This window comes from Oryx dammah, unplaced genomic scaffold (genome assembly GCF_014754425.2).
Source record: "Oryx dammah isolate SB20612 unplaced genomic scaffold, SCBI_Odam_1.1 HiC_scaffold_10, whole genome shotgun sequence".
Classification (NCBI taxonomy): domain Eukaryota; kingdom Metazoa; phylum Chordata; class Mammalia; order Artiodactyla; family Bovidae; genus Oryx; species Oryx dammah.
In genome coordinates, this window is record NW_024070194.1 from 21,557,554 (window position 1) to 21,623,462 (window position 65,909).

Consider the following 65,909-nt stretch of genomic DNA (forward strand, 5'->3'; position numbering starts at 1 on the left):
TAACTCAATATCCAGTTCCTCTCCCCTACCCGGAGGTCAGGAAGGGTGCTGAAAGTTCCAACGCTAATCACGTGATCGGTTCCTCTGGCAACCAACCTCCACCCCTAAGCTATCCATAGGTCACTTTGTTAGCCTAAGCTCTGGTGTGGCTGAAAGGGGCTTGTTAGAAACACCGCAAGTTACTCTTATAATTAAGGAAATTTCAGGGCTTGTAGAAGTTTTGGGGGGGATGAAGACCAACTACGTACTTCTTACTCTGTCACACGAGGTTTGAGTAGTTTCTTGATTTTTTTTTTCCTTAAAACAATCCAGAAGATGAGAAGACAACCTGGTGAGTCAGCAGGAATTTCCAAGTTGCCCAGCAACCCTGCCCTGTACCTCCCCTGATAGGTTAGCCCCTGACCCACCCAGAGCTCTGTCACTTTCAAGAACACACTCATAATTCTTCAGATCACACTTTGAACCCTTGCTTTCTGGCTAATGAGTTTTGATTTTATTCTAAAATAGTTAACCATGTAGGCTAGGCTAACCTATGATTTTTAACTCTTTTGGGAAAGAAAGACTATAGGGACGTTACATGTAGTTTGAGGGCATCTTCTGAAGAGTTAAGGATCATCTGCCCAATCACATAAACCACTGTCCTCTCTGTGTTCTTTCCATTTCTTGTTGGTATACCTATTTTTAAAATCCTATACTATAATCTTTTTTACAGCAGCTCTGCATGCTTCCCCCTAGTGAGGGTAGGAAAGGACTGCAGATACCTTCCCATGAAATCCTAGTTTTCTATTACATGAGGCTTTCGCAAGTGCTGTCCCCTCTTTGAACAAATTTCTTTCTTTATTCCTGTCCCAATAACTCTTTGTCCTCTGGATCTCACTTTATGCCATTTCTTCAGAAAGCCCTTCCCTTCTTTACTCACCCAATCCAAATCAGGCTGCTATTACTCTCTTATAATATCACGTCATGACATTTGTCATGACTGGGTATTATACGTTCAGGTGCTTTTGGTTAGCATTTACCCCACCTCCCTCTCCCATGCAAGCACAAGCTGTGTGTGGGCAGGGGCTATGTTGCTCACATCTCTGTATCCAGTTCCTGGAACAGCATGGCACAGAGGAGATACTCAACATGTATTTGTTAAGTGATTAGCCGCTTTTCTATAGAGGCCTAGGGGTTTCTGAACATAATACACCCAGTACTAGCTTCTAGTTTCTTAGGACACAAATTGCTCATGGTGTCTTCTGAACCCAGGGCCCTGTCATAGCAATAACCAAATAATTTTATTATTGAGTGGTGGCAGGGGTGGGGTGGGGGCTTTTGGGGTACGAGGGAATCGCACCACACAGTTTGTATGATCTTAGTTCCCCCACTAGGGATCAAACTCAGGCCCTCAGCAGTGAAAGTGCGGAGTCCTAACCACTGGACCACAGGGAACTCCCAATAACCACATTTGAGAATGTCTGCTTTTGTCCACATACTTGTGTACTTGTTGCTTTAAATGCAATGCTAATCCTTACAGTGGCCCTTCTAGGTGTGACTATGACCCTGTTTTACAGACAAGGGCCCCCCCCCCGCCCCCACCCACATACACACCAAGGTTTAGAGAGAAAAACTAAAAAACTAAAATCCTCATAGTTGCACAGCTAGTAAGCATAGGCGCAAGCAGGATTCAAGCCGAGCTCAGAGTCCAGGGTCTGAGCTCCTTCCTATTGAGTCTCCACTCCTCACACAGGGTACATGACCCCTCCTCCATCCTGGGGTGGGGGGACATTCCAGCAGGCCTGAGCACATAAGAAACCATAAGACCAACAATGAGTTGCTCATTCCTGGTAATTTTTTCTTGATAGTAAATAACATGAAATATTTTTGTGTTAAAAAATGTATATTCTAAAGTATATAATAAATGTAAAGAAACATTAAAAAACAAAACACAGAAATTAAAAGTAATTTCATGCCTGTCTTAGGAACTTCCATGGAAAACCACAAAAAGCATTCTTTTGTCACTCTTTCATTTCATGTCCCTTTACCTTGCTGCTATATTTTTTAAATGCCAACATTCCAACTCAGTCTTCATGTTCCACTCCCACCCTCCTCCCACTGGAAAAATTCAAATGTTTAAAATAAATTGGCAGTGTGTCAGCCACCAGCATGTCGTTCTCAGAAGCATCAGTCATTTATGAGGACACCTTTTTGGAGGTACAATAAATCTGATTTTTATTACACATCTTAGTTTAGAGTCACTTTTACATTCCTAGACAAAGAGATGATACAAATAAATATTGACTATAAAACTCAGAGCCCCAAGTATTGGCATATTCTTTGTCTAAAGGTAGCCAAGGAGAAGGTCAAGATCAATAGTAACTCCAAGGAGCCATAGAGCCCACTGCCTCCTGCCTGCCCCAGGATCACTCCTTTCATAAATAACCTCAGAAGCATTTCATTCAAGAAGCGAGGGCAGGGAGGAGGGGGGCCAGATTTCCAAACAGTACAAGACACAGCCTTGCACGATAGACAATAGCCAGGCCTGCTGTTCTTACCCAGGTCCTTCTGAGCATTCTGATTATGGCTTTCAGAGTGTACTAATAGCCCCATTTTTGTCCACTGATGGTGCTGAGATGGCCCAAGGTGTTGTTCGCACCGAGCCTTGACCTCCAGTGGGAAATGTGAGGCTGGACTGATATCCCATGTTGACAGGGAATGGACACTTCTCACAAACTTGGCAACGATTCTACATTCAGCGAAGGGGCACTTACAAGAGTCACACAGGAGAAGTAGAGCGTGGCCCACGCCGGAGCCGAGCAACTCTCTTGACGCCCGTGGTCGTGGAGATGCGGGTGGTGCCATTCAAGCAGCATGCAGGCATTCAATGGGGAGCCATCCAGCGCTAGGGTAGAGTCTTAAGAAAGTGCTTCATGCCTATGATTTGTGGCCTTGAGTTCTGAATCCAGGGGCCTGGGAGACATGGGATTTGAAATCTGAAACCAGATACATTCCTGCGGGCAGTTGCACGTTTGTCTCAAACTCCTTCTCTCAGATGAGCTTATTAGATCCTGGGGCCTTGCTGCCAGCTTTCATTAGTTGCTGCTGACGTGAAGGTGCTCAGAAGGCTTGGAACATTCTAGCGTGACAACAGACAATAAAAACCTGGTCCCTCAGAGCCCAAAGCAGCAGCTCCCTGGTGGCAGCAGGACACTCTACTCTATTCAAATATTTATCGGATCCATTTTGAGAGAAGAAAAGCACCGGAGACTCAACCTCCAGCCAGGTGTTCTTCGACTTCATTTCACAGATCACCAGATGAACACAGCTGAGTACAAGGCAGGCCTGTTTTCATGACCCTGCCTATCAACTTGGCTTCTTTTGCCTTCTTAGAAAAGTTCCATGGTCATTCAACCACCCATGGTCAGAATAGTCACCTTGAGACATCAGTATTCAGCTACAGGGTTATCTGCAATTTTTAATTCTCAGACTTTCTAGATGGAAATGTTCAGCCTACAGAATTCAGATCAGCTTCAAGGAAATGTAGTGCCAAGAGACAGGTGTAACCAGCAGGTCACCATCTTAGGCTACCCACCCCATCATTTGGTTCCTGTTCAAACAGGGACATTCTTAGTAAATAATAAAGAACAGAGTTGGATCCCGGGAAAGATGAGGGATGCCTCCATTATGCTCCGCGAATTGCTGAAAAGGGCCCTGGGTTCAGAAAGAATGGTTACTAAACAGGAGATAAGCTGGTAGACGACAGATCTCCATTTGCAGGACGCTAAGACATTGCACTCGGTACCTCCTCTTTCCCACGGGTTCTGATCCAGAAATGTGCCCTGGGAACTGAGCAGCTGAGTTAAAATATAACTCAAGACCCATTGAGTCGCCACCTTCCCGAGGCACGGTGCCAGCAAAGTGCGCCGGTGTGGCCGACTAGGGACACATATTGTCCCCTCAGGCTTGGCTCGTGGACTCAGACCCCCACGTGGGAGCTTCCAGCCTGGATTAGTCATTCAGCGGGCCTTTAATATAGACAAAGGCAACAACTACACGTTAGTGTACTTCTAAAGTCGGGCAAGTTCTTGGTCTCTCTCTCACAGACACACACGACACATTCAAAGAACACAGGCACCACTGTGCTTGCACACCCACACACACTGATGAGCTTCTCACAGGGGGAAATGAGTAACATCCACCTAATGACCAACATAAAGCCAAATTCTGAGTTTCAATAATACAGAGAACTAACACAAACCAAACCAGTATATGTAAACGGGAACTCCTAACTCCTCTGAACTATTCCATCACACGGCCATGCCTCGCTACTGCCCCGGGCTCTGCCTCAGGGGAGCCCCAGTTCTAGGACTAGGTGAGTTTTCTGCTGGAGGCAGGCAGGATTCCTCTGCCGTGCCAGCTGTGACATCTTCTTTTGCCACTGCACCAAGCCTCACGACTCCATCTTGGCACCCACCTCGTCACCCCAGAGCTCTCTATGCAAGGATGGAACAAAACAGGGGACGCAGGAGTGCTTCTCTGTGTCTCGTGCCCCTAGCTCTGGTCCCATCAGAGAAGGCAGAGACAGCCTCCCTTTTCCCAAAATACAGGCCCACTGCAGAGCATGCTCCAGAGGCAGAGGATGGTCCCAGGCAGGTTCGCTCAGGGAATGTGCATGGGAATAGATGGTGACCCATAAAGAGCAAAGTGACATGGCGTGTGGACATGGCATCAGCTTGCAGATTCACGTCTTGGATAAGATGGTCATGGTTTTGAGGTTCTAAAGAAGCTGTTTCCCTAAACTCTCCAAGGAGGCAGAGGAAGTGTTATTACTATTGCTTCTGACATGGAATCCTTCTGGAGCAGAAGTTGGCAGCTTCCTTGGAAAATATCTGCTCCTTCAGCAGATCCCAAAAGCAGATCCACTTCTTACTGAGGTGCATGGACCGTGCCCCTCAGAGGCTTCGCTCCAAATGAGATTTCTCATTTTCTACCTATAAGAACGAGCACCTGCTCAAGTTCTAGGACTTTCGCTTTTCAGACCCTTTGCCACTTTATCCTGAGGCTCCAAAGAGTTGGTCTGCTGAGGTGACTCCTGATTTTGCCCTACTGTTCAACAAGAAGGGAGCCCAGTATAAAGAACAGGCTAGAAAAGTAGAGGGGAGAGGATGGGACAGCAAGGAAAAGGAGAGGAGGTGGCAAGGGAGAAGGGAAGCAAGGTCACCGGTCACTCTCTTGCTTTCCACTCCAGCTATCACACTTTACCTTATCCAGGCAGTTCTGAGATGCTAATTAAAGGAAAAGTCCCAGAGGAACTGAGTGCCGTCTTACGACCAGCCTGTTCGACCAGATTAAGTTGGTTCATCGGCAAAGAGGCCATTGCTTCTCCCCAGGGGAATGGTTCTGAGTTTGGGGTCAAGTCCTCTCTGCAGGTTTTTGCTTGTCTCTTCTCCCAGAAGGCAAGGCTGTTTGTAACCTGGGAGAGGGGGAAGTGGCTTTACTTTGGAACTAGCCCCCGAGGCTGTGGATAAAGCTGAGATGCGGGGGTTCCTGAGGAAGAGGAGGAGCCCGACTTCCTTCCACTTTTAGGCCTGCAAGAGTCAAGCACATACGTCCATTACACATCCCATCGCTCTCTCTGATGCAGATAAGCCTCCCTTCCCATCAATGGCCATTATGTCTCAGAGTGGCCTTGCCTCATGGACTTTCAATTGTAAAACCACCAGAGACTGGCACAGCATGACCCTCTCGGATAGCCAACATGACCCGACAATGGACGGATGACACCTTAGGGAGGGGACTCTTGATTCTCAGCAATTGTTCTTCCATTAAAATTACATCTTGACTGTCTTCTCCAAATTGGTAAGAAGGAAAAAAAAAAAAAAAAACTAAGTATGCAAGTAAAATTCCTTCCATTTTTGGCTTTGTACTCAGTTATTTTCCTTAAACTTCTAATCCGGAATTTAATAAGACAGGAGTTCTAATTGAGCACCAAATTAAGTGGCTGGTTATTTAAATTGAGGCTCAGAGCCTGGGCTGTGGATGCAGACAGACCGAGGTTAACTCGGGCTTTGCCACTTTGTTCTATGATAAACAAGCACATTTGCTACCCTCTCCCCTCATCTGTCCTTGTTCAAACATGTTCTGCTCAAACACAGGTCCCCAGAGCCACACACCTGGCCTTGGCTTTCTTATGTGCAGTGCTTTCAAAGGACGATGCATCCACCTGTATCTCATCTTCATCCTGCAGAGCTGCATCCAACGCGGCCTGGACCTTGGGGGCGATGGCGGGGCCCTCGTAGTCTCTGGTGGTCCGACTGGGCATGTCCAGCTCCAGCAGCATGATGTTTTCTGCCTACAGAAGCAGAGCCAAGACAGCTAGGATGGCGTCCAATCAGACAAAAGGAGTTCTAACAATCTAAACCCAAGAACAGAACCTCAGATTGCTTGCTACTCAAAGCCTACCAAGGGTCTGTCTAGAAAAAGTGATGTAGTTTTATAACTTTTTTCCTGGTGCCATTTCAGATGACTTTTATTTTACTTTCTATGCTTTTCTCTGTTTTCCTTTAAAAAAAAAAAAAGAATGTGTATTGCACCCTAAGGGGAATAATCAAGAGAAAATAATAAATTAAGTACAACCCATTTATTGTAGACAGTATAAAAATATAAAAATATATGCAGAAGAAAATTGTAGTCATCAAAAATCTCCACACCTACAGCAGCTCTGATGAATTTTCTGGCTGTAGAGGGAAGGAGGCAGGTATGGTGCATATATGTGGAGTGTGTGCAGGGGGCAGTGTACGTGCTTATTATCAGATTTTGAAAATCAGAGCAGGCTCTGCCTCATAACTGGCCTTGTAGAGAGATTCCATCACTCGATAGTCTGTGGTGGGCCTTTTCCTAGCCCCTAAACACCAAGCTGAGGGTGACGAGGGAAGAACACCCATGGCTCCACATCTTCCCCTCTAGCTCCTCCCAGTCGGTGGAGTTCAAGCCCCAAGGCCCTGGCGGGGGCATGAGAGAAACCAGCTGGGAGGAGGTTACGGGAGAGAATGGAATGGCTCCGTTGATCAATTTTATATCTTGAGATACTGCAATACATGTCTCTCAATGGAGCAGGTCTGTTGCTAAAATCATCTGAGCGCCACTGCTTGAAATTCTCTCTGGATCAAGGTAAGCCCCCTGGAAACCCATGTATTTGATTTGTTGGCTTTAAAATCATGTTTTTAGGCTGAAGACATGAAATAAACTGGTAAGATATGCATCCTCTAAAACTGCTAGAAAAATGCTTCTGAGGACTCTGACACATCCCTCATCTTCCACGACATAAAGCCACATCTGATAATCTCTTTTTTGCTTTTGTTTTCCTTATTCAGAATAACTCAGTGCCAGGAAGAACGGTGCTTGAAGAGTTAACTAGTCCTAATCTGCCTTGCTCTGGCTGCCAAGGGAGACTCAAAAACATCTTAAAATTTTTAAGTGACAAGCTTTCATCATAAAAGTAATTCAGAGAACTCCCTGGTAGTTCAGTGGTTAGGACTTGGTGCTTTCACTGCTGTGGTCCAGGTGCGAACCCTGGTTGGGGAAACTAAGATCCCATAAGCCATGCAGTGCAGTCTAAATAAATAAACATAATAGAGGTTCCCCATGGATCGTTATAAAAAATACAGATAAGCAAAATGAAGAAAATTTTAAATGAATGTGCTTTCATTAACCAGCAATTACCAGTTCACATTTTGATCTACTTTGCACCCGACTTTTAAATTCATATATATGCTTTCAGGACCAATTGTTCTATAGCTGAACAATACCTGCATCTCCTGGCTCATCCACTTACCAGCTACCTGAACTTTTAAGCCACAGGACTGACCACACAGTGAGTGAGAAGGCTCAGTCACATAGAACAGCAAAGCGCTGAGTACAGGGCCTGCTGCATGGCCAGTGCTTTATAAACAGAAGCCTGTATGGTGTTTCTACTGTAAAATATGCTTGGGTCATTAACTAGTTATCAATTACGTCACTTCAAATAACTACATGGCTCACACATATTCTGTTAAATGGAAGGACCACAAGTTCTTTCACGAACCTCCATCTCCTGTCATTAGACATCTTTCTTTCCCGTCTCCCCACAAGGCCATTCTGAAACTCACTATTAATGTGTATTGGCCACATGGACTACAGTATGTACTCTCTCCTTCCCTAGCCCTAATTTTCTAAATCTCATTCTCTTTTACCTTGTTATTTATGATTCATTAATCATACATATTATTTGTTATAATTGTTATTAATGTAGCTGTCCTCAGGTCCCTCTTAAAAGTGTCAGGATACAAATTGTGACTGTGCAGACGGATCAAAGGGTTTACATAAATTTAAACTCCTCCAGGACAGAGAGGAGAGAAACATGAGTACAATCTTCTCACCCTGTATCGAACGTCTGGACGAACCATCATGGACATTCTTGCGTGCTGGCTCAACGGTCTCCTGTATCCCACAGCTGAGACTGGCCTTTTCATCATCTGCTGGTTCCTGGAAATGGACTGTGTGCTCAAGACCCAGGCCACAGTGTGTCCCACAGTCCCAGGATTGGGACTGTGAAACTAGCACTCAGAAAATTCTGAGCCTCCTTTAGGTAGAACCTGAAATGGGAAACTCCCTGGACTGAGGGCTGACATGTAAATGGGGCGGGAGCTGCTTATATTTTCTGCTTGAATTGCTTTCTGATTCACATGTGAGCATCATGCATCTTTCAAGCTGGAGGGGCTCTGAGTCATCATCCAGTTCTTAGATAGCAGGCATGAAGCTGAGCTGTCCACACTCCCCATTCCCACATCCTTGGCAGACTTCTCTCATCTTTCCAGCAGGACCCAGACAGAGACTGAGAATCCTCCACACAGTCAGACTGACGGATAAGATAACACCTATGTACTGCCCCTCCCTTGGCCTGGCACACTTCACTGGACATCTGGGGAAGCTGAAGAGCAGGAACTTGGGAAAGGCCATTAGTTCACTATGATAATGTTTCCCAATTCCTAATACCACACTCGTCACCAAATGTTTACCTCATGAACTTAGAGCAGCCACAAAGTCACAGCTGCAATTGGTTCCAAGTTCAAAGGAATCAGACTGCATTTTACCATTCTCCTCTGGCCAAGTCCAGCTTATCAACATTCTACCCCACCCCATTCCCACATTACAAGTCAACAGTGACTTACTCCAGTCTGGTTATAGGATGTAATTTCCAATGATCTTCCTCTTCATCGAAGAAGGATCTATTCATAATTTTACTTTTTTCTTCCAGAGGAATGAAGTTTTCTATAATAAGATGCCTGTAAGAGCACACATACACAGGCGAATAGATGGACAAAGAACAAGAATGGGGTGCTGGCTATCTGGTCCCACATGAAGCAAGTAATAGGTAAGGGCCAAGTCACTCAACCAACAACTACTGAGCAGGTACAACGGGACTACCATCATACTAGGAGCTGGGGTACAGACATGAACGACACTGGCCCCTGCTTGAGACTCTTAGGTATGCTGACAGGTCTATCGTAGGAATGGAGAAGGCAATGGCACCCCACTCCAATACTCTTGCCTGGGAAATCCCAGGGACAGAGGAGCCTGGTAGGCTACAGTCCATAGGGTTGCTAAGAGTCGGACACAACTGAGTGACTTCACTTTCACGCACTGGAGAAGGAAAGGGCAACCCACTCCAGTGTTCTTGCCTGGAGAATCCCAGGGACGGGGAAGCCTGGCAGGCTGCCGTCTATGGGGTCGCACAGAGTCGAACACGACTAAAGCAACTTAGCAGCAGCTATTGTAGGAATATGGAAAGGTCACTTATCCCCAAGGAGTAGCAGCTTGAGGAGGTAGAAGGACTAAAGAGGAAGGGAGGGACTTCCCTGGTGGTCCACTGGCTAAGACTCCACACTTCCAATGCGAGGGGCCTGATGTCGGGGAACTAAGATCCCACAGTTTTTGAGTCAAGTAAATAAATAATTTTTAAAAATAAAGAGGAAGGCAATGCCTGGGCTATGCTGCAGTGAACTTGTGCTAAGTACTTGGGGGAGGGCCACTGGTACTGCTAAACCTGCTCCTTAATTTCCAAAATGCTGAAAACAGATTACAATTTCAAATGCCTTCCTCCAGTCCTATGGACTGTTGCCCAAGGTGGAAAACTCCACATTCTAATCACCGGAACAAAGAGGAGAACAAGATGCACTTCAGGCCCCTAGACCCCTGAGAATGAAGACCATTTCTGAGAAGAGTCTCTGCCTCAGAAGCACCCAGGGAACACAGCAGACAATGGAACTGGAACCCGCTGAGCTGTGTCTCTCCATGGTGATGACTGTTTCCTGCCCCTCTCTGAGTGCACTCCTTCCAGACCTCAGAACAGAACAATGCCAACAGGGTGTGAACGTCAGAGACACACAAAACAAACACCACAGAGGTCGAGGGGACTATGAGAAACAGGCTGGCTTGCTGTTTATTCAGTAGATATGAAGAAGAGACAGAACAATGAAAATTACTTCCTTAAAAAAATAATTTGAAGAGATGACATTTTCTCTTTATTTGACTATTTAAGAAATGATTTTTCATATATTTGGGGTCCTTTTTTTGTGATTTAAAATATCTTACTTATACATTAGAAAATGTGAGACTTCCCTGGTGGTGAAGTGGTTAACGCTCTGACCTCCCAAGGCAGAGGGTGCAGATTCGATCACTGGTCAGGGAACTAAGAACCTACATTCTATGCAGGGTGTAATGTGAGAAATACAACTACAATTTCAATACTCAGAAGCATATTTTGACATATTTTGTTCTGACATTTTTTCTAGGTGTACATGCCTAGCAAGAGGGCTAACACATATATTTAATTTTAAGGACTCCTTCCCAAATTTACAACTTAATCATTAAAAGAATCTCTTTGAAAGTTCTTTTTAAAAATATATATATATTTATTTTTGGCTGCACTGAGTCTTTGTTGCTGCAGTTGTGTTTAGTTGCTAAGTTGTGTCTGACTCTTTGCGACCCCATAGACTGTAGCCCACCAGCTCCTCTGTCCACAGGATTTTCCAGGCAAGAATACTGGAGTGGACTGCCATTTCCTTCTCAATGAAAAGTTCCTCTTTAAAGAAAACTTTGAGCAAATGAAGTGGAAGAACTGATATTAAAAAAATTTTTTTTAATTTGCAAAACCCCTAATGAAATAATGGAGTTACACAAAGATCATGTTGACTGAAACCATTAGCTCAATGGTTCTCAAGCCAGGCTGCACATCAATATCACTTACAATATCTTAGTCAGACCTCGTGAGAGATCAGTGATTCTCAAAGTGTGCTCAAAAACCAGCAGAAACAACAGCTGGTACTTGTGAATGCAAATGCTCAGGCCCCACCCCAGATGTGCTGAATCAGATTCTCTGGATGTGGGGCCCAGCGATCCACGTTTAACAAGCCCTTCAGATGAACTGGTACCTGCTGAAAGTTTAAGGACCACTACCTAGATGAGTGAAATCAGAACCTCTTGGGTAGGACCCAAGTGTCACTATTTTTAAAAACTCCTGCGATGATTTGTGTGTGTAATCAAGGTTGGGAACCAGTCCTTCAGAGTTCACCTTCAGTTAAAGGAAAGTAAAGAAGATAGAGATGCAAGCTAAATGACACCATGAAGAAGAAGCATCCTGACAAATCCAGAATGTGGTATATTTCTCTAGGCTAACTGCCCCAGCCTTTTCAACAATACAACTATGAAAAAAAGTTTCTAAAAAGGAAAGGGGTTGCTCCAGATTAAAATAAGCATAACAGACATAATAACTAAATGCAATATATAGTCCTTATGTAGATCTTAATACAAATAAACCAAGAAAGTCCAAATATGGGTAGGGTATGAGAGAATTACTAAGAAACAATGTTAATTTTGTTAGGTGAAAATATATCATTACATCCACAAAAATCAATTTTAACTCTGACACAGTAGCTTCAGAATAAACATTCTGAAAATAAAGAAAACAATTCCTCATATGATAGCATCAAAAAAATAAAATACTTAGGTATAAATTTAACAAAAGAAGTGCAAAGACTATGCAATGAAAAATACAAACATTTATGACAGAAATTAAAGAAGATTTAAATAAATGGAAAAACATCCCATGTTCATGGGTCAGCATACTTAATACTGTTAAGATAACAATACTCTCCAAATTGATCTATACAGTCAACACAATTTCGATCAAAATCTCAACTGTTTTTCTTTTGCAGAAATTGAGAAGCTGATCTTAAAGTTTATCTGGAAATGCACGAGACCCTGAATAGCCAAAAGAATCTTGAAAAAGAACAAAACATTGGGGCACTCACATTTTCTCATTTCAAAACTTACTACAAAGCTACAGTAAATAAGACAGTTGATACTGGAATAATGACAGACATATAGTTCAACAGAATAGTACTGGAGGTACAGAAATAAACTTTACAATTATGGTCAACTGACTTTCAACAAGGATGCAAAGACAAAAAGAGAAGACACTTTTCAAAAAAAGGTGCTGGGACAACTGAATATCCACATGCAAAAGAATGCATTTGGAACTATACTTCAGACCATGTAAGAAATTAACTCTAAACGGATCATAGACTAAATGTAAGACCTAAATCTGTAAGACTCTTGGATAACCTAAGAAAACTAAAAATGTTAAGTCCGCAATTAAACTTGGACACAAATGTTCATAGCAGCATTATTAATTATAGCTGAAAAGCAGAAACAACCCAATGAATGGATAAATAAAATGTGGAATATTCATATAATATGGGTCAGCTCTACAAAATGAAGTGCTAACATGCTGCAACATGGATAACTCCTGAAAACATGTTAATTGAAAGAAGCCAGCCACAAAAGACCACAGACTATATAATTCCGTGTATACGAAAGTCCAGAATAGATTAATTTACAGAGTCAGAAAGTAGATCAGTTACTTATAAGGCTGGAGGGGGAGATAATAAGGAGTGACTGACAACTGGTACATGTTTTCTTTGGGTGAGGGCACACACAAATGTTCTAAAATTAGACTGTAGTGTTGACTTTACAGCTAAGTAAACATATGTATACATATTTAAATGACTTGTGGGGGAGTTCCCTGGTTACCTAATGGTTAGGATTCCTGGCTTTCAATGCTGTGGCCCAGGTTCAATCCTTGGTGAGGGAACATATTCCCTAAGCTGTGCAGCCACAGGAAAAAAACTGACTTGTATCTTGTATACTTTAAATAAGTGAACTGTATGGTATGTGAATTATATCTCAATAAAGATTTTCTTAAAAAAAAAAAAACACTGTGGTACATACGTAAGTATGTAGGAATGAGGTAACATGATGTAAGATTTGCTTTAAAATATTTTTATGAGGGTAAAGATCTGTGCTTTCACTGAAGGGGGCAAGGATTCAATCCCTGGTGGGAGAAATAAGATTCTGCATGCTACATGGTGCAGCCCACCCCCCTAAAAAACACAAACAAAAAAACCAAAGCAACCAAACTATGAAAGATGGAGGACAAAAGACTGTGTATCATGGCATCTTGGGCTTTCCCAGTAGCTCAGCAGTAAAGAATCCGCCTGCAATGCAGGACACTTGGGTTCGATCCCTGGGTCAGGAAGATCCCCTGCAGAAAAAAATGGCAACCCACTCCAGTATTCCTGCCTTCCTGCCTGGGAAATCCCATGGACAGAGGAGCCTGGCAGGCTATAGTCCATGGGATCACAAGAGTCAGACATGACTTAGCGATTAAACCACCACCACCACTGGGCAATGGATATTTGGGTGTTCCTTATACCATTCAGAAAATTCTAATTAATAAAAGATTCCCTTTCATCAATAGATAATGGCTTCAGGAAGGCAGAGTGGGAGGAACTTGGAGATCATCCGGTGAAGATACTCAGTTAACAGATGGGATGCAGAGACAGAAAATAACTTTCTTAGGAATAAACAGAAGACAGACAAGGTGGCGAGAGATGGAGAGAAGCAAGCAGGGGCCCTGTCTTCTGAGGGGTTTCCTACTTAACAAACAACAACACAGCAAGCAGCCCAGGACTTACTTGAGCTTCAGCTCCCTGGTGAGCTCATTCTGGGTCTGCTCCAGCTCCTGCCGCTCTTTGATGTGCTCTTCTTGAAGGTCATGGATCTCTGCCTTGACTGCCTGAAGCTTAGAGAAGAGCTGGAAACAACAGGAGAGGCGGCTGAGCCGGGCAGCCCTCTAGACAACAGGGTTCACTCTCTGCCCCACACCTCAAGGAGCCTCTGCCTGCCTCATTCCTTTCCTACCTTTTTGAGTTTCTTGGTCTTGATGTCCACCTCTTGCTGCAATGAGCTGTACGTCTCCTTCAGTTCCAAGGTCTCCTCGTCTCGGCTTTCCATCTGCTGCTGGATTTCTCTTTCTCGACGTTTCTGAGCAATGTCACAAAACTGATCAGTGTGCCTACAGACAACGTCTATTCAAGAATATGGGGCTGGGTGCTCTAGATCAGTCTCCCACCAGGAAGGGGCTGACACATGTCCTTTCCATCACCTTTGAAGAGTCTAATAGAAAAGATACTTGCTCTGTAGCATTAACGCACCCCACCCCACTCCATTCTCTCCCAAAAGGAATGACAAGTTACCTGTTCTGCAATTTCTTGCCGTTTCTGCTCCAGGATTTTCTGCTGTTCATTTGTATGATCTACTATATTTTTTCCTCCAACAAGCAGCTTACTCTCCATGGCCTTTGTGAGAAAAGAGCAGAATCCATGTCGTGAGTGGTCTCACTCAGAACATAGCTCCTCACAGGGAAGCCTGTGAAAGACAAAGAGCTCCGGACCGAGCCAAAGCGGGTAGATTCTTAGGGAAAATATACTGTGCTCAGCTGGGCCTTTCTCATCACTCGGGTGGAGCTTTGGCGGCTTCACTAGGGCTTTATAATGGAAATACTGAAGACACAGCTTCCCTAGACATACATGAATTTCAGCTTTATATTTTAAAGAGAATTTTTGGTTTGTATGAAGTATTGACCTCAGTTAGAACCTATTAAGCACCTTCTACACGCTAGGTACTGAGGATGCCACTATGAATATGAGTCAAAAGCTGAGAGTCCACAGAGGGCCACAAATAAGCAGGTTCTTATCAGATGGAGTCAGATCTTATCATGAGGAAAGGACAGAGTAATACAGGGAGAGGCACACAGGAAGGAGGGAATTCAGGCTCTTCCCAAAGGCAGTCAGGGAAAAAGCTTCCTGTCTCAAGGGACAGCTACAAGAGTGCTAAAGTAAAAATAGGAAACAGCTCAGGAAAAAAAAATTGTTTTCAGAGGGTAGGGTAGAAAGTGGTGATACATGAAGTTGGCAAAGCAATCAGGAGGTAGTTCAAAAACCTCCAAGCCTTGTTTGGGAGACTAAGCTTGACCCTGAGAACTGCAGGAACCACTGACGTGTCCTTTGAGCACTAGGATACATACGCAGATCTGTGTTTTAGAAACAAAACTCCCCTGCAACAGGAAGAATAACTGGAAAAGGGCAGGCTGGGTGGAGTGAGAGCAGACAGGAGGCTGTTTTAAGGTTTCAGGCCTGAGGCGGGGCAGGAGAGGTTGGGAGAGCAAAGTGGATGGGTCCGAGAGAGGCAGGATTCAGAGACCATGGGAGAGAGAGTGGCAGCTGGCAATGATAACTCCTAGGAAGGAGTCTGGCTAGACTGAGGAAAGGCAGGCTGAAGCAGGCTCTGCGTGGCCCTGGGCATCTCCGTGGAAATACCCAGCAGGCAGAGGCTATCAGCTGGGATGTTAGGAGACAGCTCTGGGCTAACCATGCAGACTGAAAACCTTCAGCATTTAGATGAGGGCTGAAGCCAGGGGAATGATTTGCACCTGAGAAGCACGGGCTCCGAAAACTCTGCAACCTTGCTTTAAAGAAACTTCTACCCCTGCTGCCATGTTTCAGCCCCTGAGACTTTCCTCTTCTTTCCAAATGAAAAGGCTGGACTGATTAGTAATCACCACCCCCAACACACTCCCTTCCAGCTCTAAAATTCTTTTGTCCTATGACTGTATATCATCCAGGGATTGAGAAAGACAGATGTCATGTCATTCCCCCATAAATAAAACATGTGAGAGGTCCAGTGACCTTGAGCTGATGCTGAGTCTGGCCATACTTGGCTTCTGAGAGTTGCCTGACTACCCCAGGTTGTTTAGAGTCTAGGTGCTCCTGGGCTTGAATAAAAGCCGTGATCTTTAAAAATACCACATGCAGATCAAACACAAGCATACCCAGTTACACAGTGCAGGAGTCAGGAAGGGTCAAGTGACATAACAGAACCCCATAGTAAGCCCCTCCCCAGAACACAGTTACTTTCTAATTGTGTTGTATGTGACTCCATTTTCACACCAGGTCTTGAGAGTCCTACAAAGGATCCCTACTTCTGAAGTCAAACAGGACCCAGCTCTGTGAAAGGGCTATAGATATGATGCCACAGATAAAGTACAGCTTCACATGGTGGGGGAAGGGGAGGCAGGAAAGAGATCACTTTGGCATTTTTTTTTTTTAATTAATAAACACAGACACATTTTAGAGTAGAAATCAAAGTCTGCATAAACACAAGACAGAACCCAATGCTTCAAAGAAATTCTGGCGGGTTGTCAAGCAGTGGTCATCCTCGGTTTTCCACAGCCAGCTGTGCTCTCCTCTGCCAGGAAAGCCCTTTGGCGGCCCAGAGTCCAGGCACCCGAGGGAATTGGTGCCAGAAAGAACACGGGCGCCTCCACACTCTAGAGTTCTACTCAGCCACTGGCACACAGGGCCTGGTGCAAGGGAGCACCCTGGGGGTGATCTTGCCTACTCAGGCACCCTGCACAGAAAAACCACAAGCAGACACCACTGTTTATCTACCAGACAGACACAAATTCAAGCCTGCTAATCACAAGTGTTGGTAAGGATGGGGAACAACCAGGACTCACACCCCGCTGGTCGAAGCATCAACACACATGACCACATGAGAAAGCTACAAGTTGCTGTCTGGTGAAGTTGAAGCTATATACACCCTAAGACCTGATGGTGTCAAGCAAGAAACTCACCCACACAAGTTCTCCTCGAGTCAAGGACAAGGAATTCAGGGCAAGAAAACTAAAACAACCCACACCATCAGGAGAATGGAATGCCATGGAAATCTCAGAGCAGTATGAATGAATCACAGTTCCAGGCATCAAAATGGATAAATTTCATTAACATAACATTTAGCAAATAAAAGTAGATCACAGCAGTGGGATTCAACTGATACGAAAGTTAAAAATTATGTGAAACTAAAAAGATCTTTATGCAGAGTACATCATGAGAAAAGCTGGGCTGGAAGAAGTGCAAGCTAGAATCAAGATTGCCGGGAGAAATATCAATAACCTCAGATATGCAGATGACACCACCCTTATGGCAGAAAGTGAAGAGGAACTAAAAAGCCTCTTGATGAAAGTGAAAGAGGAGAGTGAAAAACTTGGCTTAAAGCTCAACATTCTGAAAACGAAGATCATGGCATCTGGTCCCATCACTTTATGGCAAATAGATGGGGAAACAGTGGAAACAGTGACAGACTTTATTTTGGGGGGCTCCAAAATCACTGCAGGTGACTGCAGCCATGAAATTAAAAGACGCTTACTCCTTGGAAGGAAAGTTATGACCAACCTAGACAGCATTTTCAAAAGCAGAAACATTACTTTGCCAACAAAGGTCCGTCTAGTCAAGGCTCTGGTTTTTCTAATAGTCATGTATGGATGTGAGAGTTGGACTGTGAAGAAAGCTGAGAGCTGAAGAATTGATGCTTTTGAACTGTGGTGTTGGAGAAGACTCTTGAGAGTCCCTTGGACTGCAAGGAGATCCAATCAGTGCATCCTAAAGGAGATCAGTCCGGGGTGTTCTTTGGAAGGACTGAAGCTAAAGCTGAAATTCCAATACTTTCGCCACCTCATGCAAAGAGTTGATTCATTGGGAAAAACTCTGATGCTGGGAAGGATTGGGGGCAGGAGGAGAAGGGGACGACAGAGGATGAGATGGCTGGATGGCATCACTGACTCGATGGACGTGAGTCTGAGTGAACTCCGGGAGTTGGTGATGGACAGGGAGGCCTGGTGTGCTACAATTCATGGGGTCGCAAAGAGTCAGATACAACTGAGCGACTGAACTGAACTGAACTGAACAGGTGGCTTAGTGGGTAAAGAATCTGCCTGCAATTCAGGAGACGCAGGAGATGTGGGTTCAATCTCTGGGTCAGGAAGATCCCCTGGGGGAAGGCACAGCAACCCACTCCAGTATTCTTGCCTGGAGAATCCCATGGACAGAGGAGCCGGGCGGGCTACAGTCCATAGGGTAACACAGAGTCGGACATGACTGAAGCGACTGAGCATGCACAAAATGATCCCTTATGTAGAGACGTATATACACATATATACACATTTGGGTAAACTATAAAGAAAAGCAAAGAAAGAATAAACACCAAATCCAAGGTAACGGTTACTTCTGGGGAGGTAGGGGCACAAAGAGCTTGTAAAGATACAGATGCTACTCTGTTTCTTATACTGGGGGAGGGAGAGGGGTACATGGATATTACTGTCAAAGATTCTCCAGGCAAGAATACTGGACTGGGTTGCCATGCCCTCCTCCAGGGGATCTTCCCAACCCAGGGATTGAACCCAAGTCTCCTGCTTTGCAGATGGATTCTTTACCGTCTGAGCCACCAGGTAAACCCATGAATACTAGAGTGGGTAGCCTATTCCTTCTCCAGGGGATCTTCCCGACTCAGGAATCAAACCAGGGTCTCCTATATTGCAGGTGGATTCTTTACCAGCTGAGCTACTAGGGAAGCCCTTGGGCACTGAATATCAACATCATTCCTCATATCATTTTTTTGATAAAACAAAAAAATTAGAACAAAAACAGAACAGCCCTAAGGCAGGGCACAGTACCTTGATTTTGGCCCCAAGCACCTCAGCAGCCTCCTTCTCCCGCCGCAGATCCTCCATCTTTTTCTCCTTCTCCTTCAGCAGCCTCTTCTTTTCCTCTGCAACCAAGCTGTGGTCCTCAACAATGGCCCGCTTCTCGATCTCCAGTTTCTCTTGCTGTTCCCGCCAATAATCATCTTTGTCATCCCCTTCCTCCTCCCCCTCTTCTCCCTCCTCCTCCTCCTCTTCCCCACCCCCAACCCCCCTCCGCTTCTCTCGCCTCTTCCTTCTGCCAATGGACCGTTTCTCTAACTGGGCCTTGAGCCGAGCAATCTCTTCCTGGAATTCTCGAAGAAGGGCGTCCTTAGGGTCCTCATTGACCCTTGGCTTGTTCTTAATGTTTTTGGCACGGTTGGCATATCTTAGAGTGGTTAGGGTCTCTTCTACATTGTAAGAGGCGGGCCCCACGTTGGCCACCATCACAGTTTTAGCATTGCCACCAAGAGAATCCTGGAGGAGCCTGGTAAGCTTGGAGTCCCGATATGGAATATGAGTGCTTTTTCCATCCACCAGGGCAGAAATGACATTACCCAAGGCCGAAAGGGACAGGTTGATCTTGGTTGCTTCCTTCAATCTTTCCCCTTGCGCACCAGTCTTGGCCTGCCGTTCACTGCCAGCAAGATCTACAAGGTTCAGTTTCCCTACCCGGATGTGGTTTTCACCGTCGAGGCCTACCTCACTGCATTCAATGGTGATGACAAAAATTGCATGTGAACGGGAACTGTGCTCATTCATGTTGGTGGCCCCAACAGAACGGTTCTGGTTCCCCACGTTCATCACATGCTCTATTTCCTTCACGCTCTTGGTAACGAAGGAAGACAAGTCTTTCACGTACACCCCGGTGTCAGGCCTCTCTTTGAGCTCGAGCCTTTTGGTCTGATCCTTGGAGAGCAGGTCTCGGATCTCCTCCTGGTAGATCTCCAAGTAAGAAGCCCTGACCAAGTACTGTTGATTCTGGGATCGAGAGATATGGGTGAAGATGTGATCAAACGAGTTAGGGATGACCCCTCTTTTTTCAGGGTCGCCCCGGACTCCTTCCATCGTGTAGGTTTTCCCAGTCCCCGTCTGTCCATAGGCAAAAATTGTCCCATTGAAACCCTGAAGGACAGAGTCCACCAGCGGTCTGAAGGTCTCATCATAGAGTTCAAACTGTTTGGCGTTCCAGTCGTAGACAGCATCAAAAGTGAAGGTCTTGGGCATTTCATGGGCCACTCCCTTGGGGTTCTTGACAGACACCTGCCCTAGCTTCACGTCCACATCCACCACCTTGTCATATGAAGCAGCCTTTTCCTTGCCATTCATGGGCCTACAGCGAACCACCACCCGGACTGATTCTGAGCTTTTCAGCTTTGACATGATGACCTCTGACCAGGTCACTCTTAAGGGCTATGAATCCAAAAATATCTCAGGATGCTAGGGTCCTAGGGGGAGGGGAAAAAAAAAAAAGTAAGCACAGACAGTACAGTTGTCACTGGGGGCTGATTACATACCCAGGTCACCTCCATCTAGCCAACCTTCTGACAGCCATACTTAATAACTACTACAAATGGCTATTTCCTCATGGGATCTTAACCAGTTGCAGAGGGAAAAATAAAAACCCACCAACTAGCTTGTCCACTCTTCAATGTATATTTTATCCTATACTACAGGTTGAGGTGGCTGGAAGCTTTATAAAAGCTCAAGTAACCTTATATGCTATGGAACTACCATAACCTCTGCATAGAGCCATTTGGAGCTATCTATCTAAATTTAAAATGCAGAGCCCCTTTGATCTAGCAGTTGTATTTCTAAGAGTTTATCCTACAGATAGAAGGATATCTGTTGTGGCATCATCTGTGGTAGCAATAGACTGTGGACAACCCAAATTCCCATCAAGAGGCGGCTGATGAAATATATTTAATATATGCAGTGGAATCCTGTGCAGTTGCTAAAAACAATGTGCTAATCTAAACATAATCCTAAACCAAGATATGCTGTTAAGTGAAAAACCCTGGACGAGGAACAGTGTCTATAGCACAGTTTACATATGCATGCTACAATATTAGAAGCATACATGTAAAAGTGGTAACGGTGGCAACCATGGGAGGGGAACTATGGGTCAGAGGACACTCAGAGATCTAGAGAAAGAAAAAAAGCACTTTCACTATACACTCATTAGTACTGTTTGAATTTCCTATCTTGTACTAATAACACTTTTTCATTCTAAAATCAACTATGGCTTGTGCAAAATGTGTTCTAATAAACAAGGATGTGGGGTAATGCATCACATAGAAAGCACTTATCCAGTCAATAAATTTAAATTTGAATGCAAATAAGAAAATAGATGTTAAGAAATTTTTAAGTAAAAACAAAAAAGAACTTCATTTGGTGCTAAAAACTCATGGAGCAGAAGAAAGGATGATTAAATGGGTTCTTTGGGAAGGGGTAGGGAGCAAGCAAATTAGAGCAAAGAGATACATATGATGATGTTAAACTCCCCAAAACCTCAAACCAAGGGTTTTTAAAAAAAAAAAAACAAAACAAAACAGATAATTCTGACTTCCCTGGTGGCGCAATGGATAAGAATCTGCCTGCCAATGCAGGGGACACGGGTTTGATCTCTGGTCTGGGAAGATTCCACATGCCACAGAGCAACAAAGCCCATATGCCACAACTACTGAGCCCACGCCCTAGGGCCTGAGAGCCGCAACTGCTGAGCCCTGTGCACTGCTGAGCCCTGTGCGCTGCAGCTACCGAAGTTCCTGTGCCTAGAGCCTGTGCTCCACAACAAGAGATGCCACCATCATGAGAAGCCTGCGCTCGCAGCAAGTGGAGAAGGCCCTTGCAGCAACAAAGACCCAACAGAGCCAAAAATAAGCAAACAAATAAAATAATTTTTAAAACAAAAATTATTTTTAAAATTAAAAACAAACAGGTAATTCACATGATTCTTGATTCAAAAGGTCCTTTGCTGACAGGTCCCTCTCCCTTACCTGTTCTCCAGCCAAGTATTATTAGATTTTTAATCTTCCTGAATAAGTTTATGAATAGCAAGCTCTATGTATTAATGCACACTACCCTCTCCTTTTTTACACAAGCATAGTATGTAATACACAATCCGCAGTGTCCTGCAGCTTGTTTTTTTTTTACTTAACAACCTATCTTGGAGTTTGTTTGCCTCAGTAAATGCAGAGCTGCCCTGTTCTTTACGACAGCAGTAAAACATCCCTCTGTATGAAGGCATTGTAATTTATTTAACCACTACCCTAGCACTTAAGCTGTTCCTGATATTTTACTATAAAAACCTAGGACCACATCCTTTCACGTATGGGGGAAAAAAAATCTATCTGGATTACAGGATATATGCATTTATAATTTTGATAGATACTTAGAACACGAATTACAGTACTCATTGAGTTGTGAGATTGACCTATTCCTTGCCAACAAAAGGGAGAAAAATGTGAAGCCGTAACGAGTCACTCTAGGAATATATGCTGGCAATTAATAAACAGAATTATGTTCCTTCATTGATCTTTCATAAAAAATTGTTCTGTCGGTAAGTAAGCACATGGAAACATGAGAAGTTACTTTTCATAATTCTTCTAATTGTTACATGTAATAAAATAATGTTCTCTAAGAATGAAGAACCACAAGACCTCTTAGCCTCCCTGCATCAATGTTTTTGTAAAATCTGTAAAACAGGGATAATTCTCCTTCATTTTGGATGATTGTCAGACTAACAGTTACTTATAAAGGTGGAACTACTTTGTGAACTAAAACAGTCCGATTAAAATTAACTAATATAGGGACTTCCCTGGCAGTCCAGAGTATAAGACTCAGCACTTCCACTGCAGGGGGTACAGGTTCAATCCTTGGTGGGGAACTTTTGCTCACATGCCACAGCATGGCCAAAAAAGAAAAAAAAAAAAAAGCTACAACAATTGCATCCAAAACCCCTGTCAGAGGGGCATTCTGAAGATTACTGGTGGTGATGGTGGTGGTTTAGTCATTAAGTCGTGTCTGACTCTGTAACCCCATGGACTGTAGCCCACCAGGCTCGTCTGTCCATGAGATTTTCCAGGCAAGAAAACTGCCATTTCCTTCTTCTGGGGATCCTCCCGACTCAGGGACTGAACCCATGTCTCCAGCATTGCAGGCAGTCTCCAACATTGCAGGTGGCTTCCTTATTGCTGAGCCACCAGGGAAGCCTAATTTTATGCATTAAATATCACTAGACTAATATTTTCTCTTGTTCAATTTGTAGTCATCATCCTTAAAAAAAAAAAAATCAGTTCGAATTTAGATCCAAATACCTAATCAATGTTCAACTGTGGTGGTTTGTAGTTTAGTCGCTAAGTTGTGTCTGACTCTTGCGACCCCATGGACAGTAGCCTGCTGTGCTCTTCTATCCATGGGATTCTCCAGGCAAGAATACTGCAGTGGGATGCCATTTCCTTCTCCAGGGAATGTCCAGTTAAAAGTAAATATCAAGTCATTTAAATAAAACTATGTAAAAGGCAGCCTTTCATTCATCACCTTCTAGAAGCTACTAGAATTAAGCCAGATGCTTCGAATCAGATATCAGAATGGCCAGGTTGCTACGTCTCCCTTTCTTTTCCAGGGGAATGGCCCCCAAGCTACAGCCATGGCTGATCCCTTGACTGTCTCTCCCTTCACTTCAACAGAGGCCTAAAAGCTCTCTAGGTGCCAAGCCCGAACCCCAGGCCCCAGAGCCTCCTTTGGGGAGGCCCCTGCTGTAGCACATGGGATGGTTAGACAAGAGCTGAGACTCCAAGGAATAAGAAACAGAAAAGGGCATGGGGAACAGGTCACTGGAGAAGACCGATTCTTCTGCATTTCATACCTGGGGAGAGGTTTTACCTATGAAAACAACGTGACCCCAAGCCTCTCTAATGAAACTAAAAAGCCTGCAGCAGGCTTTCATGCAGATGTTGAAGTTCAGCTGCTTCTGTTACAGCCCTGTATATTTTTGAGTTCTCCAAAACAATAAAAACAAAGGAATGATAATGACCCACAGTAACCTTAAAAAGCTTTTAAAAAGAAGGAATTCCCAAAGTCTGAGTCCACTTAATTAAATCTCCTTGACTTGGAACACAGAACATCATTTCTTTTCTGAACTCACTGAGCTTGGCTGAACTAGTCATGTACTATTGACATATTACTTCAGGAAGATGGACTAATTTAATTTCCTGCCACCAGAGCTTAAAATCTTGCTGTGGGTCCTCCTCAAAGGAGAGGGTTTTCTTGGAAGGATGCCCTGATAGTCTTTATTACCTTCCTCCTCCTTCTTCTGGTCTGTCTAATTACAGTGATAAATCTTTAAAGGAACTCACAGCATTGCCAGGAAAGGAGAAACCACAGGTCAGCAGCTCAGCATCTTTATCCCGAACACCTCCTCTGCTTGAACTTGTCATCCCATTGTTAACAACCACCATTAGAATGGCTACTACACGTGAAAAACTGAGTCTTTGTCCAGCTTCATCTCACTTGTCCACTGAGGAAATCAGTTGCACATTTCTCAGGGCAACCACTCTCTTCCAGAATCTTTCGTGTCTGGATTCACGCCCTCTCACCTGTGCTGTCAAGAAGTCCACAACAAATTCTAGAACTAGGGGTGGATTTGGATGATCGTAACTATTGGCTTCCTATAGAGATTCTAGAACACAGGTCACAAACTGGTCACATTCTACCTGAAGCCATTTTTATTTGGCCCAACCATTGTTTAAAAAAAAAAAAAAAACAGCAATTCTACCTCTATATCTGTATATGCCTTGGTGAAAAATCTTTGCACTTACACACAAGGAAACAGAAAAGGATGCTTCCTAGAAAACTGGAAACAACCTAATCATCCATTTATAGAGGAACTGAAAAATAAAAGATCGTACATTCATGCTACAGATATTATACTATTCAGTATTTAAAAGGAATAAATTGGAGCAAGAGTCAGCAAATGACAGCCCACAGGCCAAATTCAGCCCACAGCCAGTTTTTGTAAATAAAGTTTTATTGGAACACAGCCATGCCCCTTTGCTTACATATTATCTATGGCTGCATTAGCTATAAAATAGCAGAGCTGAGTAGCTGTAGCAGAGACAGTGTGGCCCACAAAACCTGAAATCCTGATCTGTCATAGAAAAAGTCTGTCAACTCTGAATTAGTTATATATATTTACATTAATAAATAAACAGGTTGAGACTTTCCTCATGGTCCAGTAACTAAAACTCTGTGCTCCCAACAATGGGGGCCCAGGTTTGACCACTAGTCAGGAAACTAGATCCTACATGTTGTAACTATAAAGATTTCACATGCCAACTAAGACCTGGTGCAGCCAAATAAATATTAAAAAAAAAAAAAGAAAGAAAGAAAACAAACAGGTTGAGTGAAAAAGCAAGCTGCAGAATGACAATTATGACTAAAAAATTAGAAAACAATATGTTCATGGATTTGCATTTATATATATGTAAGTATCCCCAAAAATGGAATAGAAGGATATACAATAATTTATGATAGTGCCTGCTAAAACTGGACAGAGTGAAATGTAGAGAATGGAACAAAAAAATGTAAAGAATTTTTTAATTTATCTGTAATACTTTATCATTTCTCAAAAACAAATAGAAGCGGGTTATGAGGCTTGAAGCAAATAAGAGAAAACATTAACAACTGTCAATTCTGCTTCCTACATTATTCTCTGAATGTTTAAGATTTCTGAAAAAAAAAAAAAAAAAACTAAAACAAACAAAAAACCAATAGCAATTTCACATTAAAATAGACAGGATTTCTGCTTCTCTGGAAGAATGGGAATATACTGATGGCCCTTGGCCCAGGCCCCAAGTGCCAGCAATGGGAGCTGAATGACAGCTCAGCCACCCAATGATGGACCCAGCCACCCAATCCTCCCCAACCCACACTTCCTACTGTCTCACACCCAGCATGCTTTGCTCATTTACACTTCCTGCCTGGCTCCTGTAGGCATCTCCATCTATGACCAAATTTATGTATGCACGTTCAGTCGTGTCCGACTCTTTGTGACCCGGTGGACTGTAGCCCACCAGGCTCCTCTGTCCACGGAATTTTCCTGGCAAGAATACTTGAGCAGGTTGCCATTTCCTACTTCAGGGCATCTTCCTGACCCAGGAATCAAACCCGTGTCCTTTGTATTTCCTGTGCCTCCTGCAGTGGTAGGTGGATTCGTTCCCACTGTGACACCTGGGCAGCCCTTGTCATGCTAGTCCATCTTTTTAAATGACACTTACCAAGGCTCTGTAATGACATGGAATATGCTTAGCATAAATGAAAAAGCAGTTTACAAAATTAAATACAAGCAATCACAATTGTATAAAAATAAGACACACATCAAAACAGCAGTAGTGGTCCACTCTGTGAGATGGGACTGCATATAGGAGATTTTCCCTGCTCCCTCAACCTTTCTATATTTTCCAAATTTTCTCTAACAAGCATGTGGTAGCTTTAAATGGGAAAAAAATAAAGGTCTGGCAATTCACTGTTCCTTGCAGGAACAGCCCTGCAAGGAGGGATACTCCGTGGGTACACAGTGCATACTAATACACCTTTAATGGATGCATTCCAATGCAGTGTTCTCTAAGGTCAGATCAGGTAAACACCTGCCAACTGCCTGGCCTGGAGTTCAAGGACTCACAGTGTCTGAAAGGCAACCCACGCCACAGATCACAGAGCCCAGCAGAAAAGCACCGCAACACTCAGACGAGAAAATAAAAGTGACGCCCTATTAACCAGCCCAAACCCGCCCTATTAACCAGCCCAAACCAAGTCCGTGTGCAGCTTTCTCTCAGGGGAAGCAGCTGTTTCTACTCTGTATCCACCTCATCACCATCAACACGTCTCTTTCGCAACGGCTGCTAATTGTTCTGAAGGATCAGGACTCCTTGTTTGCCAATCCCCAAACCAACATCAAGAGAGCAAGCTCAACTCTGGGTCTCTGGTTCCCATGACGGCCAGTTATCAAAATGGGAATTACACAATTTTCAAAACAAGATTATTCATCTCCAATTGAAAAAATAACATCCCTGCCTGGAGAACTTTTAAAAGGACATGGAATCTGTTTTGAGAGAATAGTTCTATACCTGCTTCTATGTACATAAAATATATCTGGAGGAATACGCAAAAGCCAGATAACAACACTGGTTGCCTGTAGGGAAAAGAGCTGGGTAGCTAAAAGCCAAGAGCCGAAGGGAGGCTTTACAGTGTATATCCTTTTAGAGAATGGAACAAATGTTTAAGATTTCTGAAAAAAAAAAAAAAAAACTAAAACAAACAAAAAACCAATAGCAATTTCACATTAAAATAGACAGGATTTCTGCTTCTCTGGAAGAATGGGAATATCCTGATGGCCCCTGGCCCAGGCCCCAAGTGCCAGCAATGGGAGCTGAATGACAGCTCAGCTACCCAGTGATGGGCCCAGCCACCCAATCCTCCCCAACCCACACTTCCTACTGTCTCACACCCAGCATGCTTTGCTCATTTACACTTCCTGCCTGGCTCCTGTAGGCATCTCCATCTATGACCAAATTTATGTATGCACGTTCAGTCGTGTCCGACTCTTTGTGACCCGGTGGACTGTAGCCCACCAGGCTCCTCTGTCCACGGAATTTTCCTGGCAAGAATACTTGAGCAGGTTGCCATTTCCTCTTGAATCATGTAAATATATTACCCAGTCTTAAAATCAAATTAGGGGAGGAAAAAAGATGAAAATTTTTGTGAAATTTACTAAACTATATCCAGATGTTAAAACTCATTTTGCTTTCATCATTCCACTTCCACTGACCACCCCGAGTATAACGTAATAGAATGTTTTAAGTCATGAACAAGGGCCCTAGGAGTGAAGCTACTTGTTCCCACTTCATGGGGAAGTGTCATAAAAGAGCTTCTAGGAGGTCTACAGACATGGAGTCTTTAACGTTCTAATGTCAATGTTACGTGCCGTGTAGCCTCAGTCATAAAAGGCATTCAGAACAAAGACATCAAAGTAACAGACTAATAATATATATTCTGTTATTACGGGCACTGTTTATAAACATAAGGGAATCTTTTTTTGTAAGCCAAACAGTTGAGTGCTCTGTCTAAACACTTTCAAACTATCTCTTATAGTAATATAAGAGGCACAGCATTTCAAACCGGCACAAATTATTTAAGGGCATTTGAGCAATCAATATCAAAAAACTGAAGGGATTTCCGTGACAGTCCAATGGTTAAGATCCCACACATCCACTGCAGGGGGCATGGATTCAAACCCTGGTTGGGGAACTAAGATCCTGCATGTCATACATGCTAAAAAAAAAAAAAATATATATATATATACACACACACACATATAAAAACATTGAAATGCAATACTTGTAATACTCCCTTGAAACAGCAACTCCATTTCTTGCTACTATTTTAAGGCCATCAGTGAATAACTGAATACATGTGCAAGATGTACATACACCTTTATGTTTATCTCAACTGTATCTCTGACCACTTAAACACTCATTGATAAGGAACTGGTTAGATTATGACATATCTCTACAATGGGAAATTATGCAATCATTAAGAATGGTAATAAACCTCTAGCTACTTACACAAGGGAAGATGTTCATAACATCTTGTTGGGAGGGAAAAAGCAGGCTACACAACAGGACAGTTACTATGTTGCAATTTATGTCTACATGTGCCCGCACAAGTGCAGAGACAGATGTGAAGGAAACTGCAAAGACAAGACACACCATTCAAGCATAAACTTGAACTTTCAGCAGGTCAGGATTTGAAATTCTGCTCTGCCACTCAGCTATAACATCTAGAGAAAGTTACACTGTCATAGTTTCTTCTATAAAATGGAATTAAGTAACAACACCTACCATAAAGAACTGTTATAAGGACTAAGTAAGCTAATAAATGTTAAATGCTCAGTCTAGTTCAAGATGCATAATAAACCCTCAAGAAAGGCAAATAATATTGATCTCTGGGAGTGAGCTTGCAAATTACTGTTTTTGCTTTCTTTGGCTTTTGTGATAACTGTATTTGGTTTCTTACAATCATGCAGGGAGATGGCAATAAAAATATTTTTTCTTTGGGGGAAAAAGGTCTAGTACCTTGGTTTCAGCTTACGTGTCTTAAGATGACAGACTACTTATCTGGAAAGGTCACAGACAAGAAATATGATTACATAAATGCCTGCCCCGAATTCAAACTGCCGCCATGAGCTCCATCATTTGATGACCCCAACAGGCAAACAAAGAAAGCACTTATCTAGCGGGGAAAAGAGGCAAAGAAACCGAAACATTCATAAAAAATATATTCAAGTCTAGGGGACACTAATTCAGAATCAGTGTGGGTCTGGGGCTTCCTTGTATTCAATAGTCACAACTCATTAAGCACTTACTGTATATACCTCTTCTAATCCTCAAAATCACCTTTTGAGGAATAGGTATTAACCTTATTTTAAAAACAAGGATGGGAGGCTCAGAGAAATTTATTGGCTCAAGGTCACAGCAGTTAAATGGTACAGTCAGGATTTAAAACCAGGTTTGTCTTACTGAAAAACTTTAAACTTACTAAACATATACACATACATATACATGTTTATCAATATATGCAGAGATTACAACAATTCAAGTTGTATATACAGTGAACAAATGAATCTTCCTTCTACACTTGGGGAGATACTTGAAGCGCATGCAAACATTAATATATGATATATTCATGCTTAATATATCTTAACTAATATAAACACTGCTTCCCCACTTTTAAAATTGAGGTGTTAGTAAGTATGTATCATCATTCTTTATCTTACTTTATAGATCTCGGAGAAACCTCCCATTCCTCCAACCCTCACCCCTGTCCCTACCTTTTAAGTAGCTGCTTAGATACCACAGTACAGTTGCCTGATACTGTATTTGATCAGTTCCGCACTGAGGGAAACTCCAACAGTTTTTGGTCTTTGCAGAAGTTTTTGGTTAGTGCAAACAATGCTGCAGTGAATGTCCTGAACACTGGGCTTCCCAGGTGGCTCAATGGTAAAGAATCTGCCTGCCAATGAAGGAGATGCAGGAGATGAGGGTTTGATCCCTGGGTCTAGAAGATCCCCTGAAGGAGGAAAAGAATACTCCAGTATTCTTGCCTGGAAAATTCCATGGACAGAGGAGCCTGGTGGGCTACATTCCATAGCCTTGCAGAGTCAGACATGACTGAGCATACAACGTGAATGAATATACCTTTAACTATATGTGGGGGTTCTTAGTAGAAGTTACTGCTAGAGGTTTAAAGGCTATGCATGTCCTTTTGACAGAGGGCACACTCTTACCCACTCTCCTGGCTATACCATTTATCTTCTCACCCACAGGGCACCCACCATCCACACGACCCTGACATTGAGGGCTAATGCTCTGAACTACCACTAAGCTATGAAGCTGGAAGAGCCTGCCTGCCAGGAACTTCTTGTTCCATGTACTGATCCAGCAAAGAAATGAAACAGTCTCTTTGCTTAAAATTTATACTGTGATGTCAGAAACTTAATCAACCAAATACAACATTTGGTCCTTGAGTAGGACCCTTTTCTGGATCTTGATTTGAACAAGCTGATTATCAAAAATATATGAGACCATCAAGAAACTTCGAACCCTGATGTTAAGGAACTATCATTACTTTTTAGGTGTAAAAACGGTATTTTTTAAAGAAGGTTCTTACTCTTAAGAGATACACACAAAAGCATTTTCAGATAAAAGTGACATACTATCTGGAACCAAAATAATCAGGGGTGAGGTCAGTGGGGTAGATAAAAGGTCACAGGTGAACCAGAACTGCCATGTGCTGATAACTGCTGGAGCTGGGTAACGGGTTCATGGTTCATTCCACTATTCGATTTTTATGTATGCTTGAGAGTTTCCAAAATGGAAGAAAAACAGATTGCCTTCTGACCAATGGCACTTTTTTTTTAACTTTTAAGAAAATTTTAACTGTGGTTAAAAAAAAAAAAAAAAAACCACATTATTATAAAATGTACCCTCTCAACCAGTCTTAAGTGTACAGTTCAGTAATGATATTCACAGTGTTATGCAACAGATCTCTAGAACTTTTTCATCTTGCCAAACTGAAACTCTATACCTATCAAATAGCAACTCCCCACCTCCGTCTCCCCAGCCCCTGGAAACCACCATTCAGCCTCATGGCTCATCCGTATTGTAGCATGTGACAAGATCTCTGTTTTTATAAGGCTAAATACATCCCATTGTAGCATATACCATATTTTCTTTATCCATTGATATGGCCATGGACATGCGGGCTACTTGCACCTCTTGGCTATTGTCAATAATGTAGTGATGATGAGTGTACACAATGACTTGGCCTTTTAATCAGACAGCCAGGCAGCTGGGCAGACAGCCACAACAAATCCTGTATTTGAAGGAGGGAGGTGGCCTGGAATAACAAAAAAGAGGTTCAGACATACCAGGGATTGAAACCCAGTCCAACCATTCCCAGCTCTGGGACTCCATGCAAGTTCCCTCACCCCTCTGAGCCTATTTCCTCCTCTGCAAAATGGGACTATCATGAATGCCCGGCTACTTGGGGTTGTGTGAGGATCAGAGAAGGACAAGCATGACGATGCCTGGCCTATAGGAGGTGCCTCTGCCCTGACCCAATTTACAGGAGTGAAAAACCTTGGAGACTAGAGAGAGAAGCAACATGGCAGACTGAGATAATCAGCAGCAAAGTAAGCAGAAATCAGGGCAACCTGGCTCCAAAGTTCACGGCCTTTTTTTCCACACCAGCAGGTCCTAAATGTCAGTCATCTGACTTCACAGTTTTTGCCATATCCATACACTACCTGTACTATTATTGAGTTAAGGTTTTGCATTAAACCTACTTTTAACACACATTTCTTTTTATAAGAAACTTTCTATCACTACCATAAATGGAAAACCAGTATCACTTGCAAATGGAAGGTAACTGAAAATAAATATAAGGACACACAACAGTGTTACTAAATTCAAACTAAATAACTATAGCTTATCTAAGGCCTCAGAACTGATCTCCCTTGGTTAGAAAGGGAACTCAGCACATGTTAAGAAAGACTGGAACCAAACACTCTTCTTGACATAGTCAGAAGAGCCAAAAGAGTTTCAGAAGGAATAACTCTCACAGTGTCAACTCAACAGAATTTAGGATGTTGTATCGGAGTGTCACCTAAAATCCTCCCCCGTCCCACCTCATTTAACCACTAGAATCTAATCTCATCTAAATCCTCAAAATCAGAGTCCCATTATCAACATCTCTAGTGATTCTGGTGTGTACATTCATGTTAGAGAAGCTGCCTACACATGCTACCTTCATAGTAAACAGTTTCCAAAGTTGATCAAACAGAATATCCCATAAATCACAGGGTGTTTCAGTAATATAATGAATTGGCTACATTTTAAAAATTCCTCTCTGCAAGTCCATCAAAAATATCATGGTTCACTGCCTGATTCCATAAAGACATGCTTGCTCTCACAGCTCATCCACTGCACAAAACTGGTAACGTACATACAGTATTTCTGGTTAATGTCACCAGCCAATAGTCTATTCAGAGAGTGAAGGGTTTAAATGTTAAAGTCTCATGTTCTGAGTCCTACTCACAAGGAATTCTGTATCGAAAAGAAAAACAGGGACTTCACTATAGTCCAGTGGCTAAGACTCCATGCTCTCAATGCAGGGGGCCCAGGTTCAATCTCTGGTCAGGAAACTAGATCCCACATGCCACAACTAAGAATTCCGCATCCTACAACGAAGATCAGAGATCCTGTGAACTGCAACTAAGACCTGGTACAGTCAAATAATTAAATAAAAGAACAAAGAAAAACAGATTAAGGAGACAGCAAAGAAGGCTGACAAAAGTTATTAAAAGATACCTTATGGTATGTGAATTATATCTCATGAAGCTTTTTTTTTTTAAGATATTTTTAGAGGGTCCTAATCAAATTTTAAGAAGGAAAAGGTACAATTTTCCTTTTGAACTTCATGAAGTTCTAACTTTCCCTAAACTAATTTATTTAGAATTGTTCTCTTATGAGGCTGGCAGAGAAGCAAAGATGCTCACCACAGCACTATATGTGATTATTAAAAGCCAGAAACATCATCAGTGCCCGCTGCTAGGGAAAGTTTATAGTTCATAATTACTAAACATGAAAATATGGAAAAATGGTTATGAAATGTTAAATGAACATCTCCAAATGCAAAACTGGAAATACACTTTGAGAGCAACTATCTGAAAAGACATCTGCAAGTGGACCAGTGAGCTGAAACTGAATCAGAATACCTTTTCTAAAGGTAATCCCTCCCCACTAAACTATTAATGGCTGCCTTTTCAATTTTGTTTAGACACTATCTTGTTAAAAACATTATTTAGGAGGCTGCCTTTACAATTACATTTTTTTTTTTTTTAACAAGGAAAGGATTCAGTTTAAAGAAATCACGAGGGGACTTCCCTGGGGGTCCAGTGGTTAATTAAGACTTTGCCTTCCACTGCAGGGGGTACGGGTTCAATCCCTGGTCCAGGAAATAAGTTCCCACATACCTCCAGGTCAAAGAACCAAAACATAAAATTCAGAAACAATACTGTAACAAGTTCAATAAAAACTTAAAAAAATGATCCTTGTTAAAAAAAAAAAAAACTTGGACTTCCCTGGTGGTACAGTGGATGAGAATTCGCCTGCCAATGCAGAGGACATGGGTTCGATCCCTGGTCCAGGAAGATTCCACGTGACATAGAGCAACTATGAAAGCCCGCTGCCTAGAGCCTGTGCTCTGCAACAAGAGACGCCACCACCATGAGAAGCCTGAGCACTGCAACTAGAGAGGAGCCTCCACTCTCAGCAACTAGAGAAAGCTTGTGAGCAGCACAGAAAACCCATCACAACCAAAATATTGTTTTAATTTTAAAAACATCATCAGAAACATAAATACAAGTTTATGCAAAGGTAATCTTTAAGATGTCCACTGTAGCATTACTCATAGAATTAAGTATTGAAACCAGCCTAAATGACAATGATTAGAGAAATAGGTAAGAACTGCATATCCATGAGATAAAACACATTTAGGAATGCATTTTCCTTTGGACAGTAAGATGATTTAACTAGTTATTTCTAGGTGAATCTTAGTTAACCTTTTTAGGATTTTCCTCATTTTTCCTCAGTGGAAATTATTTTTATAGTCGGGGGGAAAATATTTTTTTAAAATGCTGACAAAACTGAAGAAATAAGGAGGGAAAAGCACCATGTATTTCTTGGGCTAGAATCTGTCCTGCTATTGCAGACCTTGCAAAACCAGTAACTATTTCCACCAAGAACTATCTTCTTGCGGTTATCTTAAGTAACTCAAGCTGACGTTTTATCTTATCTGCATGGAATCTTTTATGATTTACTAGCTAGACTTTTTTGCTTAGGTTATTGAAATGTGTTATAAAGTAATGCTTACTACAGTCCCCTATGCTGCTGGAGACAGTACTATGAGATTTAGCCTCTGTTTAATTTATATCACACATGAAAGCCTCAAAGCAAGTCCTTCCAGAAACCAGTGCTGAAGGGGATGTTAAGGACCCCACGGTGGGTAACAGCATGTCCAGTCTCAGCTCCGAAGAATCTATTACAATTTCTATTTCACTTGGACCCACTTCCATTTATACACTATGTTCAAATATGACAAAACGCAACTGCTGCAAATATCTTGCCAAAAATTATAAAAATAAAACCACACCCACCACAATTATCACTGATGCTCTCTAATGCAAACTATGATTTAAATAAACCAGCATGCTAAAGATAGATGTGCCTGTGTGTGAAGAGCTCTCCATCTGCTATCAGTGTGACAAAGTGAGGAGACACAGTGTGTCACCAAGATTAACTGAGCCTTAAACAAGAACATCCCAAGCAGCAATGCAGATGTCTGTGCTGATAAGATGAGCTGATGGTAAGGATCTCTGACTGCCAAGACAGAGCTCTCAAAGCCCCACCCTGGAAGGCCTGGGAGAAAGCACTGTATTAAGCCACCAAGGAAAAGGAAAAGATTACCCAACTCAAAGCTGTCTTTCAGGCAGCGCTGGAAGAGCCTTAGAAGATGATCCCATGTCCATTTTGACTATACAGATCCTGAGGGCCAGAGACGCTAAGTTACTTGCCTTGGGTAACACAGCAAATGGCAGAATTGTGCTGATAATTTGTCTCCACCCAGATCCCACTGCCTTTTCACACCAGAATTTCCTGTGATGGTACAGGCTTTGATCAAGAACTCTTTCTAAGATTGTGGAGATAAGGGGATATTGAAAGGAAAATCCCACCCAGCAGACAGGGAGAGCTGAGGCTCAACAAAGGGAATCTTCTGCAATTAGTCCACTGGTGGCATAGGACTTTAGCCAGCTTCTCCTCATTGATACTGATGTTATCACCAGAATCAAGAAGCAGTTCAGGCCTGAATGACTCAGAATACAAGCTCACAGTGCCAACCTGCTTCATGTTTCAGCCCTGAGTTAGAGCTAAGAAGAGGGAGAGGTAGCCTATCTCACTAATCAGATTATCTGTCTGATGCCTGTCAGTCAAGTAATTGACATCCAGAATTATATTCAAACACCAAGGGTTTTTCCCCTGATTTCTTCAGTCATTCTATGAAGTCACTTTTCCTTCATCAGCACTTGAAGTTAGTCACCCGGATACAAAAGGGAAAGAAAGGCCTTTGACAAGACATCAGGGAGGTGCTGCCCATCTGAAAAAGAGATGAACAAGGAGGGGCTGGAAGGGCAGTGGACCTGGAGTCAGCAGGCCTGAGTAAGTTATCTGACTTTCTGTGCCTCTACTTTCCTCTTCTGGAAAATGGGATTCATCACAGTACTCAGTTACCAGGCTGCTGTGAGGACTAAACGAGACAAGGCGTGTAAAGAAAGGACAGCATTTGGATCAATAAATGTGAGCTATTCCTGTTACAGGCATACCTTGGAGATACTGCAGATTCAGCTCTGGACAACTATAATAAAGCAAATCTTGGAATAAAGCAGGTCACACAAATTTTTTGGTACCCCAGAGCATATAAAAGTTATGTTTACACTATACTGTTGTCTATTAAGTGTGCAAGAGTATTATGTCTAACAAAACAATGTAATTGTTTAATTAAAATGCAATTGTTAATTTAAAAATACTTTATTGCCCAAAAAAACGTTAACCATCACCTGACAATGCAGGGTTGCCACAAACCTTCAAATTGTAAAAAATGCAGTATCTGTGAAGCACAAAAAAACAAGGGAAGCCTGTACTGTTATTACCATTATGTTTGGTTAAGTCCTAGTTTTGTGACTTATTACTGAAGAGGTGCATCACCAGCTTTAATGTACCCAGAAAACACCCTGAGGGCACGTCTTGGTAAAATGCAGACTGGTTGACTATATCTAGACATAAATTCTACATTTCTAATAAGCTCTCAGGGCACACGGGTGCCTTGATCATACAGAACATCCTTGGACCAACAAGGATCTACCTAGCCCTGCACCTACCAAGTATCTAATATTACTGACCAAAATGAATGCCCTCTCAATGCTTCATCTGTAAACTAGGTAAAATACATGTGCCACATGATCTCAACGAACTAAACATCAGTACACAAGAATGTGGAGGAAAGAGCATTCTAAACTGAAAACAAAGCTAGACAAGTGGAGGTGGTAAATTATTAGTCTCACTATTCACAGTGCTGAATCTACAACATTGTGAAGTCTAAATTTACCGAGGCAGTTATTAGCATAAATGAAAAGAAAGCTCAAATTCCCTTGCTCAGAACAGATACACCATTCAAGGATGCTCTAGGAATTTTAGCAGAACACAACAGCTTCTCAAGGGATTCCCAAATCAAAAGCTCTGAAACTTTAGAAATGTCATTCGATGGCCAAGAAAGAACCACTTTGGCAGGCAGACTGTGGCCATTTGAGGCACTGAACTTCACAAGTGATTCCATTCTGTCTCCCAGAGTTGGCCAGCCTTCCCCCAGGAACCTTCATCAGCAAAGATCTTGAGTTAGGACAGCAACGCCAACAGCAATGAAACAGATGGGCACTGCCCTGGCATAGCCCACACCTGCCACTCCACAAGCTGGCAAAGAGCCAGACTTCAAGAAAAGTAGGGCTTCTGATGTCCTGGGGGAGGCTTCAAACAGACACACCTGGCTGTCTATCCTGTCGGATCTCCTCCCCAGAGGCTCTAAGTGGGATGTTTATACCTTGTGCCTCTCCTCCAAGGGTTCACAGGAACCAGAGCTAATTCTTCCACACAGGGCACCTTACCAAAAAGCTGTCTTATCATTTCCAAGGCAGATGGCACCACCAACATCTACCTAATTGCTCAGGCCAAAAACCCAGGAATCATCTATGATTCCTTGCCCTCAACCACCATCCCGCTGGTTTCACCTCCACGACACATCCCCAATCCATCCTCTTATACCATCTCTACTGCCAACACCCTAGAAAGCCACCATCACCTCTCACTTGGCCTCTGAACAACTGTCCAGGCTGCCATTCTTATACCTCTTAAAATTCACTGGCCACAGAGGCCAAAGTGAGTTCTAAAAAACACAAAACAGATCATATCACTTCCCTCTTTAAGCCTTCAATGCTTTCCCATTGCTTCTGGAATAAAAGCCTACCTCCGGGCTCTGGGCTACAGGCCCTGCACGACCTGAAGCCTCACCCCCACCCATCCCCCACAAGCCCACTTGCTCCGGCCACTCTGAGTCTTCTTTTGGTTCCCAGAATTTACCAACCTTATTCCCACCTCAGAGGCTTTACCCCTGCTCTTCTGCCATTTTCAAATGGCTGGCCACAAATCTCAGCAAAAATGTCATCATCTTAGAGTAACCTTCTTGGACCACCCAGCTTAAGCGGCAGCACCCCCATGGAGAAGTTACTCTCTATGACACACTGTTTTACTGTTTTCAGAGTACTTATTTCCATTCATTTACCAGTTTCTTCTGCTGCTGCTGCCATCAGAATAGAAGCTGCATGAGAGCAAGGACCTCACCTAACTCTCTACCATCACAGCTCCAGGCTAGAACTGCACCGGACACACACCATGTGTTCAGCAAGTGAATGAAACTGAGCCAGTAGGGCAAGAGCACTGAACTTGGAGTCAGAAGGCCTGGAGATCAACGTGAAATGGGCCACCTACCAGCAGCCTGGCTTCTTACCTCAAGTCCCTCGCCTGTAAAATGGGAATCTCAATCTGCACCCTCCTGTCCTCACAGGGTTACTGAAAGACCAAATGAGTGAAGACACGTTTAAGCATTCTTGTAAACCATTAGGCACCATAAAGAGGGCACTGTATTATTAACCAGCACAACAGAAGGTTCTTTCTCAGAGACCCATAAATCAGTGGATAAAGGGCTTAGCAAGCCAAGACTTCTAGCCCAGGCACCCAACAGAAACCTAAGGACACAAGAGATGTGAATTCACACCTTTACACCAAGGAGGGGAAGACACAAGGCACAACTCACTTAAAGTCATCAAATTCAATTCAAATGCTAGCGATATGCAAATTAAGCCCCGAGGTCCTTGAAGAATGTGGAGTTGGGGCTGATCTCCACATGCCCCACATGCTTGGCAAATAGGGATTTGGTAAACATTTACTGAACTGGGAGTTGGACAACCAGACCTGGCATCCGACCATCAGCTTTCGTTTTTCTTTGCAATCCATTCTGACATGGGATTACAGGTTCCTGGGGTAACCCTGTAACAGTGACATTTATACCATACTATGACAGCTACTGTTTCATGAATTCAGTGACCCTGTGAAGTTGACAAGACCTAGTATCATCAGCATATGCTTTATTCATTCACTAACCATCATTAGAATATAAAGCATAATTCAGGTTATTTAGGCTGCTGCTGCTGCTGCTGCTAAGTCACTTCAGTCATGTCCGACTCTGTGCGACCCCATAGACGGCAGCCCACCAGGCTCCCCCGTCCCTGGGATTCTCCGGGCAAGAACACTGGAGTGGGCTGCCATTTCCTTCTCCAATGCATGAAAGTGAAAAGTGAAAGTGAAGTCACTCATTATGTCTGACTCTTAGTGACCCCATGGACTGCAGCCTACCAGGCTCCTCCATCCATGGGATTCTCCAGGCAAGAGTACTGGAGTGGGGTGCCACTGCCTTCTCCTTCAGTCCTTAACAAAGCCTAAATAACGATAGCTAATGTTTACCAAAACTGCCAGGCACTTCACATATATTAGGCATAATAAATCCTCACAACAGCCATGGGTGGTAGATACTATTATTACCCTACTTTTCCAGATGCTGAAACTGTAGCACAAAGAAGTAAAGCAAATTACTCAGTGGCACATAACTTAGAAGCAGCAGAGCCAAGATTTGAAGCCAGGCATCTTCATTCCATGCTTTTAAACCACTAGCATGCCATCAGAATTGCACAATAGCACTAAAAGGACCCATTAGCTTACTCCTCTCATTTTAAAGAGGAGGGGTCAGGAGGACAGAGAAACCCCTTTAAACATTGCAACTCTGTTCTGAAGTCCACACTTTGGATACTATCTATTTAACTGAAGCTTTATGTAAGACCTTGTTTCCTTGTCAGTGGAAGAAAAGCCTCTAGCCACAGCAGTCAGAAGGAACAAAAGAACCGCTGAAATATCAGAGATATCAGGGTACGGAGAAGAAAATACAGAATTTACCTGGAAGTGTGTCCAGCTCCATCACTTAATAGGTATAAAATTCTTAGGCAAGTCATTCACTTTTCTTAGCCTCAGTTTCCTCATCTTCGAAACGGAGATGACATCACCACCTACCTGGCAAAGTCTATGTGAAGATTAAATGAGATAATATACCTGAAAAGTGCTTCTTAATCATATACAGCTGACCCTCAGTATTTGCGGGAAACTGGTTGCAGGGAACTGGTTGCAGGATTGTGGAAACCAAAATCCATGGATGCTCAAGTTCTTTATACATAAAGGTGAAGTACATAACTTTGTTTAAAAAAAATCGCATCCACACAGTTCAAATCTGTGTTGTTTAAGGGCCAGTCACACTTGGAAATAGCTGTTACTGTTTCAAGAACTTCTCAAAAGACAGAAACATAACTCTGTCTTCTGGAAGAGTCAACAAGACCTAAGTAAAAAAATAAAACCATAACCTCAACTATCAACAAGGACTTGACCCTAGGGTTTCCCCCACCAGGACTATTTTGCAGAAATCCACACCACCTCCCTTGCTCTTAGCAGAATGAAGAAGTAAAACTGAGGGGGAATGTCAACAAGGGAGAAACATCACTGGTGCACTACACACCTAAACCCTACCTGTCTCAAAGTCAGCCCCTCCAGGAAGCCTTAGCCAAACCACCCCACATGCCTCCTAACAGCTTATTGAACACTTACTATGTGCCAAGCTACTTGACATACCCATCTTACTGGATTCTCACTGCAGTTCATTAATGCATTTTACAGATAAGAAAAGAAGGCTCAGAGATTAATTTGTCCAAACCAACACTATTACTAAGTGGAGATGCAGAGTCTCAAATCCAGACACTCGGACTTCAAGTTGGACTCTTGGCCCTTCTCCTCCCCACTGAGGGAACTTCCAGCATACACGGCTCAATATCTTAAACACTCCGAGCAGCAAGTGTTAGGACCCCACTGGGCAAACAGGTCAACTGAGGCCAAGAGGGAAAGGGACTTGCCCAAGGTCACACAGTGAGCCAGGGGCAGCGCCAAGGTTTGGACCCCAAGCTTTCGCTTCCCCACCTCCCTTACCGCTTCCCCTCTCCCTCCCGCTTCTCCCCAGAGCTCCTTCTCTGACTTCCACCCCCGCGGCCGGGTCTGGGGTCGGGCCGCACTCCCGCTTGGGGGAGAAGGGGACGAGGCCGTCCGGACTGCCTGAAGATGCCCAGGAGGCAGGGCAGAAGATGCTCCCGCTGCCGGAGCTGCAAAGCCTGTCGGTGGTGCCGCCGCGGGCCTCCAGGGGAAGATACCATGCGGCGGAAAGATCGGCCCTGCCCAGCGGCCCTGCGGCTCCACCCCGACTCACCTGCAGCCCGAGCTGAAAGCGGGCGGCTGCGGGGGCGGCGGCGAGCCGTGGGCTGAGCCGTTGGCTCAGCCGTTCCCCGCTGCCCCGGATGGGGAGAGAACGAGGCCGCTCACTTCCTTAGCAACCGGCTCGGCGACCTACTTCCTTAGCAACCAGTGTCAATTTCAATAACTTTATTGAGACACGAATGACGGTCATTGACAGTCTGTCAGGCACGGCAGGGAGGGGCCGGGCCCGGCCAGGTACTGACCCTTAGTAGGTACCCAAGACCCTTCGGTCCTTTCACCCATCTAAGGGGGTGTGAGACGAGCGATACACGGTCTGACTCCGCCTGCTAGTATCTCGTGCCTCAGTTTCTCCAACTGTAAAATGTAACGCACTGGCTTTGTTGTGTCCTTTGGCCTTTTCTCAAGTGCCTTCATGTCTCAAACTCCCATTTAGAGTCCAACAGACCACTCAACCGAAAATTTAGCAATCATTCCTGTCCCTTCTTTCTCCTTCACACGCCCCTCCCACCCCATTAAGTCAGTCACCATGTCTCTTATTTAGAGTGTGTATGTGCATGCGTTAGGCGCTCAGTCGTGTCCGACTCTGCGACCCCGTGGACTGTAGCCAGCCAGGCTCCTCTGTCCGTGGAATTCTCCAGGCAGTTCTCCAGGCAAACTCTGGACTGGGGTTGCCATTCCCTTCTCCAGGGGATCTTCCTGACCCAGGAATCGAATATGGGTCTCCTGCATTGCATGCAGATTCTTTATCGTCTGAACCAGTACCTCTCAAATATTTCTCCTATCCACCTTTCTCTATCCCCAGTGCCATCACATCAGGCCAGGTGTTGCCCTCATCTCTAGCCTGCCTGACATAGTTAAGCTCTACTTCTAACTCCTGTGTCCAGCTCTGACCTCCCAATCTATTTTCCACAAGGTGGCCAAAGTGATCATTTTAAAACATAAAGCAGATTGGGTCACATTATGTTCCATACCATTTAATGGACTTCCATTTCTTTCAAAATAAAGTCCAAAGCCCTTACTACTTTCTACAGAATCAGTAAAACTCCGTTCTAGCCACATTCACCTCCAAGGCCAGGTTCCATACTCCCTCCCCCAGGAACTCGACCTGCTGTTACCCACTGCCACATGCTGTTATATCTGCCATGCTTAGTCCATAGTAGGTGCTTGACAAATATGTGAGGTCCATACATGCTTAGTCATGTCCAACTCTTTGCCACCCCATGGACTGTGGTCTTCCAGGCTCCTCTGCTCATAGAATTTTCCAGACAAGAATATTGGAGAAGGTTGCCATTTCCTACTCCAGGGTATCTTTCCTGACCCAGGGATCAAACCCTTGTCTCAAATGTCTCCTGCATTGGCAAACGGATTCTTTATCACTAGTGCCACTGGGAAGCTCTGAATACCTGGGATGTTCTTCCCCACCCTACAGCCTACCTTTGTCTAATATGGCAAATATTGCTACTTGCTCCCCTCACATTGTTTTCTGGCTCCTAAACACAGAATTAGACAACATTTCCCAGCCTTCCCTGTGGTTCAGACCAAGTTCTGGCCAAATGAATATGATGTGTGCCATTCTCAGGCCTAACCCATAAAAACCTCTCATATAATTGTTCATACTTCCTCAGCTTTAAGGTGAAGGGCTTTAAAGGACTTGAAAGTGAAGGACTTCAAGGCTCTAGGAGATGGCTGAGTTGCAGAATAGGAGGAATCTGGATCAATGAGACACTTCTTAGTAGAGAGCTGTCCAAACTAGACAAAAAAATAAACTTTTACTGGATTCTGCTACTGAGGCAAGGAGAATTTTTGTTACAGCAGTTAGCTGGCCCCAACTAAGATACCTGACTCTGAATCATCCTTTGGGTCCTTACTTACTTCCCTTCACATGTTAACCTACTCTACATGCCTACCCAGGATTATTCAATATAGTTAAGTCCATGAATCATGTTTACCCTATAATAACTACAAACACTGTTTCTATTGAACCCAATAATGTGGGTTTATGTTTTATTTCTTCCACACTTTTTCATTTGTTTCCTTTGCAGCTATTGCTATTTTTTCTATATGTCTTAAACTTCTTTAGAAATTGTGTCTTGACCTTCTATTAGAAATTGTGTTTAATGGACTAAGCTAATTTTCTCATTGTTTTTCTCTTTCATCCCTCTTTTTGGCTTTTTTTGTTCTACTCTCTGGGAGATTTCCTCAACTTTAGCATCCATTTCTTCTAAGAAAGGATTCTGGACTCACCTTTCAGTTATCAATATTCCTCTCTGCAGACGTTAGATCATAACTTCCTCCTCCTGTTAAAGTCAGTACTTCTCCTCTGTCTCTGTCTGCCGTCTAAGTCTGCCAAAATTTCTGGACCACTGATGTCTGCCTCCTCTTCTATTCACATTGTGGGCTGATACATTTTTTATTTCTTACTGTCATATAAGCAGGAGTCAAGGAGAAAAAAAATCAATCAATACTAGATGTCTATATTTATAATTTAAAAAAAAAAACAGGTACATAAGGAGTATAAATAGCTAGTTCAGAGAAAGGGTATAGAAAACATGGCTTTCAAACCTAAAAAGATGCTCTGCTCACTCATATTAAAGGAAATGAAAATTGAAATAACATTGAGATTTTTTTTCACTTATCAGAAAGAAAAAAAACTTTGATAAGGGCCTGTTGATGACAGCCTGATCTTGCTTCTGTCCTTAGCAAACTATATAAAACTGTGTAGAAAAACAGGATTAATAATAACAGTACTAAAGTGTAGGGTGATCATCTCATCCTTGTTTACACAGAACTTTTCCTGTTTGCTATCAGTCAAAAGTCCCATCTCCCAGGGAATTCCCTGGCAGTCCAATGGTTAGGCTTCTGAGCTTTCACTGCCAAGGACGTTGGTTCAATCCCTGGTCAGTGAACTTAGATCCCATAAACCACACAGCATGGGGGAAAAAGTCCCATCTCCCAGGAAAGCTCTCAGCTGGGCAAACCAGGGTGGTTATTCACCCTAGTATGGTGGGGTACTATTTTGATATATTACTTAGTATGTTTCCATTTGCTTTCACACTGTGACCCCTTTTCCACCCAACTTAGACTTTGAGACAATTATTGCTCAAAAAAGAGTTGCTTCAGGAGAAAAATAGGGAAAGGATGTTCTGAACTGTTAAGCCCTGGAGAGAGGACTCACGGCATGGAAGAAAGTCAGAGCAGGGCTCCCAAGCTCCCAGTTCTGGAGACTTGCTAAGTTTGAGGAAGAAGAAAGAGGGTGATAATGCAACAGCAAGGAAAGAGGCCAGTGGGGCTGGGATGAGTGGGTCCTGATATGGAGATATCATGTGGACCAAAGCAGAGACCCCTCCGCTCCAGCTCCCCTGCAGAGCAAACTCCAGCCTAGAAACGATCTGGTCTATTTCCAGTGAACGCCACTGTGTCAGTTCATTTTAAGCAATAGTAATCAACTCTGGCTGATGATAAGCAGAAACACAATTCATTAAATAAGAAGTTCAAGGACTTCCCTCATAGTCCAGTAGCCAGCACCCTGCACTCCCCAAGCAGGGGGCACAGGTTCAATCCCTGGTCAGGAAACTAGATCCCACATGCCACAGCTATGAGTTCACATGTCACAACTAAAACCCAGAAGAAACAAATAAATAAAAATAATTTAAAAAAAAAAAGAGAGAAGTTCAAAACTCATCAGGAAACTTCTAGAAGTGAACAAGAATGACAAGACCAGGTCATGTGACACCTTATACTATGGAGTCGTCTGGTGAGGACATTGGGTACCAACTTTTGCTACAGATATCTGGCCATGGACACTATCTCAGCATCATTCTCACCTACCCTCCACATGAGGTTTGCTGGCAGTCTCAGCTTCCTTGTAACCCAAGCTCTGATCGGTTGAGTCTGACTCAAATGCCCATCTCATACTTGCAGTGGAAACTATAAAGGCAAATACCTGGCTTTTGGCTTCTATGGTGGGAGAAAACTGCCTTCATTTACAAAATGAGAATTCCTTGACTATAAGAAAGGGATTCTGTTGTTGTTCAGTTTCTCAGTTGTGTCTGACTCTTTGCAACCCTGTGGACTGCCGCACACCAGGCTTCCCTGTCCTTCACCATCTCCCAGAGTTTGCTCAAACTCATGTCCATTGAGTCAGTGATGCCATCCAACCATCTCATCCTCTGTTGCCCCCTTCTCCTTCCGTTCTTAAGCAAGAAAAAATCCAATTATAATCAGACATCTCTTTACCAAAGATCTCCATCAGTCCTCCTCCTCACTGTCACTCAGTGAAGACACCTCTCCCCAGCAGCCTCCATGCACCCAGTAGCCACCTAGCTGGAATGAAGCTCAGTGTGTCGTGAAACTGCTCAGTCCCCATCTGACTTGTCTTGTGAAGACATCTCATTTTAATGGCCAGGAGCATCATGAATCCCCTGTGCCAGAGGAGGGCACTGGGTAGCTAGGGGTTGGGGGCAGAAGGGATATGAAGACACAGATCCATGGGCACCTGTCCAGGATGGAAATGAGTGTAGTCAGCTTGCAGTCTCCTCCCAAACCAGAAGAAAGACAAAACACAGCCCAGAAACCCATGGATAATTTTATTTTGCTCTCACCCAGGGAAGATAACTTGATAGACTCCATACAGGGTTGACAAATGGCAGATGGCTGGCTCCCCTTGCAAGAGTAAAAATCACCAAAGTTCCTTTCTTTTCTTGACATTCTACAGCAGTGCTATCCAACAGATCTTTCCACAGTGGTGGAAAAATTCTATATTTGATGGTGTCCAATACAGGCACCAGCCATGTATGGCTATTGAGAGAGACGTGGCCGGTACTACTGAGGAATTGAATTTTATTTATTCAACTTGAATTAAATTAAGTTTATATGGCCAGGAGTGGGTAGTGGCTACCGTATTGGATAGCACAACTCTGGGATATGAAAAATGACAAGCATGACTGTGGGGTCCAAATGGCCTTCGGTTTGAATCCCAGTTCTACCTCCACCAGATAGCCGAGTGTCCCAGTATGTCACATTATCTCTCTGGCACTCAGTTTCCTCATCTGAAAAGTGGGGCTATTAATGCCAGTGCTCAGGTTTATTGTGAGGATAATGGACATACAGAACGGAACAGTGCTTGACACTTGGTAGGTGCTCCAAAAAATGGTGACTCTCTTTCCCTCCTTTATTGAGTGAGGGTCATGGCTTCCTCCAGGCAAACAATAGTTGCAGTGTAAGGAGTCCTACCATTTACAGAATTTAGTCTTCTTGGAAATTTCATACCAACTGGGGAAGAGGGTTGGAAAGGGATTGTGTAAAAAGAAGGAGAAGGTAAACGAAATAAGTCAGGCAGAAAAAGATAAATACCATATAACCTTACTTCTGTGTGGATTCTACAACAAATAAGCAACAAAACAAAAACCAAGCTCATCGATATAGAAAACAGATTGGTGGTTGCCTGAGGCAGGGGGTGAGGGTTGGTGAAGTAGGGGAAGGGGGTTAAAAGGTCCAAATTTCCAATTATAAAATGAATGCAATGGTGATGTATAGCACGGTGACTAGAGTTAGTAATGCTGTATTGCACATTTGAAAGAAGCTAGGAGCCTGGATCGGAGAAGGCAATGGCAGCCCACTCCAGTACTCTTGCCTGGAAAATCCCATGGACGGAGGAGCCTGGTGGGCTGCAGTCCATGGGGTCGCTAAGAGTCAGACACGACTGAGCGCCTTCACTTTCACTTTTCACTTTCATGCATTGGAGAAGGAAATGGCAACCCACTCCAGTGTTCTTGCCTGGAGAATCCCAGGGACGAGGGAGCCTGGTGGGCTGCCGTCTATGGGGTCGCACAGAGTCGGACACGACTGAAGTGACTTAGCAGTGTCAGTAGCAGGAGACTGGATCTGGAAATTTCTCATCACAAGAAAAAAATTGTTGTGACTGTGGGTGGTGACAGATGTTAACTGGGCTTACAGTGGTGATCATTTTGCAATACATATATACAAATATGGAATCGTCACACTGCACACCTGAAATTAACATAATGTTATGTCAATGGGAAAAAAAAGAGTGCAAAGGGAATGGTCTATGAGAATGAGAAGAGATGGCATCCCAGCGCCTCTTTCAGGAAGAAACAAGATGCTGGGTTTGGACGGAGGCCAAGCGCCTGAGACATACTTGATGGTCCTCGCTTGGCTGAGCGCCCAGGCTCAGTATGGATGAGATGCTGGGATCTGAAAGAGGCTCTAAGGGCTGGGAATCAAGCTAATGTCTTCTAAATTCACATCTTGATGTTTTCTGAAGAAAGCCAGACAGAAGTTTGCCGGTAATGCTTCCTCCTCAGGCACTTAACTGGCTGTACGACCTTGGGCAAGTTTGTTCACCTTCTGGACCTTCTTTCTCTACACGCCTCCTGCAAGGTTGCTGTGAGAATTCACCCAAAGAATAGGAGGGAAACTGCTTTTCCAACTATCAGTCACCATAAACGGCAGAAGATGAAGAAAAACCGATGATGTTTAAAATCTCAGAGCCAGAAGGTCGTTGTGGAAGCCTGATGACAGAATCAGAACTAGAATCAATGTCCCAGGACAAGGTCTTGTCTTGTTTCTCATCCTCTGGCACAACACAGGTATTTAAAAGCAAATATTATCACCATTCACCTTTAAATTAGCAGATTTTAACGCATAATACTTGGCCTTGGGAGGAATGGAGAGAAGAGAACTTTCACCCCACTGCAGATGGGATGAAATTGGCACAAATTGTAAGGAAAATTAACAAGATGACTAAGAACCATTTGAGTCAGCCCATACCACTTCTAGGAATCAATTACAAGAAAATAATGAAAGATGCTCCTAAAGATTTAGACACAAGCATGTTAATCCCAGCTTCATTTACACTTATTATGTCCAATATTCACTTCACTTCACTCACTTATTATGCCAACATTAGGGGAATGGATAGATAAACTAAGTTACTGATATGTCAGTAACAGGGAATGTAAAGTTGCCATTGAAAATATTTTTTGAAGAGCATCAAATGATACGTAGGAATGCTCCAGAAAATATAATGAGGGGGAGAGTAGGATATGTATATCCATCAGGAAAACTTTTAATGTCCCATGGTGGTCATCAAGAAACAGTCTCTTAGGCAATCAACAGAATGAAAAAGAAAACCTACAGAAAATAGTTGCAAGTCATATAACTGATAAGGGGTTAATGTTCAGAACATGTAAAGAATCCCTACAACTCGACAATAAAAAACAAATGAGTCAATTAAAAACTAGGCAAAGGCTTGACATTTCCTCAAAAAAAGTATACAAATGACCACCAGACACGTGAAAAGATGCTCAAAAGACGCTCAAAATCAATCATCCAGTTCAGTTCAGTTCAGTCGCTCAGTCGTGTCCGACTCTTTGCAACCCCATGAATCGCAGCACGCCAGGCCTCCCTGTTCATCACCAACTCCTGGAGTTCACTCAGACTCACGTCCATCGAGTCAGTGATGCCATCCAGCCATCTCATCCTCTGTCATTCCCTTCTCCTCCTGCCCCCAATCCCTCCCAGCATCAGGGTCTTTTCCAATGAGTCAACTCTTCACATGAGGTGGCCAAAGTATTGGAGTTTCAGCTTCAACATCAGTCCTTCCAATGAACACCCAGCACTGATCTCCTTTAGGATGCACTGGTTGGATCTCCTTGCAGTCCAAGGGACTCTCAAGAGTCTTCTCCAACACCACAGTTCAAAAGCATCAATTCTTCGATGCTCAGCCTTCTTCACAGTCCAACTTTCACATCCATACATGACCACAGGAAAAACCATAGCCTTGACTAGACGGACCTTAGTTGGCAAAGTAATGTCTCTGCTTTTGAATATGCTATCTAGGTTGGTCATAACCTCCCTTCCAAGGAGTAAGCGTCTTTAATTTCATGGCTGCAATCACCATCTGCAGTAATTTTGGAGCCCAAAAAAATAAAGTCTGACACTGTTTCCACTCTTTCCCCATCTATTTCCCATGAAGTGATGGGACAAGATGCCATGATCTTCGTTTTCTGAATGTTGAGCTTTAAGCTAACTTTTTCACTCTCCTCTTTCACTTTCATCAAGAGGCTTTTTAGTTCCTCTTCACTTTCTGCCATAAGGGTGGTGTCATCTGCATATCTGAGGTTATTGATATTTCTCCCAGCAATCTTTATTCCAGCTTGTGCTTCTTCTAGTGAAATACAAATCAAACCATAAATTAAAAGCTATAACAAGTGTTGGAGAAGACGTAGAGAAATTGGATCCTTATGCTCTGTTGGTGGAAATGTAAAATGGTGCAGCTGCTGTGGAACTCAGCATTGATTTCCTCAAAAAACTAAAAATAGAATTAACATACACTCCAGCAATTTCACTTCTAGATATTCACCCAAAAGAACTGAAAGCAGGATCCCAAAGAAGTATTTGTACACTCCATGTTCTTGGCAGCATTGCTCATGATAGTTAAAAGGTAGAAGCAACCCAGGTGTCTATGGATGGATGAATGGATAAATAAAATGGAGTATAAACATACAATGGAATACTATTTAAAATTTAGGAAGAATTTAGGAAGGAAATTCTGATACGTGCTATAACATGGATGAAGCTTGAGGACATTATGCTAAGCGAAGTAAGTCAGTCACAAAAAGATAAGTACTATATGATTTCACTTACATGAGGTACATGCTGCTGCTGCTGCTGCTGCTAAGTCGCTTCAGTCGCGTCCGACTCTGTGGGACCCCATAGACAGCAGCCCACCAGGCTCCTCTCTCCCTGGGATTCTCCAGGCAAGAATACCGGAATGGGTTGCCATTTCGTTCTCCAATGCATGCACACATGCTAAGTCACTTCAGTCGTGTCCAACTCTGTGCAACCCTATGGACAGCAGCCCACCAGGATCCTCTGTCCATGGAATTCTCCAGGCAAGAATACTGGAGTGGGCTGCCATTTCCTTCTCCCACATGAGGTACATAAAGTAGTCTAAAACCATAGAATCGTGGTTGTCAGGGGCTGGTGGGGGGATGGGGGGGTTGTTGTTTAATGGGCACAGAGCTTCATTTTCCAAAGATGAAGCATCCTAGAGACTGGCTGCACAGTGACCAGAATGTACTTAACACTACTGAACTGGATACTTAAAATGGTTAAGACAGTACGTGTGTGTGTTAGTCGCTCAATCGTGTCGGACTTTGCGACCCGATGAACTGTAGCTTGCCAGGCTTCTCCATCCATAGAATTCTCCAGGCAAGAGTACTGGAATGGATTGCCATTTCCTTCTCCAGGGGATCTTCCCAACCCAGGGATCGAACCCAGGTCTTCCACACTGCAGGCAGATTCTTTACTGTGTGAGCTAGCAGGAAATAATAATAAGAGGTTAAATATTATGTATATTTAAACCACAAGTTTTTTTAAAAAAGAAAAGTGGCTTTTAGCTCTTTTCATTCTATTCTACCTCCATACCACACAGGTTGTTTTCTTGTCCTTGAACTTGTCACTTTATTGCAAGGTGGCAGCTCCAGGCATCAGATGCTCACAGCGGCATCTTAGGTGGGAAGACGCAGGGACAGAGGCTTCATCCCAATGATGCTGTCTTTCCATCCAGGCAAAGTGAGGCAGCAAACTCACCACTCACGTTTCCTGGCCAGAAGTGGGCCATATGCACACCTCCAGAGATGTTCAGTGTCCATGCTGTCCAATACTGAAGCCACAGTCATATATGTTAATATTATTTCATTTTAATTAGTTGAATTTTAAAAGCCACATGTGGGCAATGGTAACCAAATTGGACAGTGCAGCAGTACAATTAATAGAGAGAGGATAAGATGAACATGAGTGGCCCGCATCGGTCATGATTCCTTTCCCTGGACAGACTGAATTCTCTAAAATTAAGGCAACTCCATTACCACCTAAAAACAAAATTGAGGGACTTCCCTGATTGTCCAGTGACTTAGACTCTGCGCTTGTAATGCAGGGTGTCCAGGTTCAATCCCTGGTCAGGGAACTCGATCCCTCACGCTGCAACTAAGATCTGGTGCAGTCAAAATAAAAATAAACAAATAAATATTAAAATTTCTGAAGTTCTGTGAACAAGAAAGAAGGGTGTCTGTGTTGAGTAGATTATCAACAATCTCTGCTACAGGTAAGCTACTGTATCTGATCACACATTTGGTTTAAGAAGAAAGATGGCATGTATCTGTGTGTGTGTGTGTGTGTGCGCACGTACACGCGTGCAGAAAAAACTGGAGGTATATCCATCAAATATTTACAATGGTCATTACCTTTGGGTATTGGCATTATAGTTTATTCTTATTTTCTTCTTAACACTTTTTGTATTTTCTGAATTTTCTGTAGTAAGCAGAACTATATTTATTGTGAATAATAAGTAGCTACCATCACACACTTATAAGAATGGCCAACATTCAGAAAAGTGACAACACCAAATGCTGGTGAAAACGTGCTGGTGGGAAAGCAGAATGGGGCTTCCTGGGTGGTCAACGTTAAAGAATCCACTTGCCAGTGCAGGAGAGGCACGTTCAATCCCTGGATCAGGAAGGTCGCCTGGAGGAGGAATTGGCAACTCACTCCAGTATTCTTGCCGGGAAAATCTTAGGAGACTAGCGGGCAACAGTCCATAGGGTCGTAAAGAGTCTGACACAACTGAGTATGCACACTTATGTTTACAGGAATGCAAAATGAATGGTACAGCCACTTTAGAAGACAGTTTGGCAGTTTTTTTTTTGTTTTTTTTTTTACAAAACTAAACATACTTTTAACATACAATCCGGCAAGTATGCTCCTTGGTATTTATCCAAAGAAGGCAAAAAAACTGTCCACACAAAAACCCGCATACAGATATTTATAGCAGCTTTATTAATAATTACCAAACTCGGAAGCAACACTGAAGATGTCATTCAGTAGGTGAATGGATAAATAAACTGGAATATCCAGATAATAGAATATTATTATTCATTGCTAAAAGAAATGAGCTATCAAGCCATGAAAAGCCACGAGAAAACTTAAATGTGTACTACTAGGGGAAAGAAGTCAATCTGAAAAGGCTACACAATGTATGATTGCAACTATGTGACATTCTGAAAGTGTTCAGTTCAGTTCAGTTCAGTCGCTCAGTGTTTTCCGACTCTTTGCGACCCCATGAATCGCAGCACGCCAGGCCTCCCTGTCCATCACCAACTCCCAGAGTTCACTCAGAGTCACATCCATTGAGTTGGTGATGCCATCCAGCCATCTCATCCTCTGTCATCCCCTTCTCCTCCTGCCCCCAATCCTTTCCAGTATCAGAGTCTTTTCCAATGAGTCAACTCTTTGCATGAGGTGGCCAAAGTACTGCAGTTTCAGCTTTAGCATCATTCCTTCCAAAGAACACCCAGGGCTGATCTCCTTTAGAATGGACTGGTTGAAAAAGTGTGGAGACAGTTAAAAGATCAATGGCTGCCAGGGGTTAGTGGAGAGGGATGAAAATGTAGAGCATGGAGTATTTTTAAAGCAGCGAAAATAACTCTACATGATACTATAATGCTGGATATATGTCATTATGGACTTGCCAGGTGGCAATAGTGGTAAAGAAGCCACTTGTCAACGCAGGAGACATAAGAGACTCGGGTCCGATCCCTGGGTCAGGAGGATCCCCTGGAGAAGGGAAATCCCAAGGATAGAGGAGCCTGGCTGGCTGCCATCCATAGGATCGCAAAGCGTTGGACACAACTGAAGTGATTTAGCAAGCACACATATGTCTCTATCGATTGTTCAAAAGCATAGAATGTACAAAAGCGAATGCTACCATAAACTACGGACTTTCAGGGATAATGATGGGTCAAAGTAGGTCCATCAGCTGTAACAAACGCACCTCTCTGGTGAAGGATGGTGATAATGGGGGCAGCTCAGTTATGCATGTGGGGGACAGGAGACAACTTTGCTGTGAACCTAGAATCCGGCTCTAAAAAAACACTTAAGAAAATGAATGAACTAAGTATCGGTTGCAGTTTTGATGAAGGATATCATTGGCAAACCACCATTCTGATTCTGGTGATTACAATTCCTGGGGTGACCACTACCTATAAGGTGATAAAGGTCCATCACTTCCCTTTCCTGTCCCTGAGCAGCAAGGACATCTCTGATGCCTTGGAAACAGCAAAACTCAGGCTCTGCACAAAGATAGCATCCAACATAGCAATAGCCAACCCATCAGAAAACATTTACTGGAGCGACCGTGGGCAGGGCATCACTTTAGGAACAACAGGATGTCTAAGGATGACTAAGACATAGCACTAAGCTGGGACTGTAGAAGCATGGGAAATTTTGGCTCTACCAATTCTGTGTGACCTTGAATAAGTTGCTTTCCTTCTCTGAGCTTCAGTTTCTTCATCTACAACCTGGGTGTGACTCCTGCTGGATGGCCTCGCAGAATTCCTATGGGAGAGTTGCTAATGAAATACTATAGTATGGGACTTTCCTTGTGGTCCAGTGGCTAAAACTCTGACTCCCAATGCAGGGGCCTGGGTTCAATCCCTGGTCAGGGAAGTAGATCCTGCACGCTGCAGCTAAAGATCCCGCATGCCACAACAAAGATCGCAGATCCCGCGTGCTGCAGCTAAGACCTGGTGCAGCCAAATAAATTAATTATTTTTATTTTAAAACAGAAACACTGAAGTGAGATGCTCCATTACTTAATGGCTTACAGGAGATGCAGGCAAGGGGGAGTCTCCAGGTTTGGAGGCAGGCAGATCTGGGTTTGGGTCTCAGCCCTGCCACTGACGGCTGTGAGGCCTTGGACAAGACGCTTGATTGCTCACAGCCACTGAGTGAGGAACACAGGTGCAAGGAGCATGGTGTGATATCAAAGCCCATGAAATGAGAATTCAGACCGGGATGCAAGACCCAACTTTGCCATTTATCAGCTACATGTGTTCTTCTGGCTATTTCCAAGGAGAATCAGAAGTAAAGAAATTCAAAGGCACGTTCCTGACCAGTAGGAAAGTGGGATCAGGGGGTAAAAAGAAAGGAAGCACTTGGGTTAAGAATGGAGACAGATAATCCACAGGTACAAGGGTACAGGCTGAGGGTAAGAAGACCAAGGGGAAGCCCACGGGAGAGCGGAAAGGATATTTATGGAGCATTTACAGTAAGTCAAGTATTCAGTCCTTACAATCACCTATTCTAAAGGCACTTTTATCATCCTCACCTTATAGGTGGGAAAACTGGCCAAGGTTACATTTTTGTCCCATGAACCCAGAGCCCACACTCTTTCCTCTCCCTACAGTCAGGTGGCCCCAGCTCATCATCCCTGTACTTCTCTCAAGTTTTCTGGAAATACTGGGTGTGTCTCCAGACCAGAAAATAGCCTACTTTCCCCCTCCCCTGAGACTTCCAGACTTGTGGAGAGCAGACACAAACTCATAGTGATTTCAGATCAAGCCTGGGGAGGCCCATTCAGCCCATTACTGCCTGCAAAGTGATGAGGCTTGGTTACTCAGTCCCTACACCTGCAGACCTGCCTGGCCTGTCTCTGACTCTCCAGAGGCTCCCCTTCTCTCAGGGACAGAGCTTGAGGGCTCCGGCAACCTCACTGTGGGCCATGTTTCCCACGTTTCTCTGGCCTGTCCCCATGAGCCCACAGGCCTCTTTGTGCCTTTTTTTCAGAGGTCCTTCCGCCCTGGAATTCCCTCTCCCTTGGACCCCTCTTTCTTCTCATACATGACAGATCTCTGTTCATCACCCCTCACCCATCCCCATTCCACTCCAAAATAGGATCCTGCAAGCTTCCTCTTTCAGCTCAGTTTTGTCTCAGTCTTGCACAAAGGGACACGTTATATGTGCTGGCACCTAAGAGGAGAATGTGAACTGTACTTCTAACAATTAAAACCAAGTAAGTAAGTAAGTGCTAGTCACTCAGTCGTGTCCAACTCTTTGAGACCCATGGACTGTAGCCCACCAGGCTCCTCTGTCCACTGACTTCTCCAGGCAAGAATACTGGGGTGGGTAGCCACTGTCTTCTGCAGGAGATCTTCCCAATCCAGGAATCGAACCTGGGTCTCCTGTATTGCAGGCAGATTCTTTACCATAGGTGCTGACACTTAAGAAGAGGAAAATGTGAACTGCACTTCTAACAATTAAAACCAAAGTCCCCCTTTAAAGGGCCTCCTAGGTGGCGCTAGTGGTAAAGAACCCGCCTACCAATGCAAGAGGCATAAGAGATAGCAGGTTTGATTCCTGGGTCAGGAAGATCCTCTGGAGGAGGGAATGGCAGCCGACTCCAATATTCCTGCCTGGAGGATCCCATGAAAGAGGAAACTGGTGGGCTACAGTCCACAGTGTAGCAAAGAGTCAGACACAACTGAAGCAACTTAGCATGCACACACACCTCCTTTAAAACCTTGGAACTTATCTTAACCATCCTTATCAAAAATTACCTTCACAGGCAGAGCTAGGAACAGTTTATAGAAGCCCAAGAGAGGCCTTCATAACAATTTATTTATATATTGCATTTATTTAGCACTGCATATTCATTTTTAAATATTTGTTTCTATTTATTGTTTATCCCTAGGTTGGGAAGATCCCCTGGAGAAGGGAAAGGCTACCCACTCCAGTGTTCTGGCCTGGAGAATTCCATGGACTGTATAGTCCATGGGGTTGCAAAGAGTCGGACACCACTGAGTGACTTTCACTTACTTACTATAAATTACTTATTTATTTATTTGGTGTTTCCTTATGCCAGGCACTGTTGTAAATACTTTATAGCCTATCTTTTCCCATATCTACATCTTTAGGAGGTGGAAACTATTATGATCTCCATTCCACAGATGAGAACTGAGATTTCAAATCATTACCCAGTAAGAGGCAGAGCCAGAGTCAGTCTGTTCTAATCCAGTTTCAAAGCCCATGACTTTGGTGTCTCTGGGCCCACAAACTGGTGGACTGGGGGGGCACCTGACTACAGTTGTGTTTTATCTGGTCTGCTACATATTTTAAAAACAGAGAGGGCTTCCCTGGGGGCTCAGTGGTAAAGAGTCCGCCTGCCAGTACAGGAGACCTGGATTGGATCCTTGATCTGGGAAGATCCCACATGCTGTGGAGCAGCTAAGGTCACGCGCCTCAGTTATTGGAGCTGTGCTCTAGAGCCGTGCAGCCACAGCTGCTGAGCGCATGTGCCGCAACTACTGAAGCTCACGTGCCCTCTGCCCACATGCAGAGCCTGTGCTCTGCAACAAGGGAGGCCACTGCAATGAGAAGCCCGCACGCCACATCTAGGGAGTGGCCCTGCTTTCCGCAACTATAAAGTCTTCATAGCAGTGAAGACTCAGCACAACCAAAATTAAATAAATAAATACAAATAAAAGTGTAAAAAACTAGAGAATCAATTGCCAACATTTAAAAACTAGCAGCTTTCTCCTATCAGTTGGAATTTTCAGCTTCTCTTGAAATATCCAAGGAATTCCCTGGTGGTCCAGTGGTTAGGACTCTCTCTCACTGCCAAGGCCCTGGGTTCCATCCCTGGTCCGGGAACTAAAATCCCACAAGTCGTGAGGCTTGTGGCCAAAAAAAACACAGATTCCTAAGACTTGGCCATACTGTCTGGGTTCCCACATGGCAATAATTGGCTGGGGGCAGTAGCAACAGCCCCTGTTAAACAGAATGTGTGCATTCCACTTTGCCATTGGCTCTCTGGTCCCTTGCAGACCTACCTCATTTTTAAAAAAGTTTCTTTGGCTGTGCCACATGACATGTGGGATCTTAGTTCCCCGACCAGGGATCGAACCTGTACCTTCTGTACTGGAAGCACAGAGTCTTAACCACTGTATTGCCAGGGAAATCCCATTTATTTTCTTCGACTTCCTGGCCTTTGGAAGCCTGTGAGTTTGTGGCTCCTGGGTCTACAGTTTCTGATAGTTGTAGTTTCCTTGCAATGTAATGAGTTCGCCATCACTGGTGACGTGCATACTAACGTTTAGTGCAGGTGCTGGAAAGAGATTGCAAGAGCTAACTGGGATCAGATAGCATATATAATCCTTTCCAGCCCTGCAATGCCAAATATTTACTTAAGACTACAGCATGTATTGTCAAGAACTAACTTCCCCTCTGATCTCAACTTACTGTTTCAACCTTTCCTTCCCTTTACCTTGGTTTCTTGATCTATTTATATATTTTAATCATATGATTATGCTGTATGAATTCTGGTAAGCTTCCTCAAATCCTTTTTGGAACAAGGCATGGGGAACAAATAAATCCAGACATAAATATTTGCATAAAGGGCTTGGTTCCAGATACTGAAAAGAAAAAAAAAAGAACTATAAGTTGCAACAGCCAAGGTATCTTAGTTTCCCTGAGATGCTTGGGCTCAAAAGGATAAAGGACCTAAGAGTCTGGGATGTAGCAGCTGAATGAGCATGAGGCTAGGTGGTCTCAACTGATTGTCTCAGGAAATGGAGCCTCAATGCTTTATCACCCATTCTTTATTTAAATTAGATTTTAAAATTATAGAACTAATTATGGCAGTTTTTTAAAAAATCGCTTCAGATTCCTTAACATTTCTCCCGTGGAGAGGGAGAATCTATGTTTTCTTTCCTTGAATCTGAGTGGGCTCGTGGCTGATTTAACCAATATGCTGTGCTTAGTCGCTCAGTCATGTCTGACTCTTTGCAGTCCCATGGACTGTAGCCCACCAGGCCCCTCTGTCCACGGGATTCTCCAGGCAAGAATACTGGAGCGGGTTGCCATTCCCTTCTCCGGGGGATCTTCCCCACCCGGAGATCGAACCCAGGTTTCCCATGTTGCAGGCAGATTCTTTACCATCTGAGCTACCAGGGAAGAAAGATGGTACAGATGATCTTATTTGAAAAGCAGAAATAGAGACACAGACACAGAGAACAACAGTATGGACACCAAGAGGGGAAAGGGGGGAGGGATGTATTGGGAAATCGGGACTGACATATGTTCACTACTATGTATAAAATGGAAAGTAACGAGAACCTACTGTGTAGCTCAGGCAACTCTACTCAGTACTCTGTAGTGACCATATGGGAAGGGGATCTGAAAAAGAGGGGATATACGTATACGGATGGCTGATTCACTTTGCTGTATGGTAGAAACTAGCGCAACACTGTAAAGGAGCTATACTCCAATAGAAATTAATTAAAAAAGAAAAAAGTAGCCTCATGGAAATACCTACATGGGGAATAACTAAAGCCTTCTGCCACCAGTCAGTGAGGAACTGAGGCCTCCTTTCTGCAGCCATGTGAATGCCCCATCTTGGAAGGAGACTCTCCAGCCTTGATCAGGCCTTCAGACAACTACAGCTAAGGATGATTTCTTGACTATAACTTCATGAGCCAGAACCACTCAGCTAAGCTGATGCCGGATTCCTGTCTCTTAGAAATTGGGTGAGGCGATAAATGCTTATTGTTTTCACCTGCTGAGTTTCAGGGTTCATTCATTCACACAAACAGATAACTAGTACCCAAGGTTCAAAATTTTTAAACATACAAAAGAAGATATAGCAAAAGCTCTTTGTCACTCCTATCTCTAAACACCTGGTCCCCCATCCTCTCCCACCTCCCCCAGAAAGCCTTGAGAAATGTTAGGTTTATTATCTGGGATACAGAAGCAGATACCCTTGGCTCCTCTTATAGATTATCTGACTGAAGATAGACTGCAGCAATATGGCATTCCCCTTCCAAGCTATAAAGCCATGCCCTTCTTTCTGCACAGGAACTGGGCCTTTTCAGCCCTGATGCCACCTTTCCCTGCCATAGCCTCAATCTCCCACGAGCATCCCCACATCCTGTCTCAAGTGTGAGGGTGGGGGATTCCCCTCCTTGCACACCAGTGGAAAACATTGGTGTGAAAGACATACGTCTTTTTCTTTGACCCACAGAAATCAGAAATCAAACCACACACCTCCCAACACACAGTCCCAGCCTGGTCCCCAGCCTTCTCTCCAAGGTGTCCAATCTTTATCCTGCCCCAGCCTTATATCCTCGCCCCAGACTTCCCAGTCTGCTCTTCTGACCTCCCAAGACACTGCTCGTGCCAATCCTTCTTCCCCGAATGCTCCGCTCCCAACCTACCCTTTTGAAAACAGCCACCTCTCTCTCTCTGTGAAGCTTCCCCAGATATCCTCACATGCCTCCTTGCTTCCAATCTGGCCCCCATCAGTCCGTTGTCCATTTGACACAGGAGACTGACGCAAAACCTGAAGTGGTCCTTCCACTTCTGGCAAGATGGAGAAACAGTCTCCACCCGGCCTCTGCCGCTGAATGCAGCTCCACACGCTGGACAGGGACAACAAGCAGCTCTTGAGAGTTCAGAGAAGTCAGCAGTAGAAGGCAGATTGGGGAAGAGAGCAATTCAAGGATCACCAATCCGGCAGTGAGCTTACGTGTGTTTTTTTGTTTTTTGTTTTTTTTTTCAACTGAAGTGTATGTATTTTTTCTTATTTTATTTTTATTTATTTGGCTGTGTCAGGTCTTAGTTATGACATGTAAGATCTAGTTCCCTGACCAGGGTTCGAACCCGGGTCCCCTGCATTGGGAGCTCCAAGCGTTAGCAACTGGACCACCAGGGAAGTCCCCACGTGTTTTGTTTTTTCCCTCTGGTATTGCTTGGGCTGTCTCAGTGCACTCAGAAGGACCAGGATGGGGGTGCAGGGAGATCCTTATTTTTGCCCTTTCCGCCGTTCTCGCGTGTCCTCCTCCGCAGGCCATCCGTGGTGGCACAGGTGGTGGCAGGTGCCTCCGGGAGCCTCAAACAGTGAGGAAGGAAAACTTCCTCTCTAACTGGAGGAGCTGTGGTCCAGAGTGGGGTGAACCACTACTGATTTGTCCCCTACTTGAGCGCAGTCATGGGAAATGCGTGTCAGAGTCGGGTAAATAAAGCCCCAGGGAGCCAGAAAGTCCCACGGGGAGAGCAGGGAGGCGGGAGTTTGGAATAGTGACCCCATAAAGTTAACTGTGAACTTCTGGTCTCACCCACTAGCTGTACATGAGTGGATCTCACTTAAACAGCTCCGCACAGACTTTGAGAACTGAATCACGAGCAAGGCTGCTCAAGACCCAAGTTCTGAAAGCCCATAAGTGGCCCACACATAGAGCAGATGCACACGGCACCAAAGAGAGTCGAAAACAGGACTGACATAGGAACCAAAACCCACAGAAGGCAGGAGCTGAACCCACTTTGCCAGTTGCCTGCTAAGACATAACGATCGATATTCTCCATGCGATTTAAGTGAGATTAAAGGCTATTAACATAGGACAAGAAGGCCTCCTGTGCTGCGATTCATGGGGTCGCAAAGAGTCGGACATGACTGAGCAACTGAACTGAACTGAACATAATAATCAAAACGTCCAGGACAAACTACACACAATACAAAGAAGTAGAAAATGTCTACTAGTGTGGGAAAGTCGATGAAAAGATGCCAACAGCAAGACGCTGGAATGATCTAAAGACCTTTAAGCAGCTGTTACAAAAATACCCCAAGGAGAAAATGGGGAGTTAATGTTTAATGGGTATGGAGTTTTAGTTCGGAAAGAAGAAAAAGTTCTGGTGAAAGGAGAAAAAGTTCTGGTGATGGGTGAGTGGTGACAATTATACAACAATGTGAGTATACATAATGCCCTGAACTGTATACTTAAACCTGTTGAAGTAGTAAATCTTATGTATGCTTTACCACAATTTTAAAAAATACTCCATGGAGTAAGGATAAAGATTTTAGCTTTCTTTAACTTTTCATAATAGAATATCTCAAATGGAAATTTTAGAAGTGGAACGTATAATAACTGATATTAAAAACTCAATGGAGGGCTTACCTGGTGGTCCAGTGGTTAAGAATCCACCTGCCAATGCAGGGAACATGGGTTTGATCCCTAGTCTGGGAGGATCCCACATGCTGCGGAGCAACTAAGCTCGTGAGCCACAACTTTTGAGCCTGTGCTCTAAAGCTGCTGCTGCTGCTGCTAAGGCGCTTCAGTCGTGTCCGACTCTGTGCGACCCCAGAGACGGCAGCCCACCAGGCTCCCCCGTCCCTGGGATTCTCCAGGCAAGAACACTGGAGTGGGTTGCCATTTCCTTCTCCAGTGTGTGAAAGTGAAAAGTGAGAGTGAAGTCGCTCAGTCGTGTCCGACTCTTAGCGACCCCATGGCTCTAAAACTAGGGAGTTGCAACTACTGAGCCCCTAAGCTGCAACTACCGAGGCCTGCCAGCCTAGAGCCTGAGCTCCACAGCAAGAGAAGTCAGAGTAGCCAACACTCTACGCAACTAGAGAAAGCCCACATGCAGAAATAAAGACCAACCACAGCCGAAAATAAAATTAGTTAATTAAAATAAATAAATCTTTTTTTAAAAAAAAGCTCAGTGGCTAGGCTAAACAGTAGAATGGAGATAGCACAATCTATGAACTTGAGGACTGATCAATGGAAATTACCCAATCTGAACAACAGAAAAAAAATAAACATGGTCCATGAGACCTATGGTACAGTATCAAAAGGTCAGCATAGTGGAAGGATGGGAGAAGGAGTACGGTGCATGAATGTTTACACCACTTCATTTATAATCCACTCCCCAACTGGAAATAACCCTTCCTTGGATAAATCAGTAAAGAAACTGTGGTATCTCCTCACAAAGCTCAGCAATGCAAAGCAACGAGCTATTTGATGCAAATAGGCTTCCCAGATGGTTCAGTGATAAAGAATCTGCCTGCTAACGCAGGAGACAGGTTCAGTCCTTGGGTTGGGAAGAGCCCCAGAAGGAAATGGCAACCCACTCCAATATTTTTGCCTGGGAAATTCCACAGACAGAGGACCCTAGCTGACTATGGTCTACAGGGTTGCAAGAGAGTTGGACATGGCTTATTAACTAAACAACAACCTGTAATCCTAGATGACACTCAGGGATATTACTGTGGGTGAAAGAAGCCAGTTTCAGAGGTTGTACTGCATGATGGCATTTATGACATTCTCAAAGTCAAAACAGTGGTGATAGATCAGTGGTTACCGCAGGTTAAGAGTGGGGAGAGTATCTCACTACAAAGGGAAACTGGAGGGCTTTTTGAGAGATGATGGAACTGTTCTGTATCCTGTTTGTGGTGGTGGTTACGCAAATGTGCACGTGTTAAAATTCATAGAACTATACACCAAAAAAAAAAAATTTACCATATGTTAATTAAAACAAAACCAAAACCTTGCGGTAGTCAGTCTCAAGGTGGCCTACGGAGATCCTCACCTCCTTGTATTTATGGCCTGCGCAGTCCCATGGAATAGGGTTGGCCCGTGGGACCAATAAAAATGGTACAGGGGACAGTGAATGAGTTCTGAAGCTAAGTCATAAAAGACACTGCAGCTTCTGTCTAGGCCTCTTGAATCATTCTCTCTAAGGAAAGCAAGCCACAATGCAGTGAAGACAGCCAAGCCAGCCTGTGGAGAGGAGCTGAGCCACCAACAGCCAACCCCAACTTGCCAGTCACGGGAGTGGGTCATATAAGAGATGGACCCTCCAACCACAGGCAAGCCTTCAGGCAAATGCAGCCCTGACCAATATCTTCTTGCAACCTTACAAGAGATCAGAACTGAACTGCTCAGCCAAGTTGCTCCCAAATTGTTGACCCACCAAGAAACTGTGAGAGAGAATATATGAGAGAGAATATATGATTATTGATGCTTGAAAAGACTATATTTTGAGTTACTTGTTATGTTGTTGTTCAGTAGCTCAGTTGTGTCTGACTCTGCAATCCCATGGACTATAGCACGCCAAGCTTCCCTGTCCTTCACCATCTCCTGGATCTTGCTTAAACTCATGACCATTGAATTGGTGATGCCATCCAACCATCTCATCCTCTGGCATCCCCTTCTCCTCCTGCCCTCAGTCTTTCCTAGCATCAGAGTCTTTTCCAGTGAGTCAGCGCTTCACATCAGGTGGCCAAACAATTAGAGCTTCAGCTTCAGCATCAGTCCTTCCAATGAATATTCAGGATTGATTTTGTAGGATTGACTGGTTTGATCTCCTTGTAGTCCAAGGGACTCTCAAGAGTCTTCTCTAACACCACAGTTCAAATGCAGCAATTCTTTGATGCTCAGCCTTCTTTATGGTCCAACTCTCACATTCGTACACGACTCCTGGAAAAACCACAGCTTTGATGAGACGGACTTTTGCTGGCAAAGTAATGTCTCTGCTTTTTAATATGCTGTCTAGGTTTGTCATAGTTTTTCTTCCAAGGAGCACGCGTCTTTTAATTTCATGGCTGCAGTCACCATCCACAATAGGTAATGACAGTCCTGAGATATAGGTCAGATCATGTCTCTCCCCTGCTCAAGACCTCCCAGTGGCTTTTTTTTTTTAAAGAGAGAGGGCCGGAGATTTTCCTGTCACTAAGAGACAGTTCACTGTACCCTTCCCTTGTATACCACTGACCTAATATGGGCAGGAGTGGGGTCTCTCCCGTTGGCCCATCTCCCCAGTTGGCTGAGAGCTCAGCTCCTGTTCATTCACCAGCAATGGTTGGGAGAAGATGGTCTCCCAGTGAGCTAACACAGCACTGAAACACAAAGGACGGAAGTCAAGAAAGTTTCCAGCAGGAGGTGCCTGGTGAGGTTTCTGGAGCCCCAGTAAAGTTTAACCCCCATATCTGGAGGCCTTGCAATAGTTCCAAAACATATTCATGCCCTTTAGCATCTCTCTGGCAGCCCCATGTCAGCTGCTGGTTCAGAAACCAAGCCTTAGAAAGATAGTTTTGCAATTTTGTGAAATAATACTATTATCATCAAGCATCGACGATGTGCCAGATACTCTGGTAATAGCAGTTCTTTACATTCTCACAATGACCCTATAAAGTAGGATGAAATTATATCATGTATGGGCTCAACATATTAGGGCAGAAAGAATAAATTTTGCCTTTATACTTTGGGACTTGACTTTAAAGGAAGCTGAGACTCAACTGAAGACATTATTTCCATTTGACAGATGCAAACACTGAGTCTCAGATAGGCCAATAACTTGAATGAGTCACACAGCAGTTAGGGGCTGAGTTGGGGTTCAAACCCAAATCTCCTGGACTGTTTAGAGCCATCGTAATATACCACCAGGACAGAAATCAAAGTGTCCGGACCCAAGATAAGTGGCTTCTCCCTAAGCCACATCAAAAACCAATGAAGCCAGACAGTGTAGGAGACAGGCACCATGCCAGGGAGGATGAACTGGCACAAGCTCTTTGGAGGGCAATGTGGTCATGCCAATCAAAATGAGAAATGTGCATTCTCTTTTGACCCGCTAATGCCACTATAGAAACACATGTGGGAAATGGCACCTGTTCCATGGTTTTCATTGTGGCCTCATTTGTGATGCCTCAAAAAGGTTAAACGCCTCTTCCCCTGAGAGCCCCATTGGTCCTATGCTGAGGGTCTTCAGGGCTTCGTATAAAGATAAGGCTGAGGGACTTCCCAGGTGGTCCAGTGGCTAAGACTCCTTGCTCCCAGCACAGGGGGCCTGGGTTCAATCCCAGGTCAGGCAACTAGATTCCACATGCCGCAACTAGGAGTCCACATGTCACAGCTAAAGATCCTGAATGCCTCAGCTAAGACCTGACACAGCCTAATAAGTAAAGAAAGAAAGAATTTTTTTTTTTTTAATAAAGCTGGCTGTTCACATACCATTACCTACAATGGTGCTATTAGATTTTTTTTTAAGGTAAAGCGAGTGAGGGTTTCCTAACCTTGATCTTCACAATTCACAACACATCATTTACTTAATATTTTTCTCTAAATCATTTTTTGTAACCTAAGTAAGTTACTTAAAAGGAAACGTTAAATCACATCTGTAATTGAAAACATACAAATGCAAAGTATCCCCAAAATAAATATACTCAAAGCGAAACAGGGTTACTAAATTCTGGATAGCTAATGTCTGACTCCCAGTCTGCCCTGTTAGCAGGATGGATTAGCAGGTGGTAGAGTAGTTAACGACTGGCACTAAACTGAGACTTTCTCTTTGACATTGTTAACAGGACTGAGGAATTGCTGAAAAGAATCCTCTCCTTCTGCTAGTGCCCTGGACCTCCTAAACAATCTTATATTCTGTTAACAGAGGGGAAATAGCCCCATTCTGCACAGAATGAATGTGTGACCAGTTTTTTTTAAGAGGTGGATCTTCAAAGAGGGATGGGGTGTCCTCTTAGGCTTCCCTCTTCCCACTGGGGTGGGCTGAGTCATCGAAGGAGGGAGTTTATAGGAAATGCCTTTTGTTCCTTCCCTTCCTGCTCTTTACCTGGTTGGGCTTGGCGTCCTGGGCTGATGATCCATAAAGGATTAGCTGTAAAAACAAAACAAACCTGCTTGTCCTTAAATAATGTTATTTAAAGGCAAAGGTCCCAACCTTGAAATAAATAGGGTTTCAAGTAAGCATCTGAATTAATTCTGACAACATAATCCAGAGAGCAAGATTTGCCTTCAGGTTTTTTTCTGTTAACCCCACGAAGGACAAAGAGAAAACTGAGGAAAAGGATCTTTACTCCCGAGCCAGGGAAGGATTATTGTTTATTATCATCGTTAAGCTTCTTTGAAGTGAACAGAACATGGAAATGAAAGCTCAGCTTTCTTTTACCCTCTATCCCATTTCTCCTTCCTGTCCATTCTCCTCCATGCTTTTGGAGGGTCTGTGATGTATCAGGACAGCATTTCCCAGCTTTGGTTCCTTTGAACACAAGTTTCTCCATTTCTGCCTAATCCACAACCCTCTCGACTGGTAGTTACTTAATTTTCAAAAAGTGTAACTCTCATTGTTTTGCTTACGTTAAGTTTGGCTCCATCCTAAAACAATGAACTCCATTAAATCAAGGGCTGTATATAATATTTCCCCCAGTGCAAAATAAAGAGAAAAAAGTCAATGTTACA

General features: G+C 43.7%; 1 protein-coding gene across 2 annotated transcripts; it reads right to left on the reverse strand.

Moving 5' to 3' along the window:
- Positions 1–2,187: 2,187 nt before the first annotated feature.
- On the reverse strand, positions 2,188–41,122 carry KIF3B (kinesin family member 3B). 2 transcript variants are annotated; one of them, XM_040247567.1, is made up of 10 exons: positions 41,024–41,122; positions 39,676–39,799; positions 18,932–20,388; positions 14,619–14,720; positions 14,284–14,406; positions 14,058–14,176; positions 9,192–9,305; positions 8,400–8,505; positions 6,156–6,334; positions 2,188–5,570 (listed from the first exon to the last, which is right to left on the reverse strand). In XM_040247567.1, exons 3-10 carry the CDS (start codon positions 20,321–20,323, stop codon positions 5,477–5,479), a joined length of 2,229 nt encoding a protein of 742 aa, XP_040103501.1. In that variant the 5' UTR covers positions 20,324–20,388; positions 39,676–39,799; positions 41,024–41,122; the 3' UTR covers positions 2,188–5,476. The 2 variants fall into 2 exon arrangements, with proteins under 2 accessions (XP_040103501.1, XP_040103502.1); XM_040247568.1 differs by lacking the exon at positions 39,676–39,799 and having other exon boundaries at positions 41,024–41,111.
- Between the last annotated feature and the right edge of the window lie 24,787 nt (positions 41,123–65,909).

Excerpts from the sequence above, each read along its gene's own strand:
- KIF3B (XM_040247567.1), bottom strand. The coding sequence starts at position 20,323 with ATGTCAAAGCTGAAAAGCTCAGAATCAGTCCGGGTGGTGGTTCGCTGT. Across the intron at positions 9,306-14,057 it reads ACCAGGGAGCTGAAGCTCAA|GCATCTTATTATAGAAAACT; the intron begins GTAAGTCCTGGG and ends GTGCTCTTACAG. Across the intron at positions 8,506-9,191 it reads CATCCTATAACCAGACTGGA|GAACCAGCAGATGATGAAAA; the intron begins GTAAGTCACTGT and ends GTCCATTTCCAG.